The sequence below is a fragment of the Schistocerca serialis genome, chromosome 4 (assembly GCF_023864345.2).
Source record: "Schistocerca serialis cubense isolate TAMUIC-IGC-003099 chromosome 4, iqSchSeri2.2, whole genome shotgun sequence".
Taxonomy (NCBI): domain Eukaryota; kingdom Metazoa; phylum Arthropoda; class Insecta; order Orthoptera; family Acrididae; genus Schistocerca; species Schistocerca serialis.
In genome coordinates, this window is record NC_064641.1 from 929,485,276 (window position 1) to 929,557,364 (window position 72,089).

The window sequence follows — 72,089 nt, forward strand, 5'->3', positions numbered from 1 at the left end:
CACTTCAGGACCACTGCTCCTGCCCTCCTAAGCGCGGCCGTCTACTCTCTCAAGTGCTGCTTATGGCCGCCATGCAGGGTGCGAAAGGGTAACAGCCAGCAGCCGCCGTTGTGGAAGAGGCACAGCACGTCCAGTCGCCCGCTCAGGGTGACTCTGTCGGTAGTTGGGGACAGCCTAGGGACCAGGAGGCTGCGAGGCCGTGACCGAGCTCCATCCCTGCACGTCACACAGAGACTGGAGACTGGTCGCCCAACTGCTTACAGCACCCATGGAGTGCCAAGTGTGAGACATGCACTCCCACGGGAGTGGCGTGTCTGTACCACAGAGCTTGGCAGTTAGGTCAGTGGGCCAGTTGGTTGTCGAAATCCATCTCTAGATAGTCGTTGTAGTTGGCTTGGAACACAAACAATCGTCGTTCGGTCCAGGTCCAGACACGGGCAGAACATCAACACGACTGCTTACCTTGAGCCTCTGGGCATCCGTATTTATACTCCTTTTCCTGTGCCTCTGACGTAGTTTCTCTGGAGGGGACGAGTGGAGTCCTCCTTAATAATTAGAACATCAACTTTTTCTACGTCAGCTTTTTCTACACCTCATCACCCCCTCCCCCTCCCCCCCCTTACACTCCCACATACAGCTAGTTATTTCATGGCACCCAACAGCCCTGTGTTGTGTCTGATTACTCTACACCTGTGACGACATTAATTGCTTATAATGCCTGCCAGGCCATGCTTCCTCACCTGCGAGAGGTGTCGCAAACTTGCCTTGCAGAACTGATTGCTTAATAAGTACCTTGCAAGTGCCGACTAGCCAAATATCTGTAGGTCCTTTAACTTCTACCTTCTACCCACAGCTGCATAAAATTTTCAAGAATTCCGCAAATTGTGGCGCAGCAATATGCACAGTACAAACCCGTCTTAACTACTTGCATTAACATACAAACTTCTGCATATACGGCATACAGTGATACTAGACTAGTAACTTATCCACGAAACTGTATGATATACACGAATACTAGTGGGTCTAGTAGCATGTGTCCTATTCAGAGCTGTAAGAATACTAATTGGCTATGAATTTTTTGTATTGATATCTCTGTGTTTTCCTTAAGTCTTGTATACCTTAATACTTTCTCTTAACAGTATGTGCCATTAATTTATTGAGATCCATTGCTTACAAGAGTGTCCCTGATGCACATGTTGTGTCTTAGCCTCATTTTACAAGCAGACAGTACATATCATTTAATAATCAGTATCTAATTAACACAATGTTTTCTTATTACTGTTTGTTACTATGGTTTAGGTCGATATGGTCATACAAAACAAAGTGAATTTTTCTGATTCTTCTAAAATATTTAGTAGACATACTTCCTCAGTTGGCAGTCATATTGAAAGGCATTGTACTATTGGTTGTGCATTCCTGTTCTTTATGGTGTAAGGGAAACAAAGACAATTTCATGATGGTGAGAATTCAGATGATCTGTGAGCATTTTCTTGGGACTTCATGTCTATCCGTGGCATGTGTCCACATGTTAACTTTTAAAAACCTCAAAGGCTAAATTTACAAGACTGTCTGAGGAAATGACAAATTCATAGTTGTATGGTCTTATGTGGTGCGAAAAATATTGTAAGGTTTTTTTTTTTTTGTTTTTTTTTTTTTTTTGTTTTGCAATACAGATGTGATCTGACACCAAATTTTTTCCAGTATGTTATGACAGTGCATCGACATTTTTTGCAATTAAGTATTCTGGTTTATGTAAAGCTCTCTTATATTTTCCTTTTATTAATGTATAGCTTATTAGTGTAAATATTTTGACTAATATGTCACTGTAAACACATGAAGTTTGCTATTTCTTCTGTTTTTAGTTCAGATATTATGTTTCCTTCATTGAGTAAGTATTTTTCTCCATACAGGTTCTTAAATCTGTCAACGGACGTGATTTCTGGTGGCAAAAGCAGGTGTTAATTTTGCAGTCTGTGGTTGTCTGGCGTGTGTATTCAAGTGAACTTTTTGTAATTTAGAGATCTAGAAAGTTTATTTTTTCTGTTGCCCTTGCTCAATACGAATTCAATAACCTCTGTAACTTATTCCACTATGAGTGGAATATGTATATATATATCGTTCTGATTCATCAAATGGAAGTAGTCTGTCATGTGCATATTTTCAGTAGTAATAAAACCTACTAGCCCATTGGGGTAGTTATAAATCATTTTTATGAAAATTTTGTGTGGACACATTAGCTAGTGCACAAGCAAAGTAATGACAATGCTATGCTCTATCCTTGTACATGTAATTAGTCGCATACACAATAATGAGCCAGTGCTAATATATGATGTGTTTGTAAATTATGTTTGATAACTTAATTAGATTTGTCAACTCATCCACTGGTGTACAAGTTTGTTTCATCTAAGATAAAATCTTTTGGTATATCTTGAATGTGATACCTGTAATGTGTTGTATCCCATGAATCGAGCTCTTAATTGGACACTGATTTCTCAATACGTAGTTCTAAGTAAAAATGTAATTCATTTTTGCGTGGTAGAAATTAAAGTTTAATCACTTTTTTTACTATTGGTTTGATAAGAGTGTTTCCTTTATGGATTTTTTGTTGGGTCTGCAGTTTAGATGGAAATGGATTGCATTTTTCTTTTGCCAAATAGAAATCAGTTTTGATGAGGAGTAGTTTAATTAGGGTTTTTTCACGTGGACATTTTTTGCTGAATAGCCTTGTGCTCTTTTCGCTCAGTCTGTTTTGTTCATGATTACTGCTATATTATCTTTGTTAGTATTAAATAATTTGCCTTTATAGTTCCTGTTTTCTCTCAAATGGTAGAGATACTTTTGTTGATAATTCTTCCGGGTTACATGGCCGTGGTCCATGGAATTCTTCTATTCCTAACGTTACGTGCAATACTACGTTGGCCATCCTCAGACGTATGGCTGGTCCTGCTGAGTCCTGCCGACTGACGAGTCGGGCGTCGGAGAGCGGCCTAAATACCGAGGAAAGTGGGCGTGGTCTACCTTTCACATAAGAGCAGAGAGAAAACTAGTCAAAGATCGATAATAGTCCGTCATAGATAAAAATCCATAAAGTCTGGGACACTTAGCTCCACTCCTTAGCAAAACTTTTTTATCCTTCGGTGGAATGGAAGTAGAAGACTTTATCAACGTATTGGTTTTTCTTACAATAACAGCCGTCGGGTCTCTTCTAAGTTTATTGTGATGTCCCGCCACTAATAGATCCAAAATCTTACTTCTGTAGTCCTCTTTGTTCATCACCACAGTGGCATTGCCTTTATCAGATGGAAGAACAACTACCCATTCGTCCGCATTTAAATCCTCGAGGGCCTTTCTCTCCCCCTTAGTTAAATTACTCTCCAATGGCTTATTATGGCATAAGACCATTGTGATTTCAATACGAATTGAATTAGCAGTTGCCTTAGGGAGGGTTCGAATCCCTGCTTCCACATTCTCTCTGCTACTATGTGCAAGTTAGGCCACGCCCACTTTTCTCAGTATTTAGGCCGCTCTCCGATGCCCGACTCGTCAGTCGGCAGGACTCAGAAGGACCAGCCATACCTCTGAGGATGTCCAACATAGTATTGGACAAAACGTTAGGAATAGAAGAATTCCATGGACCACGGCCAAATAACCCGGAAGAATTATCAACAACAGTACCATACGGTCGTGAGAGCCTTTATTGTATGATTGGTAGAGATATTTCCCATATTGAGGAAAAATATTGGATCAGATTAAACTTCCACTTCAACAAAAACTCATTTGAGAAAAAGTAAGAGGATACAAGATCTAACATGATCACAAATTAATCATTCTCTAGGTGAATTGGATTCATTTACTCTATCAGGCCCCCCTGTGGGTTCAGGGGTTAGAATAGGCCCGCGGTATTCCTGCCTGTCGTAAGAGGCAACTAAAAGGGGTCTCAAACGTTTCGGCCTTAATGTGATGGTCCCCTAAGGGGTTTGACCACTAGATTTCCAAATTTTCTGTTAGTGCGTACCATTTAGGGAAGGACGCCTTTCGTGGTGCATTCTTTATCCATCTTGCCCTAAGATCTGGCACAATCGATATTGTCATGGAGTTGGCGTTCCACCGAGCTTCTGGCCACATCAGCTGCTTTGTGATCCGGGTAGCATACATGCCCTCCATTATGAACTTCCATCTTCGCCCTCCTGACACATATGGATATTCGACACCCGACATCCAGCACGGTAGCCAGTCCATTGTGGTGGGGTTGTCATGTACCCTCTTGGTGGTAGCCCCCAGACTACACAGGGATTGCACTGCTGATGGCTGAGCTGCTGCCTCCCCACATATGCCAAGGAGCAGATGCCTATCCCTCTGGGGCATCAGGACCCCCAGCAAAGGCCATCCTGCCAGGTGGTCTTTGCTGTGGCTGGGTGGTGCCTGTGGGGAGAGCCCCTGGTCGAAGTGGGTGGAATTGGTGCGGATGACACACAAGGAAGCGTGGTACATCATCTCTCACTGGTGGGCCTCCACCAGCAGTCTCTAAGCGATCCAGGTCTAACCTCAATGGCAAGAAATACGAACCAAATAATTTCCCTCCCTGGCTAAAGAAGGCAGTGGAGAATATTCACCCCAGTACCTCATGTGCAAGCGAGTTGATGGGGAATCGTTTATGTTGACCAAGCCCCAGTTTCTTGTGGAGCATTTAGAGGACAAGTTCGGGGAGGTGGAGGGCTTGTCCAAAATGCGCTCTGGTTCAGTACTCATCAAAACAGCATCCTCTGCCCAGTCACGGAGGTTCCTCAATTGTGACAAGTTGGGGGATGTTTCAGTTAGCATCACGCCTCATAAGAGTCTCAACATGGTCCAGGGTATTATATTCCACAGCGATCTTCTTCTCCAGTCCGACAATGAATTACGTGCCAACCTCGAACGACGAGGTGTTCACTTCGTCTGGCACGTCCATCGGGGTCCGAGGGATAATCAGGTAGCCACCGGTGCATAAATCTTGGCCTTCGAGGGTGATGTTTTAACCGAAAAGGTTAAGATGATGGTTTACCGTTGTGATGTGAAGCCATATATCCCTCCTCCGATGTTGTGTTTGAAATGCTGGAAGTTCAGGCACATGTCATCCCGCTGTACTTCCGGCATCACGTGTCGAGATTGTGAACGCCCATCCCATCCCAATACTCCATGTTCCCCGCCTCCTATCTGTCTTAACTGCGGAGAACACCATCCCCCCTGTTCACAGGACTGTAGAATATTCCAGAAAGAAAGGAAGATAATGGAATATAAGACCCTGGACCGCCTGACCTACACTGAGGCAAGGCGGAAATATGAGCGGCTACATCCTGTGCCAATGACATCCACCTATGTCGCTGCTGCAAGACCGGATCGAACCTCTACCGTGTCGTCACATACAGTTCGATCTCAGCTCTGTCAGAATTCACCGGCCCCCTTGGTTGTGGGGGGGCACTTCACTCCCTGTTGCTCCTGCTCCATCTGCTTCAGGAGCAACTCCACCCCAACCATTGGAGACATCTGTTCCCCCTTCCCAGTCGGAGAAGCGTGAGCATTCTTCGGCTCCTCTCGCCAGGAAGGGGTCCCTTGGGGCCCTCCCATCCCAGGCTTTGCCCAGTGCCAAAGTGGACACCCGCAAGTATCTCAAACACCCACCGGCCGCTGGTCGTAGGGCGTCACGGTCATCGTCAGTCCCTGAGACTGACCCAGTGAGGCCCTCCCAGCCAGAAACACAAAAGACACAGTGCGCAAAGCAGTCCAAGAAAAAGGCTCCCAAGAATCCTGACACTGCAGTGGCACCTGTCCCACCGCAACCTGCCAACTGTGCGTCTGAGGATGAGGTGGAGATTCTGGTGTCCGCTGAGGACCTGGATCTCACCAGTCCCTCAGACGCGACGGAGAGCTGTTGCACAGGTAGTGACTCGGTAGCAGCAAGGGCCCAGGAGGCGTAATCTGCCTCCCCAGTCCCTTCACGCCTTTCTCAGCCATGGACAATACCATCCTCCAGTGGAACTTCAGCGGTTTCTTCCACCATCTAGCTGAGCTCCGACAACTTATCACCCTTCACCCTTTCTTCTGCATTGCTCTTCAAGAAACGTGGTTTCCAGCAATGCGAAACCCCGCCCTCCGTGGCTATTGGGGTTATTATAAGAACTGGGCAACTTATGAAAGAGTGTCTGGTGGCGTCTGCATCTATGTCTTTAACTCTCTTCACAACATGTCTGCCCCTCTACAAACACATTCAGAGGCTGTCACTGTTCGGGTATGGACGCCACAGACTGTTACTCTCTGTAGTCTTTACCTTCCACCGGATGGTGATGTCGCGCAGCATGTCCTGGCTCCGCTGATAGCCCAATTGCCGCCACCTTTCTTGTTACTGGGCGACTTCAACGCCCATAACCCTCTGTGGGGTAGGTCAGTGGCGACAGGTAGAGGCGCCACCACTGAGCATTTATTGGCAAAGCTCGATCTTTCGTTTTTATATGATGGTTCCTTCACACACTTCAGTGTGGCGAATGGTACGCACTCCGCCATCGACCTTTCGATCTGCCGCCCTAGCCTCTTACCATCTGTCCAATTGAGAGTGCATGACGACCTGTGTGGTAGTGACCACTTTGCGATCTTTCTGTTACTGCCACAGCGTCAGTCTTCTGGTCGCCCTTGCAGGTGGGCTATGAATAAGGCTGACTGGGACTTGTTATCCTCCACTGCCGCTATTGAGCCTCTCTCTAATGATGACATTGATGCGGTGGTTCAATCGGTCACCACCGGCATCGTTACTGCCGACGAATCTGCCATTCCCCGTTCTTCTGGGTCCCCTCGGCGGTGGATTGTGTCTTGGTGGTCGCCTGAGATCGCTGAAGCGATTAAAGATCGCTGGCGGGCGCTGCAGCGTCACAAGCCGTATCCCTCCATCGAACACCTCATCGCCTTCAAACGGCTGCATGCGCGAGCCGGCCGCCTTATCCGCCAACGCAAGCAGGAGTGCTGGGAGTGGTATGTCTCTACCATTGGCCTCCAAGTCTCTCCATCGCATGTCTGGGCCAAGATTCGACGCCTCTATGGCTATCGGACCCCTGTCAGGGTCCCTGCGCTCTCACTGAATGGAGCGGTTTGTACTGACTCTGACGTAATGGCCAACCGCTTGGCAGGGCATTTGCTCTGAGTTCCGCTTCTACCAATTACCCACAGACCTTCCACTCCATTAAAGAGCGGATGGAACGTCGGAGACTTTCATTTCGCACCCACCATCCTGAATTCTACAATGTTCTATTCAGTGAGTGGGAATTTCGCAGTGCCCTACCTGCTTGCCCTGATACCGCTCCTGGGCCAGATTGCATCCACTGTCAGATGCTGAAACGCCTTTCAGTGGACTGCCAGCGACGGCTCCTCTACCTTTACAACCGTATTTGGGTCAAGGGTGAGTTTCCGTCGCAATGGCGGGAAAGTATTGTTATCCCCATTCTGAAACCAGGAAAGAACCCTTTGGAGGTGGACAGGTACCGTCCCATTAGCCTCTCCAATGTTCTTTGCAAGTTGCTTGAACGGATGGTGAGCTGGCGCTTGAATTGGGGCCTTCTGGCTCCATCTCAGGGTGGGTTCCGTAAAGGCCGCTCCGCCGCCGACAATCTGGTGAGCCTGGAGTCGGCCATCCGTACTGCCTTTGCCCGCTTTCAGCACCTGGTCGACATGCGGAAGGCGTACGATACGACATGGCGTCATCACATCCTTTCTACGCTTCCTGGATGGGGTCTTTGGGGCCCTCTGCCGATCTTTATCAGAAATTTTCTGTCGTATTTTACCTTCCGCATGCAAGTCGCGGCCTCCCATAGTTCCTCCGGCGATAAGGAGAACGGTGTGCCACAGGGATCTGTTTTAAGTGTCTGCCTGTTTTTAACAGCCATTAACGGGCTCGCTGCGGTGGTGGGAACGTCAGTTTCAGCGTCCTTGTATGCTGATGACTTCTGCCTTTACTACAGCTCTATTGGCATTGCAGTTGCTGAACGTCAGCTACAGGGCGCTATTCGTAAGGCGCAGTCTTGGGATGTAGCTCATGGGTTCCAGTTTTCGGCAGCCAAGACCTGCGTTATGCATTTCTGGCGGCGACGCACTGTCCACCCGGAGCCGCGGCTTTATCTTGATGGCGAACGTCTTGCAGTGGTGGAGTCGCATAGATTTTTGGGGGTGGTTTTCGATGCCTGGTTGACTTGGCTGTCTCATATTCGGCAGCTTAAATAGATGTGTTGGCGGCATCTAAATGCACTGCGATGCTTGAGCGACACCTGCTGGTGCGCCGACCGATCTACCCTGTTACGGCTCTACCAGGTGTTAATCCAGTCCTGTTTGGATTATGGGAGCCTGGCTTATAGCTCAGCATCCCCATCTGCGTTGCGGGTGCTGGACCAAATCCTCCTCAGCGGGATACGCCTTGCCACTGGTGCTTTCCGGACCAGCCCTGTGGACACCATACTTGTGGAGACGGGTGTCCCTCCACTGCGATTACGGCGCCAACGTTTGCTGGCACCTTATGCTGGCCATGTTTTCAGCTTGCCTGGGCATCCTAACTATCGTCTACTATTCCCACAGTCGCACGTCCATCTTCCAGAACGTCGGCCTAGGGCTGGATGGACGATCGCAGTCCGTATCAGAGTGCTTCTCTCCGGGCTTGGGGCTTTACCTCTTCCGCCTCCTTTCCGGGCACCTCTGCGTACACCCCCGTGGTGCGTGCCTCATCTTCGCCTTCAGCTGGAATTGGCAAAGGGCCCAAAGGACTCAGTCCCTCCGGAGGCCTTCCGCCGCCGCTTTCTTTCCATCCTCGCAACATATCAGGGCTCTGGCATTGTTTGCACTGACGGCTCGATGGTTACTGGTCGTGTCGGTTATGCGCTAACTCTAGGGGACCATTCTGATCAACTTTCATTGCCGGCTGGCTGCAGCGTTTACACTGCTGAACTGGTCGCCATCTTTCGTACCCTCGAGTATATCCGCTCCTGCTCAGGTGAGTCCTTCGTGATCTGTAGCGATTCCCTGAGCGGTTTACGAGCTCTCAACCAGTGTTTCCCTCGTTGTCGTCTGGTGATGGCTATCCAGGAGTCCCTGCATACTCTTGCCCGTTGCAAGTCTCTCGCAAGGAGTCGGTCGTCCTCTGCCGACTGGGCATTGGTCACACACGGATGACCCACGGCCACTTATTGCGCCGTGAGGACCTTCCTCTATGTCGCTGCGGCTCGGCATTGACAGTGGTCCACATTTTGTTGGACTGTCCACTTTTAAGTGTGCTCAGGTAGACGTTTGCGCTGCCTGACACGCTCTCTGCCCTTTTAATAGATGACTCTGCCATTGTGGACTTAGTTTTGCGTTTTATTCGGGCAGGGTTTTTTTTTATCGTTTAATCTGAGTGTTTATGTTTTTTAGTGTTGATTCTGGCTTTTAACCTCTGATATTAAACTGAGTTTTTAATGTGTTCTTGTTGGTTGGCTTTTCCTTTTTTTTTCTCTATGGTCAGCCAACCACCGTCACACTCTGTGTGTTTTAATTTGTTTTGTTTGATCTCTGTCGGAGTATTTCTGGTCCTGTTTCGTCTGCCGTCTTTTCTGATGTTCGTTTTTTATTGTGTTTGGGTGGTTTTAGTTTTTTGGAAAAAGGGACCGATGACCATAACAGTCTTTTCCCTTTAATCTCACAAACCAACTCTATCAGGTGTTAATATTTTGAAGTGGCAGGTGAAAGAAAAAATATACTGGAGTAGGCAGAAGGAGTTTTCTAAACAGTATCTGAATTTCACTGTCATGAAATTATCTTCGTTTTCTCACTGTTTGAACAACAAGTTTAGTGATATTATATAATGGCTGCCAATTCCACCCACCGGTTAAATAGGATATATGCTAAACATTTTACAAGAAACTGAAAGTTACAAATGTCTTATGAAACATCGACACATTATTTTGAACGAAGAGATAGAACTACAAAAAGAGCCATTGAAGATTTCACCTATGTTAATTTAAATGTTTAAGTTCAAAATACATTCCTTTCTTCAGATAATGTGTTAACATTGATGAAATTATTTACAGGTGAAATTATGTAATCTGTGTTAAGGTCAAATTAATCATTATCTTTGGATGTAAAGCCACTGAAAACTACACAATAATCAAATTTATATGCTGATTACCACTGGCATAGAAGAAGATAATTATATAACTTACTTAAAAATGTCTTTGACATAAGCTATGAAGTCAATTTACGTAACCTGAAAGATAATGCAGTCGTATGTTAACTAACAAGAAACACTAATCATTCAACTTAAATCTATATGGAAAGATGTTTTGTCTTCTGTATTGCCAGTAGCGCTAATGATGGACAGTTACGCTCCTTACTATAACAGCAAAGAGTAAATAAAGATGTTCCCTACTGCTAAGTTTATGCCAGTCAGCCCCAGTCAGTCACCAGCCCGGACGGCCCACACGTTCCGTTACCCAATGCAAACCATCCTTTTGCCAGTTCAGTTTTTACAATCACCATCTCACAGTATGTACATAAAATAGTCCCAGAGACGTACCCATTTGTTAAATTTAATTGTAGCACAGTAGTCATATCACCACAAAAGGCTCCAAATCATTGTCTTCCTGTAGTATCCAAGTTATTACACACCAAAAATTTGTTCCTTGCCTCACAAATATCGGAAATCTTTTTCTTCTAACTTTATTCCCTATTCTGCTCTGATCATGATTCCTTACTTGTTGCTGCCAACAGTCCCCAGAATCAGCAACTTCATTCATTACGCAAATACCTGGAATAATTAGATGAAAAATGGATGTGAAGAATCTGAACGCAGTACAAAACTATTCTTGATTTTGAGTAATGCACGTACGCCGAAAGATGTTTAAGCAACACAATAATCAAATAATCTTAAGTGTAAATTGATGGAAAACTCTTCCAGGTTGGTAGATTTATCGCTTCCGATCTCAACAGATTTCTATATCTAACAAATTTTGTGGCTAGGAAAAGAATTTTAACAGTGATAAATGAGAATCAGATAGAATTCATTAATTACGCTGCAACGATAGAAAACTGGAAATCTGATAAATTCAGTGCCTTGATAATAGGTACTTTTTTCACCTCAAAATTATCTCTTATTACCAAATAAAGAACGTTTCTTATTAAGTCCGTCCTTACCTGTATATACTCGTAAGATAAAATCCGGTTTCTGTCGGCGTGATGCCTTTCTTTCTACAATAAACGTTAGTTAAATTCGCACTGATATTCTCACCTCGATGTTTCTGTCAACAAGCGCTTCGATCTTTCGACGTCCATCACTGTCAATACAGAGCTTTACAACTACTGTTTACTGATATCAGTTGCTCCAATTCAGATTCTGGTATTCACAAGCACAAAAATTCAATTTTGGTAGTAAATAGGTTAAAAAATTATCGCTAAAAAGGTGAACATAAAATCTCAAATTCTAACATTAACTGAAGCCAGCAGCACATAAATATACAACACATCAACTGCACTGGCGTAATAACATCAGAAAACTGGCACTGGGAAGGTCCGCAGCTCGTGGTCGTGTGGTAGCGTTCTCGCTTCCCACGCCCGGGTTCCCGGGTTCGATTCCCGGCAGGGTCTGGGATTTTCTCTGCCTCGTGATGACTGGGTGTTGTGTGATGTCCTTAGGTTAGTTAGGTTTAAGTAGTTCTAAGTTCTAGGGGACTGATGACCATAGATGTTAAGTCCCATAGTGCTCAGAGCCATTTGAACCATTTGGCACTGGGAAGAAGTTACGTCAGCACGAAACGTGTGGAGTAGAAAAAAAATTCAAAAAAGAGGATGTAGTGTCGTTTGAAGTAATGATGTTCCGTATGTAACTGGCTGTTAACATTGTTAATAATAATTGTTCCTCAGCAAATCTACAAGAGAAACAAGTGAGACACAGTACCCTTATTATCTGGGGAAGAATGTTTGTTTGAATCTCGTTAAACATCCAGAGCTCACCGTATCATAATTGTGTTTCAAGCACAGGAAATCTCACTTCTAATGCCCAGCGGTGTACAGTGCGACTGTTCGGTAAGTAGCTTCTACCTACTGCTTGTTTTCTTATTTTTTACACTTGGTTGCTCATCTACGGAACAACCAAGACATTTGTCGCATAGGTCTTTTAATCTTGTTAGTATCAGTTTAGTTGATTGTAGGCAGGATTTAAATATATGATGCCAAAATCCAAACAATATTCCCAACTCACTTTGGGTTTCGTTTAACGCAAGTAGGTTTATTGATTCCTCTTTGAGCTTGAATTATTACAACAATAGGGCTAAAGTTTCTTGAATTTACTGGCTAAAACTGTGCACGACATTATCTAGCATGTATTCCTAGAAAACTAACAAAGCTTCTTTTATGTCCAGTCACCTGTGTTCAAACTTTAATAGTTCCGCAATGGCTGAACTTCGTGAAATTTTTCTATGTCCAGCTCACCCTAAGAGTGTTCAACATCCAAATACTTGCAACTCCGAACACACGCTAACTCGTGGAAATATTCTGTGTTAAATCTTTCCAACTTGCGAGTATTATTACAACTTCAAAACGCATTCAAACGTGAAAATATACCACTCTGAGATTGTACCATTTGCAAGAATTATTGCAAGTTCGAAAACCCACTAACTCGAGACAGTATTCTAAGACTACATGATCTGTTTATCAAAAATTTTGCATTTAAGCTGCAAAGCGTGTAGTGCACGTCAGCCAATTTTCCGTTTGTTGCATGCCCTCTTGCTGGACAAGATCCTGAAATTTTCAATGGCAGTTGTGTGCATTTCTTTCGTCCGTGTTAAATTAAAAATTACGCGATTGGTAGTTATTCGTCATTGAATATTGTAGACTTAAGCACTAACCTCTTTGCCAAGAGCACGCAGTTCCTTCGCCTTGGCAATTACGTCTTAAGAATTCTGCGCCTTCCTCGACTGTTGAGATCGCTGAAATAACAACTTTGAGGTGACAGGTCTGTATGTTGCGTCTGCGAGAAACGACGCAAAGGTTTGGGCTATCTCTCAACTGTACGCTAGTGCTGAGCGAGAAAGTGAGAAAAATATGAGTAATGAATTGGCCTGGAATCGACATGGTGTAGGACGGAAATAATATTTTTTAAAGTGGCTGTTATTTTAATGGACACTGCAAGGACTGTCGAATCAATACAGAAGGGTAAAAGCCAGTCGTTTTCTTTGCTCCAAAGTTTCTTTTGTTTGTGTACTTCAATATTTCGTATTTTCTCACTCTTTCATGCTATCGGAAATAATTATCTAAGCCGGCCGGTGTGGCCGTGCGGTTCTAGGCGCTACAGTCTGGAGCCGAGCTACCGCTACGGTCGCAGGTTCGAATCCTGCCTCGGGCATGGATGTGTGTGATGTCCTTAGGTTAGTAAGGTTTAATCAGTTCTAAGTTCTAGGCGACTGATGACCTCAGAAGTTAAGTCGCATAGTGTTCAGAGCCATTTGAACCCATAATTATCTAACGATTATGTAGCACAACACATGCTCATACTGATGTCACGAGAGAAACACAATTGGTAGGGAACTAACAGGTTGGGAGTTAGCATTTTCAGTGCATGTGATGACAACCTCTTACTGGGTCACAGCGACGATTGTTACGACACTTATTTTGTTATTATTTATTTGCTGGCAGTTTTTAGTCAATTATTTTATCTCTAAAATACAACATACATTACATGCGAAAATACTCATAGAACATGTAATGTATTAAGATACAGTGTAAAATGTATCCATTTTTGTACCCAACCTTATTACAAAACAGCAAAATGTCTCCTGGCCACAGTTGCAGTGTATCTATCCAGAGGCTTCCAGTGGTAACAAAAATCGGTTACCAACGTTTAATACAATTATTAACACATGTAAGCAGTTTAAAATCCTATCACACTATACTCATTAAGAAAGATACGAGCACTGTTACATTAAATGTTTATCATAGTAAGTAAAGCATTAACTCGTTTAAAAAGTAAAACTACTTGTAATGGGAATAAAGTAGTTTACTTATTATGGATTGCGCCTATGACACGCAATTTTTCAGATTCAGAACTCAGAAAGCACACTACGTGCTAACGTTCTACAGTACTCCCCCTCATTGCTACACCACAGGTACTATTTAGAATTCTACATCACACTGAACCTCAGTGGTCTAGTGAGTAATTTAACATCTTGTTGATGCCGACCTATTTTAAAGTCACATTTTTATATTTTTTTGGCAGATTCAGAACAATTTTAACTTTCCTGTGTATTTAGTAAATCTCTTTACATTGCAGAATAACATTCTGATGTCAAAAATTTCTCTGAAAAAAAAATACGTACTTGCCCTTTGTCTCCCTTGACCTTTAAAATGTGCCATGCTCTTGTGTGAACGTTACTGGCACTAATGAAATCTTCTTCAGTTTCTATCTGTGTGGCTTCGTCGAAATTCCACAACGTTTCGATGAATGCCACCTCCATCGTCTTCTGGCGAAATGTCGAGGTTCCATGCGTGTCCCATATATAGAATGTAACGCATTTAAGTGCAGATATATTTTTATGTGGTAACTTAATATTTACGCTTTCAGTGTCTTGATTGTTTCTTTATGTCGAACTGTCTTCTCGCAAACATGTCACGAATTTTTACTTGATGTTTTCTGCGTGGTCGTGAGTACACCACTAAGCAGACAACGCCTTTCGTTATAGACTAACCGTTTTCCATCCACGTGTTCACGCTTCAATCCCTGACCATCTGCACAGGGTACAGTAGCCATTAATGGCTGGCTCTTGCCACACCTACTTGGAGGTACCATGCAGCCTACAAATAGACGTCTTGTAACATCTATAATTTTTGGTCTGCAAATGACGTGAATACCGTAGTAATGTCGAACGACATGCCGTCCTCAGTCAACAGCACAAATATCGGCACTTAACAGCCGTTACACCCTGTGTATACCTGAGCGGGGCCGACTCTCCCCAAGAGTGGCGTGTGGTGGGGGTTGGGGACCGCCACTCGACTCTCGGTGCATTCAGTGCCCAGACTCGCAAGGAGTGAACTGCTGGCTGCATGCTTGGCGTAAAGCTGCTAGAACAGGATCTCTTGCCGAACTCAGGTGAGAGCTGTCGTCCCTGCTGACGAGATTATCATGGAGCCCTATCTCACTGAATTCTTTGATTATACTCTCCCAAAATCCACTAGATCGGCACAACAAATTTGCTTTCTCAAGTTTGAACATATACCCCTTGTTGAGGCTGATTTTGCCAGTGCTGCTTTGTCATTATGTCCCAAATGTACACATCTAGTGTGTTCCATTCAGCGTTGCGGGATGCTTTGCTATGTTTGCTGGATCTATTGGGAGCCACACTCTCAAGGAATGTCATATATACCCCGTATTCGCAAGTGTATATTGTACTTTACCGAACCAAACACAGTATTCGTTTTTCGTAGTGATCGGAAGGTGGTCCTGATGTTACCTTTTTTCGAAGATTCTTCCAGTTTTGACTTAGACGAGGTTCTGTTCATCTTCCTGTACCTCATATTTCCTGATGGCTGTATCATTCGTTTTCTTCGATGCACGTCAGTCTGCGCTCCGCTCTACTTTTTTTTTTTTGGCAACACACAATTCTACGGTGTTGCAGATAACCTCTGCACCGGCTGATGCTAGCTTGTTGCATGCACGTACAGATCTGAGTGAGTCTTTTTCATAGATTGCATATCCTAGTGCACTGTCTGCATTTCCTCTCATTAGAATATCCAAAACTGGAAGACATCCCTTATGTTGTAGCTCTGTCGTCAACTGTACGGTTTGATGGAAGCTGTTCAGGCGGTCTGGGAACTGAGTCATGGCCCCTCTGCCATGTTCCCAAAAGGCGACGGTGTCATGCGCGTAACTTGTTGGCACTTTATTTTGAAATATTTGCTGTGAAAGTGACATCTACCATCGAGTTGCTGTGGATGAAACTGAGAGGAAACGTTTGCTTTCTTAACCAGTTCGCTATCGTTGAGAGGTTTGTGTTAAATGATAGGTTATCAGAGAGCCAGTGAGCATTTGCTCCATGTTGTTGCTACATATTAACGACCAATTGTTGAAGATAAACATGCTAATGGTTTGCAGAATTCTTAAAATTAGAGGCTCCGCCTGAAGATTGCGCTCTCTTAATTTTCGTTGTCAACGCTCCGCTCCACATTGTTGCATGGCTTCAGTTGGCGCCTGCAGATTGGCACCCTAATGAACGTATTTGCTAAACGGTTTGCTATCACACTTTCCTGGACAGTTCGTCTCAATGAACTGCTCACACGTACCGACATTTGTCGCGTCACAAGCCGTACCCATACTGAGAACCCGTAGCGTGAGTTACAAACTTGTAGCGATGCTCTGTCCACTGATGAGCGTCTTCCTCCTCCGTGTGTTGTCGTTTTCGCACATCTGTGTTCTGAAACACCACACGTCCCCAGAAAAACACTCTATGCTATATACCTTCCTGTGTTGCAAATTGAGATGATGGAAAATATTATTATTTTTTTTTAATATTAATGGTTTTCAGTACATCACGTCTTGCAGCTCTCAAATGTTCAAGGGAAATTTTTTTGAAATTATTTATTGAATGACTGGTTTCGGATTTTGCCCATTTCCACAAGCCATGTATTTTGTACTTAGGGAATGCTTGTTGTGTGCAGCTGTACTGATGTCATAATACTTACATGCAGCTCAGTTATTTATTATCCTGCACGATGTGATCCACATGACTACCACGTTTTATATAAAACGGAGAATATGTTGCCATTTCGTACTGGCAAATAAGCCTATGTGACACACAGTGTACTCTAGTGAGAACATATTCCTGTTATACATAAAATATTGTTATCACGTGTAATCCAGAATAATGAAGCTCTGAGCTACTCTTAAGTATGATAACATACCCTAGTTATCCAACTTGTGAGAATATGTGAAACCCAAAACTAGTTAGCCAATAAATAAAGATCAGCTTCGGTGTAAGCATTTAAAAGTGTCTTTCATTCTTTTTTTTCGTGTTGTTAGCAATTACTAGTTAAAATAACCATGCATCAACACAGACCATTCCGAAAAATAAACAACAATAACAAATAGTCGTGAGATGATGAAACCAGACTCCCTTCATCTGTCCGACGGTACAGGTAACACCCCTCTTCCACTTTTCGTTGTAAGCTAACTGAACTAAATAATTCGAGAACGAAAGCATTTAATGATTTCTTAGATACATTATTACTTAACTACAAGTCTTACAATTTCTAAACAAAAAAAATTCTGGGAAAATATATTCAGTGAGGTTTATTGGTGATCCCTTGGGATTTGTGAGTAATGCGTAAAGAGGTCCAGAGGTAAAATTTTGCTTCCTTTGACTTACAGACGCAAAGAATAGGATTTGTGATGATTCCAGTGGACTGATAAAATAATGAATAGTATTTTTCAAAGTAGCCTCGCCAGTCTCAAAGTTAATTGCGTACGTAGAAACTTCCCTTTTTAATATCATTTTATGTTTTGATGGTGACAAACTTTCATAACTTCAGAAATTATATAGTGATTGTTCCACCGTTTTGAATAATACTGAAATGGTCTAACGAGTACAGGAAGACTACCACTTGAATGATAAGATTCAACTTTCAGCTGTACTCAATCGTGTGCTTCATCATGAAGATTAAAGAATTGATAAAATTTGTAGAAGTCTGTTTAACTCGCTAAACCAACAAAATTGTTAGGAAAATTAAGGGCTAGGTTTCTGCGAAACTATGATCTGAAAACAAATCTACTCATGAAAGTGTGGTTAGGACACTCGTCTGAATTTGACCACTGCTTTCCTGTCAACTGTCAAATGTTCATCAAAATGGCCAGTTACATCCGCGAAGTACATAGAACTGGTAAAACATTTAATAGTACTTGTAGCCAAGATTATTTCATATGAAAGAGTTCTGAGGCAAGTTAATGACCGTTAATTTACTATGAGAATTTCTCACAGTACTTTGAGATACATCTTATTAATCGATATCTGTGAAACAATGACACATTTTATTAAAGCTGTGGCCACCAAGTAGAGTGGCCAGTCACTAAATCAGAGAGCAACCGACAATTTGTCATCCTGGTACTGTCTTGTTCCAGTTACCCCACAAGTGGCAACCGATGTACTCTCTTATTTTATACTCTTACAGGGATTCTTTAATATTCGTCCTTCTTGAATCAATACGTTAGATCGCGATAGATGTACTTTTCATTCCCCAGATCCCTATCCAGGCTATCCTCAAGGATATAGATTGTCTCTGTGAAACAAGAATGCACAGTACATATTTGCAATGATGAAAAGTTAATAACCTTTCCACATATCCAAATCGACACAGTCATAATGCATGTGGATTAAATTGAAGAAACCTAAACATATTTTGATTTAAAGGATAATAAAAAAACTCCCACAAAAGCTGTAAATATATAGAACTGAAGGGTGCATACCACAATTCTTAGGTTGTTGTCACCACACATCGTCAAAGAGAAAAATCACATTTCAACATTTATTTACATTGATCATATCACTGCACTGGAGATAACAGATATTAATAATACATGCACAGCTCTGAATTTCACTAAGAAAACCGCTAGTCGAGCAGAATTAGCCACCAATAAAGGGTTCCAGTAGTTAATGTGGTACACTCCACCCAGATGAACATATTATGCCTATAATTTCACATTACCAAACAATGACGTCTGCCTTTAGTCTTATACTGTGGTGGAACAATTTGGAAGTTCCAAAATCAGCACAAGGCGTTTTTTCAAAGTTTCATTATAGTAAATAGCTTAGAAGTACTTTATTAATGTCCTCGTTACTTTCGTTAACCGACCTTTGTAAACTATATTTATTTTCTGTTTATTGCAATGGTCATGTCATCTGTTACTGATGAGAGTCACTACGAAAACTAAGGGCCATAAATCGAATCTTGTGGGGCTCTACATGCAAATAGTTCTCAGCTGGATGATGCATGATAGCTTAAAAAAGGACACTTTACCATTGACACCTCATATTTCAAATCAGAGAGATACGGTTTCAGCCACTTTTAGCATTTCCTGTTACACCATAACGTCCTAGTTAACATGAAGTATAGTCATTTACACAATAAAATGCCGTCGATTTTTATATATATATATATATACATATATATATATATATATATATATATATATATATATATACTCCTGGAAATTGAAATAAGAACACCGTGAATTCATTGTCCCAGGAAGGGGAAACTTTATTGACACATTCCTGGGGTCAGATACATCACATGATCACACTGACAGAACCACAGGCACATAGACACAGGCAACAGAGCATGCACAATGTCGGCACTAGTACAGTGTATATCCACCTTTCGCAGTAATGCAGGCTGCTATTCTCCCATGGAGACCATCGTAGCGATGCTGGATGTAGTCCTGTGGGACGGCTTGCCATGCCATTCCCACCTGGCGCCTCAGTTGGAGCAGCGTTCGTGCTGGACGTGCAGACCGCGTGAGACGACGCTTCATCCAGTCCCAAACATGCTCAATGGGGGACAGATCCGGAGATCTTGCTGGCCAGGGTAGTTGACTTACACCTTCTAGAGAACGTTGGGTGGCACGGGATACATGCGGACGTGCATTGTCCTGTTGGAACAGCAAGTTCCCTTGTCGGTCTAGGAATGGTAGAACGATGGGTTCGATGACGGTTTGGATGTACCGTGCACTATTCAGTGTCCCCTCGACGATCACCAGTGGTGTACGGCCAGTGTAGGAGATCGCTCCCCACACCATGATGCCGGGTGTTGGCCCTGTGTGCCTCGGTCGTATGCAGTCCTGATTGTGGCGCTCACCTGCACGGCGCCAAACACGCATACGACCATCATTGGCACCAAGGCAGAAGCGACTCTCATCGCTGAAGACGACACGTCTCCATTCGTCCCTCCATTCACGCCTGTCGCGACACCACTGGAGGCGGGCTGCATGATGTTGGGGCGTGAGCGGAAGACGGCCTAACGGTGTGCGGGACCGTAGCCCAGCTTCATGGAGACGGTTGCGAATGGTCCTCGCCGATACCCCAGGAGCAACAGTGTCCCTAATTTGCTGGGAAGTGGCGGTGCGGTCCCCTACGGCACTGCGTAGGATCCTACGGTCTTGGTGTGCATCCGTGCGTCGCTGCGGTCCGGTCCCAGGTCGACGGGCACGTGCACCTTCCGCCGACCACTGGCGACAACATCGATGTACTGTGGAGACCTCACGCCCCACGTGTTGAGCAATTCGGCGGTACGTCCACCCGGCCTCCCGCATGCCCACTATACGCCCTCGCTCAAAGTCCGTCAACTGCACATACGGTTCACGTCCACGCTGTCGCGGCATGCTACCAGTGTTAAAGACTGCGATGGAGCTCCGTATGCCACGGCAAACTGGCTGACACTGACGGCGGCGGTGCACAAATGCTGCGCAGCTAGCGCCATTCGACGGCCAACACCGCGGTTCCTGGTGTGTCCGCTGTGCCGTGCGTCTGATCATTGCTTGTACAGCCCTCTCGCAGTGTCCGGAGCAAGTATGGTGGGTCTGACACACCGGTGTCAATGTGTTCTTTTTTCCATTTCCAGGAGTATATATATATATATATATATATATATATATATATATATATATATATATATATATATATATATAAGGAGTTGTGTACATTCCAATTGTATGTGTAAATAAAATTCTTAATACCACAATGCAGCAGATACCCTGACAGTGACTTCGAGAATATTTTATCTGTGTCAACTGCTTAAGAACCATTTACTCAGTTCTTATACAAAGGCTTAGCTTCAGCACACTTCAACAAATTGGGGAACATTTCGCTGATAACTGACTTGCTACAGGGATAGCGTAGTATGTTACTAAACTCAGACAAACACTCTTTATATAACTTTGAAGATATTTTGTCACAGCAGCTGGAATTTTTTTTATTTTAAGATTTTTGTCGCGGATACTATTACAGTTTTCATGGTAAGGTTAACGTTCATACTTCACGAGCTATTTGTAGTGACGGTCTAAGATATTCCATGTTAGCACTTACTGGACTTGACAACCCCATCGATTCAGTAACAGTGATGAAATGCTTGTTAAAATATTTTGCAACACTGCATGCATCTATCATTTAATCTTTATATTATCAGTCTTCCTCATTAGTAACCCTACCAGTTTTCTCCTTCGCTGTGTGGAATACTGCCTTTATTATGCTACCTTACGTCTCCATGCATTTTTCATAGTACCGTTGCGTAACTTTCTGTATTACTACCGTCAATATTATGCTACACCATCAACTTGAGACCCGTTTCTGACTGAGAAATACTGTTTTCTTTTTGTTTAGCAAGATATCTTTATTCCCTGAGAAATCTGTGGATTTTCTGTAGACTTTGCACTAATCTGGGTTACTTTTGCGGAAAGATAATTTTTAAAAAAGTAAGAATTTTATCAGTAAAACTACCTTATTTGTCATTCGCACATACACCTTCCAGCTTTGAGGAGCTTCTAAAATAACCTAATTTTTCGACACTGACTATTCTTTTGAATTAAGATTTTGTATCCTGATAGGTATTCTCATTTAACAGAAGGAACTGCAACCCTGAGGGGCCACTGACTGTTGGTTTTGTAGTATACCTCTTGTTTATTAGACTTTTAACTAAGTATATCATCAGTGGCTGTTTTTGGACAAACGGCTAACCTGACTGGAAAGTTTACAATATGGACTATGTCGAATAATAATGTTACCGAATGCAATAAATTCTTACTTGCCGGTTATTTAAGAAAATCTGTATGAAATCAATAGAAACCATTATTTCCTTTTAGTAACTCTTAAACAAAGGAATCGCGTTTGAAAGTGATTTATGAACAGACTGAAATTTATTGCAGGTGTTGGATATAAACTTAATAATACAAAGGGTTTACTACGTAATTACATGGCGCACAGGCTGCTCGACACGGCTCCCGATTTTGATTAAGACGTCTCTCAACTTTGTAAGTAACGAACCAAACGTCTCCTACAACGGTTTTTATTTGTAATGACCAAATAGTAAATCACTAATCATTTCATCATATTATTTCGCTTTCAGTTTTTTGGTAGAAGTCTTTAAATTATTATCTGAGAATGTCCATGTTTTAAAAGCTTCTTTGATATGTCCGACGACAGTGTGACTATCGCAGTGTGGTCGAAACCGGCGAACAGTAGAGAATAAAATACTGTACAGAAGCATTTACGTTCTGTAACGTCAGACTCCAGAGAGAAGAAAACTTGTTTCGTCAGTTTTTTAAAATGGTGGTGCTGCATTCCCATATCAAACGAATCAAATGGCATACATCTCTACTTTCGAGACTAATACAGATCTAATTGTTGTAGAAGTAGGTATTTCGGGTTACAATATTTCGTAATTTGAGTGGTCGTCAGATAGAAGGCAGCCTGTGGTCCATTGTCAGACAGGATTACTTCTGCTGCTATACCTTAGATACAAAAAAACTGAACTCAAAGCAGACACAGTATTTGTTTAAGTAGTAGAGTACATTGGGCGACGCTTGGAGACCTGCTGAACGTGTCCACCGCTACTAACCATCTCATATTCCAGTATGGACCAGCAAAGCCATTGTAGAAGCACTGCCAGGGAGCTCCTCTGTGTGACCAGAATGCATCATTGTAAGGGAGTCGCCTGATGATCCACACACACTGCACACTCTGATTCTGATGCAGTAAGTTTAACACTACTCACTGGAGGGCCTGAGCCACTAAGGCACAAGGCATCCCCATTTTCTGTGTGAAGGACAAGAACACCCATCTGTACTGTGATGGCACAACGATGTGCATACAAGCAGCTTGCCATGTGGTAGTGAGTGTCTTCGACACTACTTAGTCACGTGTAGTGAACAAAATCCAAAACGACTGTCAAATCTGGGTCTCACAGTCTCTTGTGCCACAAGACGAAACGTTACAAGAAAATTTTCCAGCACACGTTTTTCTTGTAAATCAGTGTGGAAGTCAGGAGGCTTTGGACGAATCAAACGTTACATCAGATCCCACTGGTAGCTGCGATGGCAAGTCACTTTTGAATGCTTTATGGTGTGGACTGATATTTCAAGTCGTAATGCTATGCTGACAGCAATAGGGACCTCTGCTGTAGCTTCTGCCCTGTCCAGGTCGCCAGGTCAGGACTGGCTGAAAGAAGTCAAATAGAGACGTAAAAAAAAAGAAAGAGAGAGAGAGAGAGAGAGAGAGATTCATACAGTTACTGGTGGAATTTGATGGCCCTGCTAATATTAGCGAGGGCTTTCTTTTGCAACTGACTGTAATTGCCTTGAACCTTGGTCAATGCCTTTGATTCAAATGCAATAGGCCAGTTAGTGGAGCCCACACAGTGTGAGAAGTCTCGTACAATTTTTGAGAAAAAAATTACCTTTTCATTTCGTCCAATTACTATGGGCGAGGCTGCGAAAAAGACTCAACAACAGTTTGTGGACTGACTGTTGCTATGAAGTCTGGACACATTGTCGGACCACCTGACGGTTCCCTGAGAACAACCAATGGCTGCGGCCACTAGCCTGCAGATATAGGCTTAGCCGCCCACAGTCCTGCCACCGTGCTAACTGTTTGGCTAATGCGTCCCGTAAGCACGAGGGACAGGGCTAGCTTGACAAAAGGTAGGCAGTGCACTGTGTTTCAATGTAACATGGGCTTAGAATCCTGACACTTTTCCTGAATCTTCTTCAAACACAGAACTCTTCTTGTCACGGACACTGTGAAGTGGCACAACTGAATTAACTTACCATATGTTGCCATGAATGGTGAAACCAAACAAATCAAAATTGTCCATTCCAAATATATTCGTGCTGTCACATGAATATAACACGTGAAAAAGAACTGTTTCCTCAGCATCACGAAAAGTACCAGTCACGCTACACACGACTAACACAGGGGTACCTTGACCAATAAAGGCTGTGAGGGCGGCAAATGGCTGCTCTAGCGGCAGGATGCCTAAACGTTTCAACGTTGCACGGTTCAGCAGCGTAACGGAAGCACTAGTATCGTAGTGGAATTTAATATTGTGTTTTCCACACGCAAATATACATACAACTAATTTGCTGCTTAACCACTGAGGAAGTGTTTTTGCGGCAACGCGTTGAGTCACTGAATTCTCTGGACGGCACAGGCAGAAACAATGTTACTTACTGAGGGATAGAGTTCGGTTTTGAAACTTTCCGTTTCCTGAAAGACTGCATGAACATCGTTTTTATGTCATCTCGCCTTGTTTTCCGCAGGAAAAACAAGTCGCCTCACGACAATGGTTGTGAGAACGTTCGTGCGCGCAATAGCAGTACGGGTAAGATTTACTTGTACGGTAGTCCGGCTGTTTACGCAAAATGCGCTACTTGCTAGCACAAAACTGGGATTTCGGGCTACGCCCTGGAGAAGGGGGGCGGCGGGGGTGTCTGCGCCACGACGTTTCACACTTTTCACAACTAAAATTGCTGGAGCTTGCATATGAAGTTCTGTAACAAACTTTGACCTGTGACAAAACAGTATGGAAGTTCGGAGAACTCGACAATATGGGAACAGAAGCACGGTTATGTGCAATAGCAACGTTTTGAGTAATGCTGCCTCTGAGTATAATGTCACTGTAACTTCAGCCACGCGAACAATTAAAGTGATGCTGTCTGGTTAATCCAAGTAATTCTGTGTCGGTTTCTTACATGAACTTGAGAATTAGTACCCTTGACACTTTAGGCTCTGAGTGATGCTACGGTACTTCATCTGGACGAACACCAGGGAAACGTTCTACTGTTACCCTAAGTACTTCCGAGCCTACTGTTGAAAGAAAATGGAAAATGCGCTAGTCACTTGTGATGCTGTAGGCGTGGAAATGTGCTGTAACCTGAGCCACGGATTCCGCACAATGTTGCTCTTTACCACGATACGCTCTGAATTGCGGTGCGCAGGGCACACCACGCACCGGCTTTACTGAGACTGGGGGTGGCTGCCGCTGTGGCGGGGCAACGAGCTGCGTCGCCCCGTGCAGCGTTTACGGCAGCTGCTCAGCTCGCTGGCGCTGCAGCTGGACAGTCTGTGTCGGTGACAAGTCCGGCACTTGAGCAGGGAGGCGCGTGGTCCACACTGTGCATATTTGTATTCAAAACAGAGAAACAGTTGTCGGTAATCCTCGTCGCCACTGTTGTGACTGGTTGTCATAATTACATGATTATTGGAAGTGTAAAACATAAGAGTTGTAATACATTGACAGTGATCTAGGACCTGCCGTTGAGAGGAAATTATGTCGACGTAGAAGTTACGAACTTGAGAAAAATGAAAGGTAACGTTTTATTTCAAGAACTAATGTTCCTTACATCAATGGCTGTTAATAGCTTTGATAATAAATTGTTCTCAGTAAGCTATGAGAGAAAGAAAAAAGCCACAACGTAGTGTGATGATGAAGAAAGTAAGACTCTATCTAATTATGTGTTACAAACTCATTGAAACCTGACTGTTTTCCAGGTACGAAAAGGACAGTACTGGGTTTTAAAAATATGAAAGGAGGGACAGCAAATAATTTAACTGCAGTTTTTGTCCGTGTATAGTGCGGGAGAACGACACATGATTTGGGGATATGCAAGATGCAACAGTAGAACACAGATCTGCAGCTTCTGACATCAGCTCTAAACTGGCTGAGTACAGAGCGGAGGGAAACATGAATGACAGATATGGGTATGTCATTCCATTCCCCTTCATCTATAGACCAGAGTTCATCATTTGTAACCTCTGGTTAATGGTTTGGCGTCAGTGTCTCGTCGACTTACCATCAAATAATTTCATTCGCTGACTCTTCTGAAGAACGTGCTGACCATGGCAACAGCTGAATATCATCTATTCGAGGTATCTTATGATAGCACGGACCACTTGCAGGCTTGCACTGTGTAGCAGAAAGATGAAATCACAAGTCTGGAAGGTAGCAAAGCAGGTTTTAATTCTAACCTGAAGCCATTTATTCTGGCTACTCCTTCCATCGCATGACCGAATTTCTATTTAAACACGTGTATGTGGCACCCCACACCGACGCACTATACGCTGTGTACGTATGAAAATGTCATATGCAATCAGGCAAGCTTCGTTCAGCTTGCAGACAGCCACATGTGAAACGTGTATTGTGACGGTGTATGTAGATAGGGATTTGTCTGGAAAGGTGATGTGGTGCCACTCCTGTGTTCATCGCAATGCCACCCCTGCTCGGACACCACAGAAATGTCCGCCGTGCTGAGGTCTCGTGGTGCTCCTGACGCTGTCTCACTGCGGTTGTGGTAGTTGTTTTGATGCAAACAAGCCATGAGCTACGGACACACTGCATGGTGTCGAGAATTGGCAATCACGATGCGCCGACCAGTGCAAGCAGCAGTGTCGTGGATCGATTAGCTGCAGTCACATGAGAAAGCGACACCGTCACAGTCAAACTGCGACATGTGCTGGTGGTGAGGCGTCCTTCTTAAACGATCCATAACACGATTTCCTCACAATAACTGCTACTGAAATGTGATTTCTGAATGACATACTCGCAGCATAATCTTTTCTTGTGAAATGAATGTAGATGACTTTGCTCCGACCTACATTTTGTGCCTGCGCTGAAATGCTGATCATTTGCATATCCGAGCATGTTTTATGTGTACACTCGACAGACTAGATGTTTGTTGCAAGAGGCCTTCGTGGTCATCGTATTGCAAAGAAATGGTTCAAATGGCTCTGAGCACTATGGGACTCAACTGCTGAGGTCATTAGTCCCCTAGAACTTAGAACTAGTTAAACCTAACTAATCTAAGGACATCACAAACATCCATGCCCGAGGCAGGATTCGAACCTGCGACCGTAGCGGTCTTGCGGTTCCAGACTGCAGCGCCTTTAACGCACGGCCACTTCGGCCGGCTCATCGTGTTGCAGATTGAGAGGACAGCAGCAAACATATATTTCGTACTAAATTAAGTACACGGGTGTTATTTACCACAGGTTGTTTTGTCTCATAGACACTAACCTGTTTATCAAGAAGATTCGGACTCCATTCCTCTGAAGGTCGGTGGTGAATTCTTTTTCCAGCCGCCGTGGCCGTTGTGATTGCTAAAGTATGGAATAAACACTGGGAAAAAAATTTTTTTTCGAGTGTAAAAAACTATTAGAATGATTAGAATTGTCTCCCAACTGTACTTTCGTAAAGAACTAAGAAATACAATAATCAATGCATGGAAAATGTATTGGCCTACAACAGACGTGGTATTGGTAGGTGACTAACGTCATTAAAAGCGTCTATCATTTTAAAATTGTTTCTAAGGTATACAGAATCAACACAAAGCCGTCAATTCGCGATAAAGATGAGTAGTCATTAACGTGGTCCACAGGAGTATAGAGAAAAATTCATTTTGTCATCCAACTTTAGTTTGCTTCATCATTTATTTGTTCCAGGAATATGCCTCACAGACTGTGTTTTTGCAAAGGATTTTAGACAAGGTAATGTTCAAGCCTACTTGATACTCTTAAAATGAATAATGGGTAATTACGACACTACTAAGGGAGCGGACTACAGTTACGAACGTGAGTTTGGAACAGGTGAATAGAAACTGCATTCAATATTGTGGATGTATGGAAGATTATCACAATTCACATTGTTTCGCAGACGTTGTCTATGGATAACAGATTGGCCGAAACTTGGTACTTGTATTGTATGGAACGACTACTTGCTATTGCTTGTACAACGGGAACATGTTCAAAAGTATCAATGCAAATTTGATAACCGCACTATTAGTAAGACAATCCTGGTGGAGCTGCCAAGTAAAAGGTACCTACAAAAAAAATAATGACTGAACTTAGCAAATTAATTAATCCTGGTAGCTGTTTCCGAGTGAAACAAATATCTGTAAGTCCCTCTCTAATTTAATTGAAATGACGTTGCGCAAAACTGAGTGAGATCTGAACAGGATTACCAGTAGAAAGTTTAAGCCTTCCAAGCATGTAGTGCTTGTCATGCATTAGTCTCAATAGGTTATTCTTTGTAGGTATATCCCAAGCAAGGCACATGTCTGTGCTGTCTGTATCAGATTAGTAATTACATAAAGAAGATTCGAGGAAATATATGTGCACCTAGTCATGGGAATAATATCAGCGCAGATGTGTCTACAAATTTACAGAAATTGTTATATGCATCACCAAAGGACAAAATGTGCTTATATATTGTGCATCCGACTATGGTCATATTTCTATTGCTTTATCTGAAAGCTCAAATAAAAACGGAAGCATGGGCACGCACTGGCATAGACACAAGATAATGTCTACCAATGGATAGAAAAGAGATATTACCACGATTCCATAAAAATTACCGGTGTTGCTGAAATAAATTTTACAGAAATCACCAGTAGCTAAAGATGTGAACACTGATGTCACATACCAACAACCAAAAGAAAGACAGATTAGCAATATAGAAAAAAAATCAGGTTCTTACTAAATTACAAGTGAAAAATAGTAACGAAATCTACATTTATAATATGATTCTATCAAAGCTTCCACATGAAGGCGTAGGCTGGTACACAACACGAAACTACTAAGAAAGTAAACACGGTTCCCAACCTTATGAAACGATATAAATTCAAAGTGTTGAAATGTGTGCAAATTACTGATGGACCAAACTGCTGAGGTCATCGATCCATAGACTTACACACTACTTGAACTAGCTTATGCTAAGTACAACACACACACCTGTGCCTGAGGGAGGTCTCGAACCTATGGCGGGAGGGGCCGCGCAATCCGTGCCACAGAGCCTCAAACCGCACCCAGTTCTTGGAAAAAAATGCACAAGTCATACCAATCTACAAGAAGGGTAATAGACAAAAAATAGCGTCCAATATCACTGTCATCAATTTGTTGTAGAACCTTAGAACATATTCGCAGCTCAAACGTAATGACGTATCTTGAACAGAATGACCTCAGTGCCAAGCAGCATGAATTCCGAAAACATCACTCAATGTGCAACACTACTCGCACTTTTCTCGCATGACATACGCAAAGCATTGGATCAGGGAAGGCTGGTAGATGTATTTCTTGGCTCCCATAAAGAATTTGTCTCTGTTTTATACCTAAGCTTATTGTCAAATAGGATTTTATGGAGTATAAAGTGAAATTTGTGACTGGGGTAAGGACTTTTTAGAGGGGAGGAGGCAGCATGTTATCTTGGATGGACAGTGTAACGTTCTCTGGCAGCATGCATCCAAAGTGAAAGTTAAAAGAACATTTCGATGTATAATGCTCACTGTAAGAAATAATTTCTATCACATTTCTGTTAATTGAATTTCAAAAGAACACTTAATTTTGTGAAGAAAAAATTAATTATGAATTTTGCTATTATAAATGATTATTCAAAGAGTGTGAAATACTATCTGTGGCGAAGGATGTGAAAACCGCCACAGAGGAAACGATATGTAATTAAAAATTACAAAGACTGTACAAGAGTTGGTTAAGATATAAATAGGCAATATATTGTAATAGAATCGCTTGTCTTCTGCACGGACTGAATGGGAGGGGAAACCGTGACTCTGCATTAGGCTCTCAGGTAGTCTTCATTTGTCATAAGTCGATGATCGACGCCGTTTGTAGCTGGCATTGTAAAAGGTATGTAAAGATCTTAATTGTTTCTGTTAAAATATATTTATCTAGTAAACTGCAAAGTTCGCACCGGACATTATCCATTTTATTTAAGAAATTTCAGCATTTTATTGGATATCGCTGGCAGTGCGGAGCTGCGCCGCGGGCGAGCAGTCTGCAGCAGCGGCAGATTTAAATATGCGATCGCAATAACGAGCACATCCTAAAAAGGGTACAGGTAGAGGTGAAGGAAAATAATAAAGTGTCCCTTTTCACAGCATTCCAGACGCAGAATAAAATGAGATAGTAGATTTTATCTTGTGCACTCACAGGTGGTTACAAGCTGCAGCTTTTGTAAATTTTCATTCAAAAAAGTGATAAATTCTCAACATATCGTAAAGTGTATTTAAAAGTGGATAATTTTCGTGAGAGCTTAGCAATATATAAAAAAAGAAAACATTTTCATATAGTAAAGATAGTCTTACGCTTCAAAGCTAGTCGGGATATATTCAGTTAAACAAAAATCCACTGCAACGTGAAAATGTTTGCCAAGTTCGATGAACAATAAAATTTTCATTCTTGCACAGACAGCTTTACTACTTGAATAAAAGTAAAACTTGAGTCATTATTTTGGAATATTGAAAGAAATTCATTTTTATTAATCTACAACAAAATATTCCATACGTAAAGTAACAATCACAGATGAAAAATTTATTGCAACCTTGCATTTCTCATGTCCATCCATGTCTATGTTAAGTTCAATCTCAACGGTTTCGCAATCAAATTAAACGCAAAAAGCAAAGAAAGTTTAAAACCAGACGGTCAACTCCCGAATAATTGAAACAGACAGAACCGCATTAAAACAGTCTTCATCAGAAGTAGAAGTAACTTAAGGTTTCCCCAGGGAAGTGTGCTGGGTACCTTGCTGTTCATGTTGTGTATTAATGACCTTGCACATAATATCAACAGTTCTTTCATTCTTTCTTTCACTGGTGCCATGTCCCACGCTCGCGCAGAGTTGCATTGTTAGGAACAGATTTGGCAAGGTTAGTGGAAAGGGGTGACCCGATGCCCTTCCTGCCGCCACCCCACACCCCCCCCCTCCCCCTCCCTGGACGGAATTAGTGTACCCCTGCTGTCTGCGTCGAGTGTAAGTAATGGAAAAGTGCGAGCCTGTAAGATGTCTGCGAGTCGTGTAACTGAGGCGGAACGTGGGAACCAGCCCGGTATTCATCTAGCGGGTTGTGGAAAACCGCCTAAAACCACATCCAGGCTGGATGGCACACCGACAGACGACGGTAATCCGCCGGGCGGATTCGATCCGGGACCGGTGCGCCTACCTGAGTCCAGGAAGCAGCGCATTAGCGCTCTCGTCTAACCGGGGGGTCACATAATATCAACGGTAACCTCAACCTTTTGCAGATGATGAAGTTACCTACAATTAAATACTGTCTGAAAGAAACAGTAAATATTCATTCAAATCATGGTAAGATTTCAAAGTGGTGCAAAGAATGGAACTCGCTTTAAATGTTCTGAAATGTAAAATTGTGGATTTCAGAAGACTAATAAAACCTAACATCTTATGACTATGATATCATTAAGTCACTACTGAAATCGGCCAACTCGTACAAATACCTAGGTATAACACTTTGTACGAGTATGAAATTTTATGACCACATAGGCTAAGTCTTAGGTAAAGCAGGTGGTGGACTTCGGTTTATTGGTAGAATACTGAGGAAGCTGAATCAGTCTACAAAGGAGACTGCTTGCGACGAGTTCTAGAATATTGGTCAAGTGTGTGGTACCTGTACCAAATAGGACTAACACGGAATGTTGAATGCACACAATGAATGGCAGCACGAACGCTCACAGGTTTGTTTGGTCTGTCGGAGAGTGACATAGAGATCCTGACGGAACTGTACTGGCAGACTGTCGAAGATAGACGTGAACTATCCAAGAAAGACCGTCAACAAAGCTTCAAGAGACGGCTTTAAACGGAGGCTCTGGGAATGTACTACATCCGCCTATGTATCGCTCACAGAGCGATCGTGAGGTTAAGATTAGAATACTTACAGCGCTCAGAAAAGCATTCTTTCCGAGATCTATACGTGAATGGAGTAGGAAGAATCTCTAACAACTCGTACGATGGGACATCCATCTACCATACACTTCACACTCATATTCAGAGTATAGATGTAGATGTAGACTCTCTACGTACGCTAACAAATGAGATGCAACATTGATCAGGATACTGGACTCAAATACGAAAGGACCACGATCCAAATGCTCGTACAGTATTCCAGACTGTGGAAATCCTTAGCTTCCCTAATCAAACACGACAATCGCCAGGACGGTTCCTTCGAAAAGAGCGCTGCTGATTTCACCTGCCACCCGGTCTTGCCACACTGGATCTCACACAATCAAAAAAATTCTGCACTGTCGGGCCTGGTTAGTGTATGGATGGGTTATCTTCTGGATATCCCAGGTGCTATTGGATTTGAGAGACTGACACTTGGTTGTTCCACAATATGACAGTTATTACTACAGTTACAACATGTGATGAAGAATTTAGTACTCTTGGGGAGTACTATTGATGAGAGAGTGTACAGTAATTTTCTTAATTATGAGGCCAAGTGAGATGATGTATAGTTCTCTTACACATGATTTGATTAGAGATGTGGTTACCATATGTAATGCTCATTATATATATTGTTTAATGAGGCAAATATTCACATGCGTTGTGCAGCTTCTTCTTTTAGTGTCAGGTCCAATTTGATGAACGACTAGTCTTATAACAGGATTTTCATGAATGTTTTGATGTTGCGATATTGGATTTATCTGAATAATGTACGATACAGTGACAAGGTACAAGGTAAAAACATGTTTCTTGTGGACCTGAAACTGTGACGTGTGATTATGAGTGGATATTTTTTATGTTGTAAGGTTGAGTATAAGCTGTGAATGATGTGTAGGATGATTTATGACAGTTATGTTTAGCCTTTACTTGATACTTTATTTTATATTTCCTTGAATGAGTGTTATTCTTCTTTGACAGAAATCAGTTCTTGGGGAAGATATATGTAGCCACAATGTGACATGTTTTGGATATTTATACTCTTCAAAAGTATCTATTGTAACTGTGGGGTCCCGCAGTCGTCTGGGTGAAGAGATGGCTCCGTCCTAGTATGTTGAAATGTGAGTTTTGATTGACAGTGGTTGTCTCTTTATCTGTGTCAGATACGATGCGAAAGATGCCTCGTTTGTTCGACATCTGAGCCAGAGTGAGTACGCTGTGTGGCTGAAAGTGAATCTGATGTGCTGTGAGGTTAACACTTGAAATTAAGCGCTTCGTAGTAACTGTGTATATGACGAGTGTAGAAAGCTCGAGATCACTCCTGTCGAGGTAGTGCATATTTCGCCTTCCGTTTCCTGTGCTGTTTCCTAGTATTCTTCTGCACTGTGTGTGTGTGAATGTAGATTTATTAAAGCACTGAGTATTGTCTGAGAGTTGTCTGTGAAGTTCGAATATCTACAGCCGGCCGGGGTGGCCAAGCGGTTCTAGACGCTACAGCCTGGAACCGCGCGACCGCTCCAGTCGCAGGTTCGAATCCTGCCTCGGTCATGGGTGTGTGTGATGTCCTTAGGTTAGTTAGGTTTAACTGGTTCTAAGTTCTAGGGGACTAATGACCTCAGAAGTTAAGTCCCATAGTGCTCAGAACCATTTTTTTAAATATCTACAAGAAAATGTGTACCTCCGCATGACACATGATACAAAATGAAATGATTCACTGAGGTTGAGTGAAGCAAAGTCGGTTGTGTCAAGGGAAATAATAAGGTCTCGATATGGACTTCGATTCACTGATGCTTGACTATGTTTTATGATGGTTTCTCCACATTGTCGTGGTGTTTAAGACTGTGGTGGTCCCATTTCTCTATGCAACAAAGCAAGAAGCAGTTCTATTTATGTCCGAGATTAATACTAGTATAATTTTTGTAGCGGGTAGATTTTGCGAACTTTAGTAGCTCTTATTTGACGTCCGACTGAAGACATTTACGAAACATCGTTTACATTTGCCTACGTCAGTTAGTGATCGTGGCCTTCTTCTGTTGACGTATCCTGTTGTTCCTGTACGTCCATGTGACATTTGAACCTCTCTGTTAACCTTCCATTTTATTCTGAGGAACGCAGCTTCTCTGTCGTCTCTTGCAACACTCTGTCTTTCTAAAAACATTCGAGTTGTTGTTCCTGAACATTTCTCTTTCACTGATATGAAATAACTTATTGTGTGCTTCAAGAGTCGTAAATTCGTTTAATTTATATCCTTGTATAAGTAAATCATTTCAGTCTTGCTATTAAGAATTACTAATTGCATGAAAGTGTAACGTAGTGAAAGAAGTACGGCAGCTGTGATTTGTCTCTTACGGTTTCCACCGATGAGAAATTACATGTTGAGTTTGAGTGAAGCTAGCCACACTATACCTGGATATACTGCGCAGCAGACTTGAGAACATCCATTATTTGTACCCCTTGGCAGTGTTGTGCAATACTAAGCAAGGGGAAATTTTAAAGATATAAGGTCTTATTATTTACAACACTACAGACTTCTAATAACTACCTGAGAGTCTGGCAAAGATTTATGTAATAGGCACGTATTCTACAAGCTCGTAATCATGGAAGACTGTTGTTGAATTTTACTGCAGAGCAATCCATGTTCACCAATACTGCAGTAGCTCACCGTTCTTTTTTTTCAGAGCACTTCCCAAAAAGTTAACACAATGACGGTGCAAGTTGTAACGAACGACAAGGAGGCCAACAACATCTGTGTATCCAAAGGAACGACTCCGTAAAGCTGATGAGTGGGACTCTGGCTGCGGGCGAGTCTGAGGAAGTGACGCAGCTCTGCAGTTTCTGAGCTGCGGAGAGTCGAAGCCAGGATTAGCTGGCACAGAACAGGAGCTGTCTGCGCCGCCTCCCTGGACAGCGCGTGCGAAGCTACTGTCACTACTAACACCAGTGACGACTGCCACGATATAAGCAAAAAAAAAATCTCACCACCAGCTGTTTCTGGTGCTGTAATGCAACAGCGGCAACTGTATTCCAAGATATACTGCACAGCGCTGTCACCATGAATAAAACTAAGTATATCTGGTGGGCCGATAGGACCTCCTGCGACAGGTTGCACAGTGCGGAGTAGACTCTTCTCAGCTTCCGGTAGCGGTCCGCAAGTGGTCGCCGCTGTCATCTCACTCCGGCTGTAGCTCTCAGACACTGGTTGAGCTGGCATAACTCACTCCTCACAAGAAGAACGAGGCCCACATACCTGGCAACAGCGGTAAGTGCAATACCACATGAGAATAGTGTTAACATGTGTGTCCATTTCACAACGTTACTCAGAAAATCCAACATCACAGCAGCTACACGTAGCGCGAGAGAGCCTGCATACACCACTTTGCTAGAGATCCTCACCGCCGCACTGGAGAAACGGCGCGACTCCAGGATTGTTAGGTGTAGTTTTTTATTATACACTTTTTCGTGTAAATTGTGATAGCAGCCACGTTTTCTGCTATGCTTTTCTATTTAAGTTAGATCTAAAAAGTTAAATTTACTGTAGTGTTCATGCGCGATTGTAAACATATTTTTGTGTCTATTCAAATAATGGAATTACAGTATGGTAAGAACGGATAGTTACTCACAACATGAGGAGGCATTGAGCTGTGGACATGCAAAATGAAAAAACAACTTAAATACTGAGCTTTAGGACAAAGTCCTGCTCCAGGAACAGAAACCATACACGTGTTCAGACAAGAAAAACTCACACAGGCATGACCAATACCTCTGGGCACTGGGGCCTGACTCATACCAAGTCGTGCCCCAGCACCCAGAGACAGGGGCCACGTCTGTGTGGGTTGTGCATGTATGAATGCGTGTGTGTTTCTTATTTCTGAAGAAGAATTTTGCTCTATAGCTCAGTGTTGTAACAGCCATTTTGGTCGAACCTCTCTATGACTCAACGCCTCCCGATGTGGTGAGTAGTAATCTACCCTTTCCATATTACTTGTAGTTTTTAAGTCAACATGTAGGGTGCCGAAGAGTAAGAGGCAGAGGCGCCAGAGAAGAAGAAGTAAATATTCCATAATTCGAATCGACAATGGCTGCCACCATGAGTAACGTAGAAGTAAGTATCCTCGGAGTAGTGAAGCAACTCAAATCACTTAATTGAAGCAAGTTTTCTGGTCCAGTCTGTATACCAATTAGGTCCCTTTCCAAGTATGCTGAGGCATTAGCTCCATATTTAACAATCTTATACAACCGTTCGCTCGACGAAAGATCAGTACCCAAAGACCGGAAAGTTGCACAGGTCACGCCAATATTCAAGAAAGGTAGTAGGAGTAATCCACTAAATTACAGGCCCATATCGTTAAAGTCGATAAGCAGCATGATTTTGGAACGTACATTGTGTTCGAACATTATGGAATACCTCGAAGAAAACGGTCTATTGACACACAGTCAACATGGGTTTAGAAGACACAGTTCCTATGAAACACAACTAACTCTTTATTCACACGAAGTGTTGACTGCTATTGACAAGGGATTTCAGATCAATTCCGTATTTCTGGATGTCCGGAACGCTTTTGACACTGTACCACACAAGTGGCTCGTAGTGAAATTGCGTACTTATGGAGTATCGTCTCAGTTATGTGACGGGATTTGTAATTTCCTGTCAGAGAGGTCACAGTTCGTAGTAATTGACGAAAAGTCATCGAGTAAAACAGAAGTGATTTCTGGCGTTCCCCAAGGTAGTGTTATAGGCCCTCTGCTGTTCCTTATGTGTATAAACTATTTGGGAGATAATCTGAGCAGCCGTCATTCGTTGTTTGCAGATGACGCTGTCGTTTATCGACTAATAAAGTCATCAGAAGATCGAAACAAACTGCAAAACGATTTAGAAAATATATTTGAATGGTGCGAAAAGTGGCAGTTGACCCTAAACAATGAAAAGTGTGAGGTCATCCACATGTGTGCTAAAAGGAACTCAAACTTCGGTTATACGATAAATCAGTTTACTCTAAAAGCCGTAAATTCAGCTAAATACCTACGTATTACAATAACGAACAACTTAAATTGGAAGAAACACACAGAAAATGTTGTGGGGAAGGCTAACCAAAGACAGCGTTTTACTGGCAGGACACTTAGAAAATGTAACAGACGTACTAAGGAGACTGCCTACAGTACGCTTATACGTCCTCTCTCAGAATACTGTTGCGCGGTGTGTATCCTTACCAGATAGGACTGACGGAGTACATCAAAAAAGTTCAAAGAAAGGCAGTACGTTTTGTATTATCGCGAAATATCCGAGAGTGTCACAGAAATAATACAGGATTTGGGCTGAAAATCATCAAGGCGTTTTTCGTTGCGACGGAATCTTCTTACGAAATTCCAATCACCAACTTTCTCCTCCGAATGCGAAAATATTTTGTTGACACCGACCTACATAGGGAGGAACGATCACCACGATAAAATAAGGGAAATCGGAGCTCGTACGGAAAGATATAGGTGTTCATTCTTTCCTATACGAGATTGGAATAATAGAGAATTGCCAAGGTGGTTCGATGAACCCTCTGCCAAGCACTTAAATGTGATTTGCAGAGTATCCATGTTGATGTAGATACAAATGTAGACGTAGCTGGTCCGTGAGACCGCGCCCCGGCCCCGCCCTTGCACAGAAGGCGGCTCGGAGTCCTTCGGACGACGCCAGCCGGGGAGCGGAGGCCAGCCTGCCACCCCCCCCCCCCCCCCTTTATATATACTCATTTTCCTATATCTGTTGTTATATCCTAGCCAGTAATGCCACCCGAGCCCGCTGCCAAAAGGTTGGCAGCATCAAAGTCCGGACGCCGTCCGCATAAGCAGCGCCAGCGAGACAGGAAATCGCCGCAAGTCTGCGCGCGCCACCGCTGGCTTCAGTGTTGTCTCAGGCAGGCCTACGTTGCAACATCGATAAATGTTCATTTTTCCTTACGGAGATGGAGTATCTGGGACATGTTATTAATGCTCAAGGCATTCATCCCTCCCAGTCACATTTAGCAGCTATTCGTGATTTGCCCGCCCCTCGCAATCTGCATGAATTGCAAGCAGTTCTTGGCAAATTGACATATTATATTAGGTTTATACCTAATGCATCACAGATTGCTGCACCGTTGCATCGTCTCCGCCGTAAGAATGTTCCGTTTGTGTGGTCAGCTGATTGCCAATCAGCCTTTCAGCAGCTTAAAGAGGCTTTATTGAATGATCGTTGTCTGGTCCATTACGACCCTAACAAGCCTCAGGTGTTAGCTTGTGATGCCTCTTCTTTCGGCGTCGGTGCTGTGTTGTCTCACCGAGTCGGTAACACCGAACGTCCTATTGCGTTCGCATCTAAATTGCTATTGGACAAGGAAGCGTTGGCTATTGTGTTCGGTGTCACAAAATTCCATCACTACCTCTATGGTAGACCATTCTATTTAGTAACAGATCACAAGCCCCTGACGTCACTGTTTCATCCGTCTAAACCAGTTCCTCAGCGGACAGCTCAGAGACTACAACGTTGGGCTCTTTTGTTATCACAATACCAGTATGAGATACTGTATCGCCCTACAGCTCAGCATGCAAACGCTGACGCACTTTCTAGATTGCCGATTGCTGCGGATGATGTCTTCGATTCCTCTGACGACTCTTGCCATCAGATTGACGCCGATGAGCATCAATCCCTCCGGGATTTTCCGATTGATTATTGTCAGGTGGCACGTGAGACAGCTACGGATCCTCATCTGAGTTTACCATTGCGTTTTGTTCATCGTGGTTGGCCGTCCAAGGCAAAGGACATATCGGATCCTGTGGTTCGTCGCTATTATCCTCAACGTCATCTGTTGTCTGTTTCGCACGGAGTTCTGCTGTTACGCACCGAGAATGACCAGCTTCGTGTAGTGGTTCCCCAAGTGCTCCAATCCAAGGTCCTCGACTTGTTGCATCAAGGTCATTGGGGAGTGGTCCGCACCAAGCAGCTTGCCCGCCGTCATTGTACATGGATCGGCATTGATAAGCAGATTACGCAGATGTCTACAGATTGTTCGACGTGTGCCGAACACCAAGCTGCTCCCCCTCAACGCTATTTTGAGTGGGCACGCCCTGCCGGTCCCTGGCAGCGAGTACATATTGATTTCGCTGGTCCATATTGGAATTCTCGTTGGCTCATCGTGATAGATGCATTTAGTAATTTTCCGTTTGTTGTGCCCATGCAGTCTACAACGTCTGGACAAACTGTACAGGCGTTGACTTCAATTTTTTGTCTTGAGGGTCTTCCAGAAGTTTTAGTGTCTGACAATGGTCCACAATTTACCTCTGCTGAATTTGAAAGTTTTTGTTCTGCCAATGGCATTCGCCATGTTCTTACTCCGCCGTTCCACCCTCAATCGAATGGTGCAGCGGAACGTTTTGTACGCACATTCAAGGTCCATATGGACCGCCTTCGTACTACGCACTCTCGTCAGCAGGCCCTCATCACGTTCCTGTCGTCGTACCGGACCACGCCACGCGACGGCCCTTCGCCTGCGGAGCTTCTCCACGGCCGTCGTCATCGCACCCTACTACGGTTGTTGCACCCCCCGGATCGACACGCCGCTTCTGAGCATCGCACGCGTTTTCAGCGCAACGACGCCGTTTTTTTCAGAGTTTATCACGGTCGCCGTCGTTGGGACCGTGGTTCCGTGATCAGTGTCCAGGGTCGCGGTTTTTATACTGTTCAAGGTGCTACTGGGGTGCACAGGAGGCATCAGAACCAGTTGCGCCGCGCTGGCCGCCCGGATTCTGCCGCTCGTTCTTTGTCCCCAGATTTGGGCCGCGGCGGGTTCCAGCCGCGCCTTCCGACTTCGCTGCCGCCCCCAGGGCAGCAGCAGCAGCCGTCGCCGCTACCACGCCGACAGACCATCCCGTTGATGCCTCCCGCGCAGCTTCATCCGGGAACGCCCCAGGTGGTCGCTCCGGCGCCTGCGGTCCCTCTTCAGTCGCCACCGCCTTCGGAGCTGATGGACGTCGACCCCTCAGCCGGGCCGCCTTCCCAAGCGGTGGCTGTGCAGCCTGTCCTGCAGCCGCTTTCCTTCGGCACCCCCAAGGAGTCTGACACCGCAGCGCCTTGTCCGGCGCCCACTCAGCAGCCGTCGACGCAGCGTCAGGAGACGCTGCCTCTCTTCGTGGGTCCAGACGCCCCGTCGCGTCCAGTACCAGAAGCTGCGCCCGTGGTCACAGGCGTGCACCCTGACCTCGGTTTTCAGTCGGTGTTTCCCGAGGCCCCGCGCAGCCAATGCTGGGGTGCGGACCGGGGACTGCCACCGACAACAGTCTCCGCCCCGGTCTCTTCTGCTACGCCTGCGGCCAGACCCCTCCCCCGCCGTCGACGCTCGCCACGTCTTTATTCAACGACGGTGTGGCGATTTGGGGGGGAGGAGTGTTATATCCTAGCCAGTAATGCCACCCGAGCCCGCTGCCAAAAGGTTGGCAGCATCAAAGTCCGGACGCCGTCCGCATAAGCAGCGCCACCATAACAGGAAATCGCCGCAAGTCTGCGCGCCACCGCTGGCTTCTGGTTTCTTAAGCGCTGGAGTCGCGAGCGCTAGGACAGTTCTGTATTCGCCGCTCAGTTGTATACTCGCCACCGAATTGTGTACTTGCTAGTCAATTGTGTGTTCATCGCAGCAGAGTTGTTGTTTGTCGTCAGCCGACGCTGACCTAGCCGCTCCGACTCGAACTAGACAGATATCTGTAGACACGGAGTTCACTACTGTGTTTCTGTATCTTCGTTAATAAAGATACGTACCGACTTTTATTTAATCAGAGTGTTTGGGTTTTCACCTTTCTGTTCACTGTTCCAGCGGACCGGTCGGCCCGCTATTAAAAGTGTGGCGGTCACTTCGTAAGCCGTTTCTACAGCGAATTGTTTGTCGCTACGAACGCCGCCACAAAATCTGTGACCTAGTCCCTTTGTAACGGATGAGTCGAATGTCTCTTAAGCGTTACAAAAACTTGTTACTCTTGCCCACTTTAGACCCGACGTGCAGGTAGCTAGGCGCTGTAGTATTTATTTTTAGTAGCATGTCAGTGCCCTGTGTTGCACCTGATTACTTCACCCTCGTCTACACAAATGTTTATGGTGTCTGCCAGGCCGTGCTTCCTCATCTGTTAGTGGTTTCATAAACCTGCCACGTCGAAACCTTTGCGCAACAACAACCTTGCCAGTGCCTGCTACCTGATGTGTTCGTCGCACCCCTAACTTCTCCCTTCCGGAAACAGCTGTCCAAAATTTTCAAGAATTCCATCAATCCATGACTAAATTTATTTGTGGCGCAGCATTCCTCATCACGTCCGAGAAGATTCGTCCAAATCTTCAATAACTTGCTCCCACTGAACTACCTCAACACCAATTATTTATATGTTGAGAACAATCCCCCCAACTCACAGTGTAATGTCCCCACACTCAGCTGCTTCCCACGCTTGTATTCCATCCTTAACGAAATCCCACATAGCTCTATTATGGCCTTCCGTACTAATTGAGTGCTTAAAAGTAATTACTTCCAGATTCAACGCTGGTCAACAATTCTACTGGTAATTGGGGTTTTGGTAGGTCTAAGCGTGTGCCTGCTAGCATATTGCCCAGAAATGCAGGAATACGACACTAATGGCAGCCGAAACGCTTACTACTAACACATCGTGCTGCTGCTGTTCCACGAGATGGTGTATACGCTGCCACATTTGTTCAAAAATGGTTCAAATGGCTCTGAGCACTATGGGACTTAACATCTGTGGTCATCAGTCCCGTAGAACTTCGAACTACTTAAACCTAACTAACCTAAGGACAGCACACAACACCCAGTCATCACGAGGCAGAGAAAATCCCTGACCCCGCCGCGAATCGAACCCGGGAACCCGGGCGCGGGAAGCGAGAACGCTACCGCACGACCACGAGCTGCGGGCCACATTTGTTCGATCGAAAGTCTCCCTTACTGGGACTCTATTAATTTTCCCGACGAGAGCATGTGATATGCATTGTGTAGTGTTGGCAGAAGAGCCAACACTGTTTTTCTAGAGGAGGCCGAAATGCACGCGTTTAATTACACGCTGACTGGCGTGAGGTCTGGAACAGGACAATATCTTGAGAATTGCAAATAATGTCCGTAGATGATGTAATACTTAACTTTAATCCACAATTGTAGAACATCTATCTTGATGATACATGCTTCACATAATACATTGAGTGTGTTATTTAAACAAGTTGAATTTTTCCGTTCAGTTGCAATTGAATCTGAATCGCTTTCCCAGCTTCCAACTCACGATATATTTCGAAATTTCTCTGCCTCTCATGCTCCAGTTCCTCTATTAACGCTGCCTCTCTTAACGCTGCTTTCGTGTTAGTGACAACACGTGTTTCCACGATTTTCTGTACTGTAGTTCTACCCTAATTCAAGTGTTTAAAAAACACACACATTCACTTTTAACCATCGCAAACACAAGAATCTAACCACAAATTAATCCTTCCAGTGAATCATCGACCATTTTCACTCAACACAGTTACTATCCAGATGATAAATTCGCCTACACTTAGAACAATTAGATGCTACAGCCGTGGTATATGGCAGTTCGTGCCCCGACAAATTACAAAATTGACGCCTCAATGGCACTAAATTATCATGCCCATCACTATCCATTAGCAAAGATAAGTAAACATGGTTCTGTGGTTTCACTAAAGGAGCCCCAAATATGGCGTGGCCGAGCTCACGCAATAACCTCTGACACCAAAAGCAAACATCAAAAATAACATAAATATAACTTGGTAGGAATGCAAGTTTAATCAATTCTTTACTTTTGGTGTGACAGGTCTGCTTTCATTATTAATTTTTGGTTGGGTCCAGAGTTTAGGAGAAGATGGGTTCATCATGTTCCATTAATTTTTTTTTGTTAAATAGAAGTTCCGTTTTACCTACGAATAGGACATTGAATTGATATTTTCGGTGTCTTTTTTTGTGAATGACGTTTTTTGCTGAATAACTTTAGCTTTCTTCTGATACACTGTTTTGAACACGTTTCTGCCATATACCAATTGTTAGCTATACTAATTTCGCCTTTATGCTTCCTATTTTTTGTCAAATTGTAAAAATATTTCCTACGTTGACGAAAAATAGCTGATAAATTTAAACTTACAGCTCAAATAATCCAGTCTGAGAAAAAGCGTCATAAAAAAAAAATAATGTGATCACAAATTTGTAATTACCTAGGTCAGTTCAGTAAATTTACTCGACCATGTCTTTGTAAGTTGACGTATGGCAGTTAGAAGCAAATATACATTAGAATATACACAAGGAATTTTCAAAACGATATTTTATCATATCTGAATCTAAAACGTCTTGGCAGTTTAAAACTGTGTGCTGGACTGGGACTCGAACTTGGTACCTTTGCCTTTCGCGGGCAAATGTTCTACCATCTGAGCTAGTTCTACAAGGTTCGTAGAAGACCTTCTGTGAAGGTAGGAGGTGAGGTACTGGTGGAATTGAAGCTGTGAGGGCTGGTCGTGAGTCGCGCGTGGGTAGCTCAGATGGTGGAGCACTTGCCCGCGAAAGGCAAAGCTCCCGAGTTCGAGTGTCAGTCCGGCACACAGTTTTAATCTGCCAGGAAGTTTCATATCAGCGCACACTCCGCTGCAGAGTGAAAATCTCATTCTGCAAACATCTGAATCTCACTGGCATGAAATTATCTTCATTGGCTCAAAATTAAAACAAGTTTAGTAACAGTATACAGTACTTGTCAGTTACACCTACCAATGAAAAAGGATTTGTGTTAAATGTTTTTCAAGAAATAGAAAGTTTCATATATATGACGAAACATCCAGACAGTATTTTCAACCAACAGGTGGAACCAAAAAAAATTCGTTGTAAATTTCAGCGGTGTTATTCTAAACGTTTCATGTTGAAACACATTCCCTTCTTTGGATCAATTATTAACTAAAACAACCTTATTTAGGAGTGAAATTACGTAGTCTGTGATATAGCAAAGTTAATCACTGTCTTTTTATGTAAAGCACACTGTCATTGAAAACTACACAATAACCAACTCTATGTGCTGATTAACACTGGCACATAACCAGTTCAGATTATATACGTTACTGGCTAATTCTCTGAGATGTGCTAAGAAGTCAGTATATATAAGATGTGTGAAAATACAGTTTTCACACATCTTTAAGTAATAAGAAACACTACCACTCGACGTAAAACTGTCTGGAAAGATATTTTGTCTTCTCTAATGCCAGTAACGCTAATGATGGACATTTGTACTTGTTCTTTTCGCAGCAATGTGTAAATAAAGAAATTCTTGATTGTTCAGTTTATAACCCCAATGCCAACAGCCTGATGCCACGTACCTTTCGTAATGCAGCACAAAACCTCGTTTTCCCGGTTCAGTTTTAATAATCACCATCTCCCAGTGTAGTCTCAGAGACCTACGTATACTTTAAACTCTAATGCAACACACTCGTCACATCACAGGTGAAAACTCAAAATTATTCTCTTCCTGCAGAACTTAAATATTACATACGTCCTTGTTCTTAGATACTAAAAATTAGTTCCTTCCCTCATCAGCACGGAAAAACATTTTTCTTCTAACTTTATTGCCATTGCCGTCCTGATCATGATTCCTTACTTATAGCTACGAGCAGTCCCCACTATCACCAGCTTGATTCATAACATGAATGACTGGAATAATTAGATGGAAAACTGCAGGTGCACAAATTTTGAATGCAATACAAAACTATTCTCGCTTCAGAGAAATACACATACCCCAAACACGTTTAAGTAGTATAAAAAATCAAAGGATCTTGAGTGAGAATATCAAACTTACGAGAATTATTGCAAGTTCCAAACGCACATGATTTGTTCCTCAAAAATTAGTTACGTGTTCTGCCATCAATGCGCTGGTAATTTTACAAGTCCACAAACTTTTACTTGGAAGATTAAAAATACTTCAGATCACACTTACTCACCGCTCACATATACATGTCTGTACTGCCCCAGATCTCCTGAACGAGTGTTGCAGAACCAAGATGGCCAAAGACTATTTAAGCCCTTCGACCGTCGTTCCGAAAGATCTGATACATAGTTTTCCTTACAGTTTACCAAACATATATATATGACGTACCAGACAAGGCTTAACTTTTGTCACCTTTAAGATAATGTACTAAGTTTTTTGTTGAATCTTCTAGATTTCTCATAAGCTACAGTATTGTCAATGTAATCGTTAGTTTACGATGTTTTGCTGTGTGAAAATTATAAATATTTAGGATTTAATATATTTGCGCATAAATACTGTAGCCTAATTTGTTACGATCCGACTACTTTCCTCACTTTATTACTTGTTTTGTGTAGAACTGACTGTTGCATACTCTGTCATATAGTTTAAATTATCTTGTATGTGCAAGAATTCCTTTTATACTTTCTGTTTGAGCTCTCCAGGCTCTATCCATTGGGGCATAGTTCATTCATCTCGCCTTAGGCATTGATATGATATGACCAATAATTTTCAAATTTCATATTATTTGCAAAACATAGATAATTCATAAATCAGAAACTACTTGCCTGTTTGAAGGCATGTTTACAAGCAGACATCGGTCTTTCCCCTTCTGTATAAGTGTTTAGTTATGTTACTGCTTTCTTGAATTGTGTTTTACGTGATATTGGTCTATATGGTAAGTGTAATAGTCTCTCGTATCCATCGCGGTGGCTAATGTCACGTTCCTCTACAGTGACCAAGTGCACCTGGGTTTTGCCAGTCTTCCACTTTACTTGCTCCCTGAAACAACAAGGTCCTCCCACTGTCGAGGATACCTCGCACGACATTGGATATGAACCTGTTGATCCTATCAGTTCCATGGTCTCATGACTGTCGAGGGACTCCGATTAACGCAAACAGCAGTGTTGTGGAACAATAAGATGCAGTCTTGATAAACCAAGATTCTGATGTTGTCGACATCCGGCAGGTAATGTTATATCTTACACGAGGCATATCTCAGCCATGTCAGAATCAAATAACGTGGAAATACGGTTTGTGAACAAGAGACACCATGCTTGTTCTTCAGTTACATTCAATATGTAGATGGCATTATTCCTATCCACGTTGTGCGTTTGCGCTGATATGCACGATGCCTTCAAGGTTAAAGTCCTGTAGCTTTAATGATCATTGGTGTAGATTTGTTTCTTCCGTACTAAATTACAAACTACATGGGTGGGGATTACTGAAGCCACTGTTTCGTAGTATAGTAAATGTACCAATTATTTTAATGTAATGTGAATTATTTAGTTGAGTTATTAAGTCAGTTTTTTGAAATTTACATGTTTATTAACATAATAAAATAACGCACATTTTTTCTAGGAAGGTAAAGTCTTCAGAATAACAAGTACGTCTTTTAGTGTTTTGTTTTAAACGGTAGAAGTATCTGTTTCAGACTATAGCGGTATCTTCTGTTCTGTTAGCTCTCCCTCAGTCAGAATCTCGGTTACATTTATGTTTGGTGTTGAAAAGTGTCATTTGTGAAAGTTTCGTTTCGTAGAAGTTACGAATAAAACAGAATCAAAAGTAACCTCTGATTCAGCTTCGTTATTTAAGGATTTTAGTATGTGCAAGTATTGAAGTGTTACGATCTTACATTTGAAGCTCATTGGTTTAAAAATACTAGACTGCACTTACTATAATTTTGAACTGTAGCTCAATTCAAGAGCAGTTAAATAATTTTCATGAGAAAGTTAACTTCCGATCGGTCGTTTATTTGAGGAATTTGACCGACTACATTGTAACAACCTCTGTGACTTTCTGCTTGTAATCTGACGTGAAAACTTGATTACGACGAATATAAATTTGTCAAGACATTTGTTTTCAATTCTGAGTGCTTGAAATTAATTATAATTAAAAACAAATAGTACTTGTTCACCGAATTAGACAGAGCTTGCTTAATAACGTGTTCTGAATAAACCGTTTACGACGATATCAAGCTACGTTACATCTACTGTTACTGTTTCAAGAGATTTTAATGAAGTTTGTGACTCGTCCTGCCAGCTTTAAATAAAGATAAACTGAACAGGCCCTGTATATCAACGGCATCGTCACCCGACATATTAATACTCTAAAATTTAGCATTCACGCAAAAATACGAAACTGAGGAGGACCTACATTACTCGTCATTCGGTATTGTTATCTATGACAGCACTAACCTGCTTCCGAAGAGCACGTAGCCCATTTGCCTCAGTAGTTACGGCTAAGAGTTTTTACTGAGCCTTCCTCGGCATTTGTGGTCGCTGGAGTAACATCTGGGAGGTGACTGATAAGAGCGTTGCGACTGAGAGGAACGACTCAGAAGGTTTGAGTTGTCTCTCAATAGTACGTTCATAATGCAAGAGAAACATATTGATTAAAACATGAAAAATGAAGTCGTCTGAAACTGACATAGTGTAGGAAGGAAGTAATATTTTAAAGAAGTAATATTTCTTCAGGTGGCTGTCATTTTAATAGCCACCGCAGGAACCGTCAACTCAATACAGAAAAATAAAAGCCACACGTATTTTTTTTCTGCTCCATAAATTTTTGTTTGCCCATTACAACATTTCGTATTTTCTCAAATTCTTTGCTGTCAATATTATATTTTATCGTGCTTTATACTATCGGAACTGATTATCCGACGATTATGTAGCACATTTCATCTTACGACAGAAACACACTCGGGCAGGAAAGTAACAGGTGGGGAGTTAGCACTCTGAATGCAAACAGTGAGAACCTGTTTCTGGGTCACACAGCAGTAGCGACGAATGTTGCGACTGTTTTTTTTTTATTATTTATTTGTTGACTATTTTAGACAGTGATTTTAGCTCTAGGATACCACATACATAGCATGTTAAAATTTTCATACAACCAATAATATATTAAGATACATAATATAACAAGATACCACTCTTTATCACAAAACAGCAACACGTCACCTGTCCACAGCTGCAGTCTGTCTAGCCAACGGCCTCCAGGCGCAACAAGAAATTGGCTACGTATATATAGTGTAATTATTGACATATTTAAGGAGTTTAAAATTCTGCCATATTATAATCATTAAGAAGTATACGACTGTTCTTACGTTAAATGTTTGGCATAATATGTCAAATATTAACTCGTTCATAATTTAGGACAGAGGGAAGTTACTTCTGTAGAAAGAAAGTACTTAGAATCTGAGAGAAACAAGGGGGTTAAGATAAATTACTTGTTATGGAAATAAATTAGCATACTAACTATGGATTGATCATGTGACAATCAATCATTCAGATGTAGGACCCAGATAGCAGACAACGTGTTAGTATACTAAAGTACTCTTCCCTATTGCTACACAACAGATTTTCTATTGTTTCTGTGCAGGTTCATAACAATTACTACTTTTTTCTGTATTTACCAAAGCTCTTTGCCTTACAGAATGACATTACCGATTTCAAAGATCTGTCTGAGAATAATAATACTTACTTATAATTTTTCTCTCTTGACCTTCGAAACCTGCCGTGCTCGTGCGTAAACGTTACTGGCAATTTCGATATCTTCTTGGGGTTCCATCCGTGAAACTTCGTCGAAATTCCGCGACATTTTGATGAATGTCACTCCCATCACCTTGTCGCGAAATGTCGAGATTGCGTGGGTGTCCAATATATATGATGTAACGGATATAAATACTGTGGTACCTTGATAAGTACGGCCATGAATGTACTGGTTGTTTTTCTCCATCGTACAGTATTCTTAAAAAGACGTCTCAAACTTTAAGAACTGATGTTTCCTTCACTGTCTTAACACCACCACTAAGTTGACTACACGCTTCAGTGTAGACTAACCGTTTTACGTCCACGTGTCCACACTTCAAAACCTGACCTGCTGCCCAGGGGAAATAAGCATTAATGGCTTCCTCTTGCCACACATACTTGGAGAGGCTAACCAAACTAAAAGCGTAAAATGCTATAATTATGAGTCTGCTGATGACGTGAATACTGACGTAATGTCGTTCATACCACCGCCCTCAACCAACAACAGGATTACCAGCACTTATAGCCGTTGCATCCTGTATACACCCGAGTGGTGGCCGACTCTCCCCAGGTGTGGCGTGTGGTGGCGGGCGCGGACCACCACTGGACCTTCGGTGCTTTCAGTCTTTCCCAGACTCGCGAAGCGTCAACTGCTGGTTGTGGACTCGGCGTAAGGCTGCCAATACAGGGTCCCTTGCCGAACTTAGCTGATGGTCCTTGCCTATCGACGAGACCGTCATGGAGCTTAATCTCGCTAAATTCGTTAATAATGCTCTCCCGAAATTCACTAGCTCTGACAACATGTTTGCTTTCTCAAATTGTAACGTAAGCTCTCGTTGAGGCTGAGTTTAGCAAGTGCTTATTTGTCTCTATACCCCAGACGTACGCATCTAATGTGTTCCACCCACCGTTACGAGATGCTGTGTGCTGAGCTGCGTTTCCCCGATCTGTTAGCAGCGACATTTTTGAGGAATGTCATATAAATCCGGCATTCGCAAGTGAATTATGTCCTCTACCGACCTAAACGTACTTTTAGATTTTCATATTGATCGAAAAACGGCCATTTTTTCCCCCAGAGTTTCTCCCAGTTTTCGATTATAGAGTCCCAACACAGGGAATAAAGGCACGTTTCTGTTCCTCTTTCCCTTCCTCTTATTTTTGGATTGCTGTATCACTCAATGCACGTTAGTCTGCCCTTCGCTGTACTATTTTCTTGGCAGCATACGGTCTAAGCTTTTGCAGAGCATCTCTGCGCCAGTGATGTCGGCTCGTTGCATAAAGGTACAGATCTGAGTGGGTCTTTTTTCCGTAAGCTGCATGTTCTAGGAGACCAGCTGTATTTCCTCTTATCAGCATATCCAAAACAGGAAGACATCTCTTATGTTCTACCTCCATTGTCAACTCTATGTTTCCGTGGACGCTGTTCAGGCGATCCAGTAACTCAGCCAAGGCCTCTCTGCCATGTTCCCACAGGACGAATGGACATCCACGTAGCTTATTGGCTCTTTATTTGGAACAGTTTGCGATGAAAGTTATATCTACCGGCGAGCTAAAGTGTATGAAATCACCAAGGGGAAGTGGTTCATTTATTAGCCCGTTCACTACCACTGGGATATATGTGTCGCTTAATTGGTTGTCAGACAACCAGTGGGCATTTGCTGTGGGGTATTACTATGTGTAGTTAGGCCGAGGGAGAATATTAGAGATTATCCCTGGACGCGCGGTTTGAGGCATCTTGTCAGGGGCTGCGCGGCCCCTCCCGCCATAAGTTCGAGTCCTCTCTCGGGCATGCGTGTGTGTGTTGTTCTTAGCGTAAGTTAGTTTGAGTAGTGTGTAAGTATAGGGACCGATGACCTATGCAGTTTGGTCACTTAGGAATTCACAAACACTTGAACATTTTGATTGTTCCTGAAGGTTGTCCTGTCTTAATTATTAGCTAGGAATGGGACTATGTGGCAGGTGTTATCTTTTTATTCTTTGTGACGCGATTGCTTTCCACAACTGAGTGTTTTAGAGCTCTTATAACCATTTTCAATATCTATTTGTTTTATTATTTCAGTTTCTTGTTTACATTTCTAGGTAATATTTCATATCAGATTGCCAATGTATTAAAACTAAAAGACACAAACATATACTCGACCACAGACAACAAGATTGGACGGAAGTTGACTCACAACAGCAACGAACAAAACCCACTTCATCACACAAGTGTGTACAAAATTAAATGTTGGACTGTGGCTACTTCTTCATAGGCCAGACGGATAGATCATTTGAGATTAGATTCAAAGAGCATATACTAAAGGACAAGAAATAACTCACATGAGCAATAGCCAGTAATTTGTATGAAACAAAGCACTATGCTGACAACGCAAGCATCAGCATCCTACACACCCAACCTAAAGGCAAAAAACTAGACATCCTTGAAAGGTTTCAAATATACAAGCACCAAACAAAACGACCTGAATCCATCTAAAATGAAAAAACGTCAATATTTACAACAGTATCATCTCTGTTCTCAGCAACTGCCTACGTTAAGAAATTTGCAGTGAGCACACACACACAATCACACCTTAATATTTACGATAATTGTTTAGTAATGTTACCGTGTCATCACCCAGATGTACAAGGGGTTTGACCTCATTTACAAGTATACCATCATACTAACAGCTATATGTACATCAACTAATAGCACAAATTGTACATCCGTTTCCATATTTAAAAGCATTAACCAACATATCACCACAACCTACCCCCTACTTGTCAGTTACAACGCTCCTGCTAGCCTTTCACAATAGTTTAAAAGATTCTGCTTCGACAGTGTGATACCTCACTCCCCGACTATACCATACTGTCTGTGGCCTTCATTTGCAGAGAGAGTGAACTACAATCTAAAGGCAGCCTTAATTATTTCCTATTCTCATTCAAGCCACAAGTGGAACCTGCTCCTTGACAAAGTGCCATCTGGTATGATTAAGGAGAACTGGTGACAAGAGTGGTAAAATGTTTGTATTACACCCCAGTGGCAGACATGCTGTTACAATCCTCGCAAAACTAGTTTAAGATGCGTAACGGTGATGGAGGTTTCGTCTAAAATCTTGCTCCCTGGAATAAAAGTAAGACCCCAATGTCTGATAAAGTGGCACCTCGCTTTGTAAAACCTTTTGAGGTAAACCAAGTTTCTTTACCCAGACACGCTATTGGTATTTAACTTTGGTACTGGGAAGTTTGCTAGAGCACATGTCAAAAAGGTAAAGGGAGGGAGCTAAATTTTCAGTTCGTTTTGACGTAAATTCACTGACGTGCTGTGATAGGTTTTTGGTGGGGAAGGATGAGTTGTAGCGCTCTATTCGATATATCGCTAGCGGGCTGGGTCGCGATCCTTACATTCATAATTGGCTGGTTGGTGATATGAGGAAAGTCAGAGAGATGGTGCAAGTGTACGTTGGCAGCGAGTGAGGCCATGGGATATAGAGGGGGCGCCACACTGTGCCAAGAGCAGAGGCAGTCAGGAACTTGGATGCGGCGAGTGGCATGTGTGGAGCTGAGGAGGGGTCCGATGCCGTGGTCAGTCGGGTTACTACCGTCGTGTTCGTGTGTGCGATGTCTGAACGCAGATGTCACTGCTGGGAGGAGCGACAGCCTTCAGGTACTAATTCCCATCCAGGACTTCTCGGCAACTCATGTGTCCAGTGACACTTTCTGAATCTGGTGAGTCGTTTCGTCTGATAAGTCCATGTTTACATCCCATGGATATAGCTTACGGATAAGAATTCTACAACCACCCAATACAACGAAGTAGTATAATATGTGATAGTCACAACGTTACATAGTTGTGTCCTCGAGACAGATCGCAGTGCTCTTGTAAGCGTAATATTCTGCCTTGGGTCTGGTGCCCATTATAGATGTTCCGAGGTTCTTGATGTTCCCAGTTTCTTGTAATTTGAATTCAAAGCCGTTGCTAATGCATTGCTAACGGCCGGCCGCGGTGGTCTCGCGGTTCTAGGCGCGCAGTCCGGAACCGTGCGACTGCTACGGTCGCAGGTTCGAATCCTGCCTCGGGCATGGATGTGCGTGATGTCCTTCGGTTAGTTAGGCTTAAGAAGTTCTAAGTTCTAGGGGACTGATGACCACAGTACTTGAGTCCCATACTGCTCAGAGCCATTTGAGCCATTGCTAACGATTACAGACAGTGTTTCTGCGGAGCTACGTAAGAACGTCACTCTCACTCCCCTTTCTTGGAATGGGTTTGTTGTCCATTTGTAATTGTTCATCCCTGTGTCTGTAACAACTTGTGCATTTAGAATTTTAATCTGTTGCAGATTGGTCCATCAGAGGGCCAGTGTCATCTCCCTGGTTAACAGGCGAGACCTTAGGGCGGGTTCCCGCTGCCCTGGTCGAACACGGGTCTGGCGCTGCTCTCTTAGCGACCGACCGATCGATGAGTCAGTCTGCTGACAATTCGAGGTCGGAGCTGTAAAACAGTAATAACTTTATTGTGTGTATCTTACTTTCTTAAACACCTCTGGCTTTATTGTAATGGCTATTAACGATTAAGTTGGGAGCTTATTTCGTACTGACCTGTTGGTATTTGATTAATCATCTTATGAACGCCGTGGCGCATTAAGATCTTAAACACTTTGTAAGCGAAATTTCTACAAGGTAACCCTTCCGCTGCTGCGGGCATATATGTATGGCCGCCATGTGGAAAGACCGGACGTCTACAGGCGTGGATGCACGTCCAGTGGGTGGGAAGTCCAGATGGCTACTGGTATTCGTGTATACCCTGCTGGCGGAAGTTCCGGATGGCTAGTGGCATTCATATACGCCCGAGCTCGGGAGTAGGTAAACGTACACAATAGAGCGGCTACTCGCTGTTGTCCGCATTCCTGACAACAGTATCATTATCTGGTCTTCTCTGTTATCTAGAAAAGCGCTTTAGTTTTTACCTCCCCTGGGCCCTTTCTGCTTACAAGTCTAGCATTCGGCCAGTCCTCTTTTCGCTTCTGGTGGGACGACAGCGTTCGCATGTGTAGCCTTTGCCATGTCGGGACACAATTTATCGGACAAGGAAATCAAGGATATTCTTATGAATAGCTACAACGAAGACTGTACAGATTTTTCGGAGCTTCCTTCCGACAAAGAGTTGGGTGCGTCTTGGGGTATTGCTAAATTCTCGACATCGCGAGTAAGAGGTTCTTCCTCTAGAGACGGAAAAGATGATGACGTGAGTGAAAATACGACTGGACGCAGATTCATCCAGTGACGAAACGACACCGTTTTGTGAACACATTTAGCAGGTTAAAAGCAAGAGTGAGCAAGTCACTTGGGTTTTTTTTTTTTACTTCATGTCATCTATACATTGATGAATAATTATTGTAAATTTGTTACTGAAAAAAATGACGACAGTACCAAGGAGATTAGCGCGCTGGAAGCATAAGGACCTAGCAATATTATATTGCTACTTAGCATGTTCTCTGCTTATGCCTTGAAGTAAAAAGTGAGAAGTGAATGAATGTTGATCGACAGATTCTTTGCTTCAAAGATCAATATTTTCTAACATAATGGCCAGGGACCGGTACAAGTTGATCCTGCGTTATTGCAATTCAATGACAATTCCACCGCATCTCAAGATATTCTTGTAAAAATACGTGTAGTCGTAGATAACATAAAAAATAAATTCCGCGAGGCAGTAGTACCCTTTGAAAATCTAGTGATCGACGAAAGTCTGCTACTTTTCAAAGGAAGGCTCCGATTTAAGCAGAACATACCAAATAAACGTAGCCGTTTTCGCATTAAAATTTTCGTCCTCCGTGACGTACAAACTAATTAAAATTTGGATTATATTGTCTACACTGGTGTCACCACGGAAATAGAATCTGGAAATGCCCATTGGGGAAAATCAGGCGATCTTTTTGTGAGTTTCTTATTGCCATACCTTAACAAAGGTAATAAGATTTATTTAGACAATTGATATTCGAGCCGCGAATTATGTCTGTGGCTCCATAATAAATGTGCAAACGCAGTCGGAACAGTACGGAAAAACAGGAAACATCTATCACTGTTGCCACATAGGCTGAAAAGTGGGGAAGTACAGTTCAAGTCCTGTGGAACATTAATGGCACTAAAATGGATGGATAAGAAAGAAGCCTAGATGCTTTCCACCGTAAATGGATCAGAGTTTGGGGAGACAGACAAAAAAGAACATACGACACGCAAAAACAAACTGAAACCTACCTGTGTTGTCACCTGTAATAAGTCAATGACTGCAGTTGATAAGACAGATATGCTGTTATCATCTGTATAGTACATCTGAAAGACAATGAAGTGGTACAAGAAAGTATTCTTTCACTTGAATGACTTGTGTGTGCTTAATGCAAAAACTATTTTGGAAATATGGAAGCAACAGAAGATACCACTAGCGAAATGCCACTTGGAAATAATCCGTCAGTTGCTTGAAAAATTTCGTAGTCAACCGTATAAAAGTGCGATCCCACGGACAGCCAAAGAAGAAATCCCTTTCCGACTGCAGAATAAAGGCGGACATTATCCAGGGTTCTTCGTAGCAACGGAGCAAAAGGAGATTCCTCAGAGACGCTGGGTAGTGTGTACTGCTTATTCACAACGAAAAGTGACATGCATAAGTTGCAGAAAGTTTGATGTGGCACCCTGCATGGCGCTGTGTTTCGAAAAATATCAGTCACTAAAGAAGTACTAGGATGTTTTGGTAACTGTGTACGTTCAAGTAAAGGAAAGTAAAAACTAAAAATGAAAAGCAAATAAAAGTAAAAAAATGGTTTTTAACCCAGCCAGTGGTAGTCCAAAGCCTGCGTCAAAACAGAGGGTGGGAAACCACTAAAGTAAAGCGAACTGAGCGTGACGAGCTGGAAAAGAAAACAGCGAGCAAGAAGAAGGTAGACGTTTACTATCCGATTTCATACTGTGGAGAATCGACTTTAGGCTTTAATTACAAACGAAGCCACGGGCCTATCGCAAAATAAGTTGTCCGGATATATTCTTTGCTTAACTCTGAGTCCGGATAGATGACACAATTTGGTTTTAAATTTCGGTTATTATTTTTTATTTAAGATAGTAGCATGAAGTGTCCGAGATTTGGGCGTTTCTGCTACGCACTACTCACTATGTACCTTGAAACATATACGTTCGGTGTTAATGAAATTTTGATATGTTTTAGACGCATACATCGACGGTCTAAGTCACAAGTTACAGGAATTAATATTCAAAGAGTGCCCTTCATTTGTTAACCAACTGTTTTTTAGTCCGTAGCAAACATATAACTGGAAGCGTTTGTTAGTTTTGAAGGTCTCTTTCGCGGTTATCAGAAACTACACCCACTGTGACCATAGAGGGTACACTGTTTTCAGGAAGAACACCGCTGAACAGTGGCACTGAGCGCGCCGGGAAGTGCGGGAAGCCAGCAGCGGCCACAGGCAGGCCTGGCTGGGTCGGCCGCCGCTCTGCACTGCGCTCCCTGCCGCCAGCCGGCCTGTAGCCACGGAAAGGTCAAAGGCGTAGTAGGCGCAGTGGCGCGTGTTTCTTAATCACATTTGTCAGCTGGAAGGCTATTAACACAGTTTGATAAGTGCCAGTCGCACATTTTTCTAAAATTGCAAACATTAACGAAACTGTTTTGAGAAGTTAAATTGTTGTTGACACATAGTTCAGTCAGCGCTAGGCGCGTATTTTCTTAAATGTCAAATTTATTGAAATTCCGGCTAATACATGCGTTACTGTGTGTTGTGAAGTACTTTTCTTAATTCATTTGTGTATTTTATGCAGGAAAAACTTTTCTTAATTGTGTGTATGCACTCACTGGTTAAGTTTGTTCAGATAAATTGTCATCATGCAAACTGTTAGCGACGTTGCTGTTGCTGAGCTAGCCCTCCCACTTCACAGCCTTGTGTTCTAGTCTGCCGCTACGACAGTCGTTTCATTCAACAGTTGTGGGGCATTGCTGGCTGTTATGAGCGTCGTTTCATTTATTATTTGTGAACCATTACTACTTTACTAGTGCACTATTTGTATTCATTTATTTTTTTCTCGCAAGTTGAATTCGAAATAATATTCGGAAGCTTGCAGCCTCTAGCGTAGATTTCCATCTACTCGCGAAACAATTGTGACGCAGTTGGGTAATAATATTTTGAAATACATTGATTCTGTGTCTACAAGAACAATAATCTGTGTGAAAAAAATCTCACAGCGCTTGTTCCGTTCATTCGATGCAACACGTACTTTACAATATGACGTTGTCCTGACAATGCATTCTTTTTTCGCTTCGTGTCTGAACTTCATTTTACTCAGTTTTCGTTAATGAAACGTAATTTATGCATACTAAAATATACTGTGGTGAAAACTGTTACATTCATGCATCTTAATTTTATTCATGCTCAACCCATAATCTTAATGATTTTTTTCTACTCTGTTCATTAAATGCTGGCACAGTAATTGATACACATGTGTATGGACTGTTAGTGGAGGCTGCTGAGTAAACACTGAGTGGAATGTTACGTTCACATTTCACGAAGTGCATATATGTTGCTTGGTGCTAAGCTACGATCTTTCTTTTCTTTTGGGGTACCGTACGTGTTATGAGTAGATAATTTGGCACCTATCAGGCCTGACATATTAATATGTTGGGTTGATTTCATGAAAACAGGTTTGTGGATAATACTGAAGTTATTAGTGTGTACTTGGATATTTTTATGTTTTCTTCTTGTGTTTAATGTGGAGGGGCAAATGTTTGGTGCTTCCCAACAAAAGCAACTTGTAGTTCTATTGGTGGTCACATGTCAGTTGCTAGTCCATTAATTTATGTAGAGATTCTTCGTCAGGTCGGTGCATTTAAGACGCTTTTGATTGTTTAGTAGGAGAGTGATATTTTGGAATAGTGAATGGCTCAAGGGATATGTCAGGGTCAGCAAAGTTAGTAATACCGGTAGCTGAAGTTCCTGTTAGTGATGTTCCGTTAGGTAGAACTTCCTAAGTGATATTACTGACATAGGATCATATTTTCTGTTCTTGTGGAATCAATACTAAATTAGTTTTACATAAAGAAAACATTTATGATACATATTTTTGTAACTGCCCACTTGATGTGAGATCTATATTGAAATTCTAAGTGAAAAACTTCTTTCTGCTAATTGTATCAAGTATTGATGTAGATTAAATGTACGTAATTGTATGGAATCGTAACCTAAAAGTTTCGAAACTTGTTGAGTGGAGCTGTGTCTGTGCCACTGAGCATTCATACTGATCTGCAGTTTACCTGTTGCCAGTTGGTGATTCTAATATCTATAAGGAAACTTATTACTGGGTTTCTGTGGGCTGTTGCAATAGGCATTTTAATTAGAATGGAGTAGTCAGAGTAACTTTGATTGTCAATTTCATCGTTGAACTTCGCAGTGTTGAAAAGTTGCAGCTTCTTCAACCCTCCCCCACCGCCTTCACGCTGACGTTGACTGTGATTTGACCAGAGCGGAATTTATAATCATTTTTCATTCCTTAAGAGAACGAAATGCATTAACATACATGAGTCTGATGACTCTAGAGGATTTATTCGAACAGGGAAGTGTATATTCGACTTAGTAAATGTTCTCGCATGACCAAGTTAATGCCTTAAATTTGAAACGTCTCAGACTACAAGTTTTGATTGTCTGCTGCTTGAATTCCGTATCAATGCCAAGCTGATTTATTAGTTTACCCTTTGCTCTGCACCCGTAGTGAAATTGATATTTTTGCTGTGGGAAGGTGGGTTGGATTCAGCTCCGTGTGGTATATGTTACTTCAGTCTGTAAGTTATCCCTCTGCGGAAGTTTCTTTGAGAGAATTCCGATTAGGCAGGGGATGATATTCTAATGTTACAACATAACGCATAGGACGACAAAGGAATGGTAGAACTTAACAGATTAATAGCAGTTGAAGAGGAAAACCTTAGAAAATTGTAACTGTCAAAACTAGTTGAAAATAAGTGAAGTCCAAGAGGATAGTTTTTGTTGAAGTTAACAATCTGGGTTACATGATACGCTAAAAGCTGCTCCAATTCAGCCTGTTAAGTCAGGTTAACGAGCAAGTAGCTATTCATGCAGCAGTTTGGAAAATCTTGAACATGCAGTAGAAGCATTCAGGGTCAACACAGAAAGTTTTGTTTCAAGAAACAAAGGATTATTTACAGTAAATGTTAAACACGAGTTAGCCGTTAACGTACTAGAGGAGGAACAGGTTCAACGAGTTATAGAACTTGCCATGGGCCTTGATGAAACTGAATTATTACTGTATAGGGAGGTAGCAAACCAAAGTTGCGTGAGGAGAAGCGACTTCATACCTACAGTGGTTTTGTGAATGTTGTCCAATCAAGGAGTAAACCTTGAAAACACGTTTTTTTTTCCTTGAATACTAACATACACTCCTGGAAATGGAAAAAAGAACACATTGACACCGGTGTGTCAGACCCACCATACTTGCTCCGGACGCTGCGAGAGGGCTGTACAAGCAATGATCACACGCACGGCACAGCGGACACACCAGGAACCGCGGTGTTGGCCGTCGAATGGCGCTAGCTGCGAAGCATTTGTGCACCGCCGCCGTCAGTGTCAGCCAGTTTGCCGTGGCATACGGAGCTCCATCGCAGTCTTTAACACTGGTAGCATGCCGCGACAGCGTGGACGTGAACCGTATGTGCAGTTGACGGACTTTGAGCGAGGGCGTATAGTGGGCATGCGGGAGGCCGGGTGGACGTACCGCCGAATTGCTCAACACGTGGGGCGTGAGGTCTCCACAGTACATCGATGTTGTCGCCAGTGGTCGGCGGAAGGTGCACGTGCCCGTCGACCTGGGACCGGACCGCAGCGACGCACGGATGCACACCAAGACCGTAGGATCCTACGCAGTGCCGTAGGGGACCGCACCGCCACTTCCCAGCAAATTAGGGGCACTGTTGCTCCTGGGGTATCGGCGAGGACCATTCGCAACCGTCTCCATGAAGCTGGGCTACGGTCCCGCACACCGTTAGGCCGTCTTCCGCTCACGCCCCAACATCGTGCAGCCCGCCTCCAGTGGTGTCGCGACAGGCGTGAATGGAGGGACGAATGGAGACGTGTCGTCTTCAGCGATGAGAGTCGCTTCTGCCTTGGTGCCAATGATGGTCGTATGCGTGTTTCGCGCCGTGCAGGTGAGCGCCACAATCAGGACTGCATACGACCGAGGCACACAGGGCCAACACCCGGCATCATGGTGTGGGGAGCGATCTCCTACACTGGCCGTACACCACTGGTGATCGTCGAGGGGACACTGAATAGTGCACGGTACATCCAAACCGTCATCGAACCCATCGTTCTACCATTCCTAGACCGGCAAGGGAACTTGCTGTTCCAACAGGACAATGCACGTCCGCATGTATCCCGTGCCACCCAACGTGCTCTAGAAGGTGTAAGTCAACTACCCTGGGCAGCAAGATCTCCGGATCTGTCCCCCATTGAGCATGTTTGGGACTGGATGAAGCGTCGTCTCACGCGGTCTGCACGTCCAGCACGAACACTGGTCCAACTGAGGCGCCAGGTGGAAATGGCATGGCAAGCCGTTCCACAGGACTTCATCCAGCATCTCTACGATCGTCTGCATGGGAGAATAGCAGCCTGCATTGCTGTGAAAGGTGGATATACACTGTACTAGTGCCGACATTGTGCATGCTCTGTTGCCTGTGTCTATGTGCCTGTGGTTCTGTCAGTGTGATCATGTGATGTATCTGACCCCAGGAATGTGTCAATAAAGTTTCCCCTTCCTGGGACAATAAATTCACGGTGTTCTTATTTCAATTTCCAGGAGTGTATATCTACACTACTGTCCATTAAAATTGCTACACCAAGAAGAAATGCAGATGATGAACGGGTATTTATTGCACAAATATATTATACTAGAACTGACATGTGATTACATTTTCACGCAATTTGGGTACATAGATCCTGAGAAATCAGTACCCAGAACAACCACGTCTGGCCGTAATAACGGCCTTGATACGGCTGGGCATTGAGTCAAACAGAGCTTGGATGGTGTGTACAGCTCCCCATGCAGTTTCAACATGATACCACAGTTCATCAAGAGTAGTGACTGACTTATTGCGACGAGCCAGTTGCTCGGCCACCATTGACCAGACGCTGGAGAATATGCTGGCCAGGGCAGCAGTCGAACATTGTCTGTATCCAGAAAGGCCCGTACAGGACCTGCAACATGCGGTCGTGCATTATCCTGCTGAAATGTAGGGTTTCGCAGGGATCGAATTAAGTGTACAGCCACTGGTCGTAACACATCTGAAATGTAACGCCCACTGTTCAAAGTGCCGTCAATGCGAATAAGAGGTGACCGAGACGCGTAACCAATGGCATCCCATACCATCACGCCGGGTGATGCGTCAGTATGGCGATGACACATACACGCTTCCTATGTGCATTCACCGCGATGTCGCCAAACACGGAGGCGACCATCACGATGCTGTAAATAGAACTTGAATTGATCCGGAACAATGACGTCTTGCCATTCGTGCACCCAGGTTCGTCGGTGAGTACACCATCGCAGGCTCTCCTGTCTGTGATGCAGCGTCAAGGGTAACCGCAGCCATCGTCTCCGAGCTGATAGTCCATGCTGCTGCAAACGTCGTCGAACTGTTCGTGCAGATTGTTGTTGTCTTGCAAACGTCCCGATCTGTTGACTCAGGGATCGACATGTGGCTACACGATCCGTTACAGCTATGCAGATAAGATACCTGTCATCTCGACTGCTAGTGATACGAGGCCGTTTGGATCCAGCACGCCGTTCCGTATTACCCTCCTGAACCCATTGATTCCATATTCCACTAACAGTCATTGGATCTCGACCAACGCGAGCAGCAATGTCGCAATACGATAAACCGCAATCGCGATAGGCTACGATGCGACCTTTATCAATGTCGGAAACGTGATGGTACGCATTTCTCCTCCTGACACGAGGCATCACAACAACGTTTCACCAGGCAACGCCGGTCAAATACTGTTTGTGTATGAGAAATTGGTTGGAAACTTTCCTCATGTCAACACGTTGTAGGTGTCGCCACCGGCGCCAGCCTTGTGCGAATGCTGTGAAAAGCTAATCATTTGCATATCACAGCATCTTCTTCCCGTCGGTTAAATTTCGCGTCTGTAGCACGTCAGCTTCGTGGTGTAGCAGTTTAAATGGCCAGTAGTGTATTTTTGCTACTAGATGACTGTCTCTAATGACCTCAACGTTAATTGGAAATTAAACACTAGTCTTAGAATCTACAGAATTTATGCAGGGTCAAGTACAGACCCCATTGTGTGGATGTGTGGAGGTGCTGTATTTTCTGATGAGGTACTTAGCATAACATATCTAGTGTCTGCGTTTCTTTTTGTAACTATGTTGTTTCCATGTGTTCTCTTTGGGTATATTTTCACGTTTTAAAGATTTTTTTTGCATGAGTGAGGCATTAGTCACGTTTCTAGCTAGTTTCTTCTGTACAAGTATACAAATGGTCTTGACACATCAGTTCTCACACGATCAAGAAAGTTCTGTAGTGTCAGGCCTGGTTAGTAATCGGATGGATTATCTTCTGGATATTGAAGGTGCCATTGGATTTGACAGACTTGCACTCAGCTGTTTCGCAATATGAATATTATTACTATAGATGCAACAAGTGCTAAATAATGCAGTATTCTTGAGGAATAGTATTGATGTGAGAATTTTGTGAGGTAATGGGTGAGACGTGGCGGCCTGTAAATATATTGAGTTCGGAGTTAGCGTGGCCACACAGGCTGCTCGTCAAGCCGGGGATCGTCAGCAACAGCGTGGGGCCGAACAGTAGCTGGAGCAAGTGGGGTAGCCCCAGTGCGTGGTCCCGGCCGACCGTATGGCTGGGAACTCCATGTTGACGCTGTGTCCAGGAAGGTACTTTGTGTTGATGAAGGAGATTTGTATTCCGGGAGTGCCAAAGATGGCGGACTCTGTGAAACCATTATGGCAGACATTTCACAGTTCATGTTGAAATAAATAGTAGCCTGAGGAATCATGATACCTAAAACAGAAATATGTACGTTACCATTATTTGCACGAAAATTCTTATGGTGTAATCAGATTTTCCGTATCTTTATTAGTTTGAAGTTTAGTATCTGATTGTAAATTATACAATAAACAGTTCATCCGATTTTATCGATCAGTGTGTCTTTAGGAAGCTATTAGTGTAAACCTAAATTGGTATGAATTACATGCGTGTAACGTGAATAGTACATGAGTTATTGGAGATCAAATTGGCCGATTACTATTGATAACGTCAGGCCATAAGTACTCCACAGTTAAATGAAAAAACGGTAGCAGCATGCTTGTAAATATACATTTATTAGTCTATACCTTTGGTCAGATGTGTACTGTGTTTCAGAAGGCACAGAGACATTATGCTACTGGCCTACCTTTGTTTCTATTCCTTTGATGTGTGTTCATGTACTTTGTTTCTGTATTTAATAATGTCTGTTAGAGCGTGTTTAAGGTCCAGCCATTGGAATTTTATTTAATTTCTAGTTATTTAAATGTAAATCCAGTATTTCATACTTGTTTCAATATTGTTGTGCCTGTGCATTGGCTTGGAGACATGGCGGGAGCGCTCTAACCAATCACAGCTCTCGTTACAATGGTAGGCGACTACTGGAGACAATGTAGAGACTGTAGTGCAGTGGGGAGGAGCATCAGGTCGCACAGGACACGAGGGGTCTCTGGACGGGAAGGCGCGACGGAGGGTCGCATGAAAAACTTGAAAAGTGTTAAGAAGTTTGCGCGTGATCACGGGAGACAGAAATATTTCGTAGTGCCGATTTTTGCACCTGTGAGATTTCCATATCTTCTGCAGTGAAGACGTGGTATGCGTTTAGAAGTGAATATCTCGTAAGCTATGTTGTTGTTCATAACTACATGAAGTAGAAATCTATTGTTGCCCTGTTATTCAACTTATATTTTATTTAATTGCTGGACCGCCGACATCAGTAAGTGTTTTGTAGAAATAAATGGCATTCTTAAAAGTACTTCTGCTATCGTATTCGTCATTTAAAATCGTTAAAATAGAACCTGCAAATCTTATTTATTAGCTATCTTTCATTTATAAATTTCTATGTTACATTCACAACACGCAGTTGCCGAGTGATAGGAATCTTCGACCATTCGATTGATATGTGTATTCATATTGTATACTGCAGACTCAGCAGTATTTGGTATGTAATGCGGAAACTACATATCCCACCCCTTAGACAACGAAAATAGCCATTACTTTTAATATTTTAACTCTGAACAACTTTAAAAGCCCGCAGAGTACAAGATTTTCTTGAGTATAATGGCGAGTGAGATGGTTTGAAGTGCTCTTACACCATGTAAAATATATAATTTCCTTAAAAATTTGAATAAAAGTATCAATCTTCAGGTAAACCTTCCGGGATGTAAGGTCGTGGTCCATGAAACTCTTTAGCTCCTAACGTTTCGTCCAGAGCTGCGCTGGACATCTTCAGAGGGGTGTTTCTCCTCCGGTGAGTCTTGCCGACTGACGGGTCGGACGTCTGAGAGCGACTTATATATCCTAGAAAGCGGGCGTGACCAGAGTTACACATGATATGCAGAGATAATCTTTGTCAAAGATAAAACTTAACTACCGATCGTAATCTCGTCACGGATAAAACTGTCTAGCAATTCTGTAGTGCTACTGTCCAAATATCACTAAGTTTCATTGTCTCTTCTTTCCGATTAAAATTATCCCTATGTTTATATATTTCAATTGCTTCTCTACAAAGCCGTGGGTAATAGTTCGTCGTCGTAGATAAAATTTTGGTTTCGGAAAACCTCACTTGATGATTTCCTGACTGAAAAGCGTGTTCTGCTACAGCCGATTTATCAGTTTTTCCTAATCGGCAAAGGCTTCTGTGTTCTTTTAACCATGTATTTACACCTCTTTTTGTTGTTCCGATGTATGTAGACGATACATTTGTGGTCTGGCCACATGGTAGAGAAGCCTTAGACAAATTTTTTGATTACGTTAATAATATAAATCCAAGAATCCAGTTTGCCATGGAGAGAGAAAATGATAACAAAATACCGTTTTTGGATGTTTTAGTTATGAGACAGACAGATGGAAGATTGAAACAACAGATTTTTAGAAAAATAACGCACACAGACAGATACTTACATAAAAACTCTAACCACCATCCACAACAAAAGAGAGGTGGGATTAAAAATCTTGTTGACAGAGCTAGACGTATTTGCACGCTGGAGTATCTAGACGTCGAATTAAAACATCTGAAGCACGCTTTTGAGAAAAATGACTACTCAAAGAAAGAAGTAAGCAGAATTCTGCATCCAAACAATAAAAAGCATAAGGACAAGCCCGAGAAACGATGGAAGAATACAGTCTCTCTCCCTTTCATAAAGAAAGTAACGGATCAGATTGGAAAGATTTTAAGTGAACATGATATTAGACCTGTTTTTAGACCAACGAAGAAAATTTGTCATGTTCTCCAGTCTGTGAAAGATAAACACGCTCCTCTATCAGCCAGTGGCGTATATAAAATTCCGTGTACATGTGGAAAAGTTTATATTGGAACAACAAAAAGAAGCGTAAATACACGGTTAAAAGAACACAGAAGCCTTTGCCGATTAGGAAAAACAGATAAATCGGCTGTAGCAGAACACGCTTTTCAGTCAGAAAATCATCAAGTGAGGTTTTCTGAAACAAAAATTTTATCTACGACGACGAACTATTACCCACGGCTTTGTAGAGAAGCAATTGAAATATATAAACATAGGGATAATTTTAATCGGAAAGAAGAGACCATGAAACTTAGTGATATTTGGACAGTAGCACTACAGAATTGCTAGACAGTTTTATCCGTGACGAGATTACGATCGGTAGTTAAGTTTTATCTTTGACAAAGATTATCTCTGCATATCATGTGTAACTCTGGTCACGCCCACTTTCTACGATATATATGTCGCTCTCATTTGTCCGACCCATTCCGCCCCCCCTACCTTTTATAAATCCCTCCAAATCCTTGAAGGTCATGCTCTCCGACTCGCCTATCGCATCCGTCTCCCCTCCCCCACGCGGATCCCGTATGAGCTCATCCCCTTCCCCCACCTCCTCCTTTTCCTTGAAAGGATAGGGATGCTATACACCTCCCGCAAACTCGATCCTCCTTACCCGCTCCCCTCCCCGATCCTGTCCCACCCCCGCCCGCTGCCGCACCTGTATTCGCACGTCCCACCCGGTCTCCATCTCTCCACCCTCCTTACCCTCTCCCAAGGTGGCCTCCGCCAACTCCCCCTCCCTGATGATGCCCTCCTCCCCTCCATCTACCCCTCCTACCAACTTTGATCCTCCCACCCTCCTCCTGTGCTTGTTCCTCTGGGCACCCTCCCTCCCTTCTCTCCCTTTTCCCTCCCTCCTTTTTCTCCCCCCTCCTCCCTCGGGCTTCCCATCCCCTGTCCCTCTCCTCTTGCCCCCGTCACCCCAGCCATTGGCATCCTTCTTCTCCCCTCTCCCCCACCTCACCCCTGTTCCTCTCTTGGTAGGTCCCCGGACTCGCACACGCTAAGTGGCCATTCGCGCGCCGTAGATCACCGCCATCAGTGTTTCGTGTGTGCCGTCATGTTTAGTAATCAGTGTTCACCGTCACACTCCATCGTTCTCCAGTGCCATGGTCTTCTTCAGTGTTTGTGCGTCGTATCAACAGTTTGCAGTGTGGATTATCGTCGAGTGTGAACAGCTCCGTGTTTGTCTTTATGTGTCTACTGTTTTATTACCCACCATTCTGTAACTTATGTGTCTTGTCAGTGTTTCTTCTCATTGTGTATCCTCTGGCTGAAGAGCGGCGTAGAATGCTGCTGACAGCCTGCCTGTTGTACAGGTTTAAAATAACAATAAAGAAAAAATAAAAAAGCCCGACCCGTCTGTCGGCAAGACTCACTGGAGGAGAAACACCCCTCTGAAGATGTCCAGCGCAGCTCTGGACGAAACGTTAGGAGCTGAAGAGTTTCATGGACCACGACCTTACATCCCGGAAGGTTTACCAGAAGATATGTCATCTGGTCGTGAAAGCTTTCATACTATGATCAAAAGTATTAATGTTCCACAATACTACTTATTAGTTCGTTATGAACTGGGTTTTGGTTTCTAAGGTATATTCGAATATGAAACTATTTGAGTATACATACAAAAATGTTCTACAAGTTAGTAATTGCATTGGCTACTATGTAATATGGGCAACTGGTGAATGTAATGAACAGACCAAATAAAGACAGGGGAAGAGAGAAGTCTATGGGATGTGAGTGTGGAACGCTTATAACAAGCTTATTAGCCAATGATGAGAGGAATAATACGACATTGAAATATTTTCAATAGAATCTAACAATATCATCTGTACCAGACCCTTCTTGAGTTCCTCAAACCCAGTTTCTTAAGCCATCATGTAAACGGGACGTGATGCTCTGTAATAATTGCTCATCTGTCCAGAATCTCGTCTTTGGCGTTGTTGATATATTATCCTCTCCTGTCTCTCCAGAAGACGATTAACCAATTCGGCGATAGCTGAATCTACATGGAAGCAGTCGAAAAGAGTAAATTATATCCTCTTCTACCGCCCTAAACTCTCTATGCATATCTGTTCTCTGATGACCTACCTATTGCTGTAAGAACTGATCTGCTTTCTGAGTGTGTTGTTCACTCATACGCTGAGTGGTTTTTATACAATAAATAACACAAAAATCGAAAGGAGAACAGGTAAATATGTCGGATGGTAACACTGAAACACTACTTCTAATTCTTGTGTCTGATCATAGGCCTCTTGGACTCAAATGGCTGCCTAGCATTGTGACGAGACGTAGAAAACGTACAGCACATCGCCGGGGCCAATTATGTACAGGAGGCTCTGTGGACTAACAGTTTAGATTATGCACGCCATAGTGGTCGGATTCCTCCGTAGTCCTCCTCTGTATTCCCTGAAGTTGAGCCACTTCTACAAGTGACTCTGGCATTCTACGGGAAGCTACACACAAATTCCAATGCCAAGCGAGGCGTTTCACTGTCCCCATGAGAATGGGAGTGAACAGCCTCAGGACAGACTCTACTGTAATGGTGACGATGTACGTTGTTCCTTCCGCCTGTATTCGCCAAAAAATACTTATACCATCAGTTGTGACGGCGGCTCCAGCACCCCTCATGCCAACTGCAGTGAGGCATTGGGATGGTGCTTAAATAAAGTACCCCACTACCAGCTGTAGTGATTATGAGCGTTGTTTCCACGAGTAGAGGATCTGAAACTAGTAATATGTCGACTGATAGTGACTGTTCTCCTATGTTAAAACGTGCTAAGAGTTTTAGTAATAACTGTATCTCACTGAAAGTGTCAGAGAAACTCACAAGCCACAGTAATGTTATGAGGTAGTGAAGAAAGTAAGATCAAGTCTTATTAGATATTAAGAACTCATTGTATCATGAGCTTACACCAAGTGCGAAAAGTATACTGCTGGACATTAAAAATAGAGTAACACAAAGCATATGAAAATATTTAATTTGTTTATAGTGCTACAGTACGTATACAGTACGCAGAGGAAAACCTGATTAAATTTTTTCATTGTTTGAGGACAGAGTGCAGTATAGCTTCAGTACAGCGCTTGTACTCAGGTACACCAGTGCCGATTATGGTAATACTGAGTGCAGTTTGGCCACGCAGCAGAACTGGAGCCATGTGCATACCAGTTAGTAAGTGTGAAAGTTATTTGCTGTGAATAGATCGTTCTCACCTAAAAAGATTACAGCATAATCAGCAGCAACAGCACAGCATGAAGAAATCGCACCAGCAGAAATATGCTAAAGTAAAACTAAACTACTGCGACAAATATTGGGATGATTTCCTAATACTAAAAAAACTTCTTACTGGAAATGAAAATTATAATTCGTTCATTATAATGACAATGCTCTATTTTAAACTTGTATTTCACAAGAACAAAAAAACTGTCAGGAAACCAGAAGCTTTACATTCTTCCCAAAACTCATATGATTCAATTCTTTTACTCTTATGCAAATTGAAATGAATTAAATGGAAGTTACCTAAACTTATTCCATGTCCGACACACGACTACTCTCCGCTCTATGACTGAGCCAAAGATTCATAAATTCAGAGATGCCGCTGTTACTGTCGCGAGTCAGCTATTCCACACATGTGCTTCACTCCCGTAACATGAAATTTCCACTCATTCTGAAACCATCCGCAAATAAATGTCCAGCCCACCTATAAAAGTCCATCTTTTAAGTGAGGGAAATGTGAAAGAAACATTAATCTATTTATTCCACTAGTTAAAGCATTTGTGTTTTTGCCATCAGCAGCGAGTGTCAGACGTCGGCCGCGGAGTGTCAGTAAAGTGCTGGACTCAGTATGCAGCCTGCACAGACTAGGCAGTTTACACCAGTGGCAGGCTGAGGTGAGGTGTCACGGCGTCAGTACTTGGGCAGGTGGAGAACTGCGAGGTCAGGCCCCAGGGCCACTATCAAGCTCCTGTGGAGGCGAGGAGAAGTAGGCACGATGTTGTGAGTGTGCTGAGGTAACCCAGTGTGGACAGGAGCGACAATGGCCTGCAGAACTAGAGTGTGTCGCCACAAGACAGCACAAGACAGCGTGCAACAGGGATGCAACATCTCTCCGGTGTGAACCAGTGGGTGCTCCCCAGGCTGCAGGCAACAGTTCGACACTCTGCAGCATCAAGCCTAGGTCCTGCTAGTAGCAGCTGGTTGGAGGCCACGTCTAGTAGGGGCAGCTAGATGAACCATACCAGGACGGTGAGTGGCATGGAGCATTTCTCCAACTCTGCTGGCAGTGGCTGATACTGCCTGGCCAAAATTAGCGGGGGTTTACCTACGAATGGTTTGCTGAGCCAGCATATCTTGTCAGACAGGACAGATAATAGCCAAGTTTTGGGCCAGGACATGTGCTAACCCTGGTAAGCGTTATTACAGCCTGGCTCCTTTACTTCTGCTGTGTCACCAGTGTTTGGCCGTGGTGGAAGCAGTGAGTACTAGATGTGTGGTAACGTTGTATATAACAACGCCTGGATGGTGATTTTTGCTTCGTTAGCCCAGGCCATCCAAAGCTTCCAGCCACAGAACGTCTAAGCACGCTCCTCTCTCCAGCTATTCTTAACCTTCCTGTGTCAAGGAATGTTGGCGACAGACATTATCTCTCCCATAAAAAGTACAAAGAAACCGTGGCACAAAATAGTTTGATATTTATAACACTGAGCTTCCACCTCTGGCGGTAACAATGGCTCTAAACACGCGGGGCATGGAGTCGAAATAGAGTTTGATTACAGGTATGGTTACGACATATCATTGTGCTTCTACTCTATGCTGAAATTCATTACCACAGCGGTTAGTTACTAATGACGGAATGCCACTGTCTAGGGAACTTATTACTAGATAATTTCACTGGATGACACATCTGCAGATTATGGTAAGCTGGGTAAGGGTTGAATATCAACAGTATCAAGGCAGGTCATGACGGGACTGGCAGCCTGTGGCTTCGTAGTGTCTTGTTTCTGCATGATGTCATGGGGCCATCGGGCCGAGCAAAAATATAATAATTGTTCTTCATCTTATCGACTATGCGAACCAGAAATTATCGTGTAGGGTACCCAGCAACATCCCATAACAATACGCCGTGTGCTGCGTCCAGTGACAGCATCGTCTTCATTTCAGAGCCTTCCACACACGGATACGTCTTTCGTGACACTATATGTGGACCAGAAAGTCGTCTGGAGAGATGCCTGGTGCCACTCTTGTCTCAATTATTGCCATACGTCTGCCGGTGAGCCTCCCTCTGCTCCTCCAAGAATGGTCGCCGTGCCGATATTCCGTGGTGGTCCACACGTCGTCGCACTGTGCTTGCTGCAAGAAAGCATTTCCTGACTCAACGCAATCATTTCCTGACTCATGGTAACTCATGTTACTATACGATGTTGTAGGGACGAGACGGTTCTCTCGGAATCCAGTTGCCTGTGACCATTGAGTGTTGAGTATAGGACCTTCCGAAGCTATCAGTTTCATATTTACCCGGCAGTCGTTCGATGCCAATCGATGCGTGCAGCAACAATGCGGAATGATAGACTGCAGACCCGATAGGTCACGATACTGCTGCAGTCGCTCTCCAAAATTTGTTGGTCCTTCTAAAATAACTTACGACAACCAACATTCAAAGGCAATTTATGAATGAGAAATGCGCTATGTAAGCTTTCCTTGCATACAGAATGTAGATGCCCTTAGTTTTACCTATTCTGGGTGGTTCTGCTGAAAGGATAACTAGTTGCATAGCCAAGTCTGTGGTACAAGTACACTTCATGCCAAATGGTCGTTTATTGCATGCCATCTTCATGTTCGTGTTGTTTCAATTTTAATATGTAGCAGCGTACAAACATTTCTTATGTATTAAAATTCAACGCGAACGGGTGGCATTTTTCTCATACAGTAGTCTGTCTGAAAGATACTAACCTGTTTAACCAAAAAAAAAAAAAAAAAAAGAAATATGCTTGGATGACTAGAGCTATGTCTCAGCAGCTGTACAAACTTAAACAACAAGGAAAAGGAAATAAATTCATGAACAAGGGATTGGCCTGAGACAGACGTGGCGGTGGTAGGTGGTCATTTGTGTACAAGCGACAACCATTTTAATATCCTGTCTAAGGTAACATGGAATCGATACGGACTTTCTTTCCAATTCAGAATAAAACACATTAACGGTTAATGTGATGAAAGGGAATTCAGACGTATGCCAAAAAATTACATTTTATCTTTTAGATTTTCTTAACTTCACAATTTATTTGTTTGTGCAATTTCTGCAGATCATTTTGTTCAAGCCTACCTGAGATTATTAATTAATGATCAATTATTTAATTAATTAATTAATTAATTAATTATTAATTAATGATCAATTATTTAATAAACTGCGAGTGGTTGGGTTCAGAAAAAAAGTCACTACAGAAAGAAAGTTGCACAAGGAAACAGAAACTGCTTACGGCATTGTGGACGTATGAAAGGGCACAACAGAACCCCTTCTTGTGTACAGGCTATTTGTCGTTAACTGACTGGCGGAGGGATGGCACTTTGGATGCGAGCAGTTAGAATTTGTTATTGCGTAGTACGACTAGAACGCATTCAGAAGTATTCATACGAACCTACAAACTGAATTATTATTTAAACAATCTTGACAGGAGCTGCTAAGTGAGAAGCAACTACCTAGAATAATGACTTAATGTAGTAACTCTGTTATTACTGATGGTTCTTGCAGACGCATGCATATTAACCTACTAAATAAATTATTAGTTAGACAATATTGACAGAAATTTCTCAGTGATACGCATCTACGAAAACTGATTGAACTTAGTAGCTGAATTAATACTGGTGCTTGTTGCCAAGTGAATGCCGTATCTTAAGTTTACCGAGTTAATCAATGAATTTCTGCTCTGATAAACAGACTGGAGGCTAAACAGGCCAATCGAAAGCTTAATCTCTGGAAAATTACTAAATTGTACAAGTAATTCCTTGTGGGAATAACCGGTGGAAAGCACATATTTGTATTGAATCAATGAAAATAGTGTTGCCCCATTGAGGGCAAAGGTCTTCATTATGTTATTATCACGGTGTCACATGCGTCGCAGGTGATTCCATAGGAAGGCTACAGGACGTCTAATATCGAAATTCTATCGTCTTTCTCATAAACCATACTG

At 43.0% G+C, this 72,089-nt stretch overlaps 1 protein-coding gene across 1 annotated transcript; it reads left to right on the top strand.

Moving 5' to 3' along the window:
- The first annotated feature begins 17,123 nt into the window (after nucleotides 1-17,123).
- On the top strand, nucleotides 17,124-55,797 carry LOC126474846 (uncharacterized). The gene is made up of 3 exons (XM_050102325.1): nucleotides 17,124-17,163; nucleotides 39,544-39,879; nucleotides 55,670-55,797. Exons 1-3 carry the CDS (start codon nucleotides 17,124-17,126, stop codon nucleotides 55,795-55,797), a joined length of 504 nt encoding a protein of 167 aa, XP_049958282.1.
- Nucleotides 55,798-72,089: the final 16,292 nt, after the last annotated feature.

Coding starts and splice junctions, on each gene's coding strand:
- LOC126474846 (XM_050102325.1), top strand. CDS start 17,124: ATGATGAAACCAGACTCCCTTCATCTGTCCGACGGTACAG. Junction 17,164..39,543: donor TCATCTGTCCGACGGTACAG/GTAACACCCCTC, acceptor CTTTGTCCCCAG/ATTTGGGCCGCGGCGGGTTC. Junction 39,880..55,669: donor TCAGCAGCCGTCGACGCAGC/GTCAGGAGACGC, acceptor CACTGTTTTCAG/GAAGAACACCGCTGAACAGT.